Consider the following 72,089-nt stretch of genomic DNA (forward strand, 5'->3'; position numbering starts at 1 on the left):
AAACCACTCCCCACGACCACAGACCACCTCACCGGTAGTGAAAGTGTGCAGCAGGTCCGCAGACAGACGCCCAGCCAGCTTACACATCAACTTGAATCCAGCCGACGCAAACCCCAGGACGGCCCAGACTCCTCGCCGGATTAATGATCTTTCTGTTGCTGTCTTTACACAGCGTAGCGCTGCTGCTGGACATCAGCAGTGCAGCAGGTTTGCGCTGGCTGATTTTGAGCCGCAACAGCCGTCAATTGAAGGTCCATCTCCTGAGCTGCAGCCCATTCTCCTTCCTCCTTGATTGTCTGGCTAGCTAATTCTTGTCTCTTTGTGGTCTAATAAACAAAGAGGAAGGGCGAGCGAATCTGCTGCGTGCAACTTTACAATGAAATTTGATTAAATAAAAAATGTATGGGAAATACTGGGTTACTATATGAAGCGAGTGCATACTTCCGTGGTCGTCTGGTAGGGAGGCAAGCTGCAGGAGGAGAGTTTATTTGCAAATGATGCCTTTTTTTTGGCTTTTACAGATCTCTGCCCACCCCAGCTTGATAAAAGAAAAGTTAATTCATTAAATTGCTGCTGGTGTTTTACACTGTTTAACATTTGAATTTGTACTAATCTACATATGCCTTTAATTTAAACCTGACTTCCCGTTAAGTCTTGAGCAGTATTTATCTTATTACGTTTGGCTGTGGTTGACAGGGCTATAATGACATGCCCTTCATTGATTCACAGGTCTGTACTGTCACAGTAAATTATGAATCTCACTACCTTCACTTATGGACTAATAATAACACAGGGATGACAATAAATAACAATAGGCTGACATCTCATTCCGTTTTCCATCACCCGGCCCTTCAGCGGTACAGAAGTGAGATACACAAAAGCAAAATATCCACATCAATCTCAAACACGCACGCAGATGCTTCAACACTCTCCACCTGCCTTGCCATGTCTGCCAAATTAATCTGTGTGAGGAGATGAGTTTGGGATGAATTCATCTCTACTGGATGAGAGAGCAGCTCCCATATGCTGGGCCTGCTGGGAACCTGAGAGCCGTATCCTTATTTCCCCCGAGGCGGCAGTCGGTGTAACCCAGACAGAGGCATGGCGGCACTAAATGGAGTAGAGATAGGGGAGCGTTATCTGTGGAGACTGCTGAGAGTACACACACACACACACACACACACACACACACACACACACACACACACACACACAGACGGCCAAGCAGGGGTCCATATCCTTAATGTGACCTATTTCTCCTTATGTTACCTGGTGTTATGATAGCTTCTTATCTTCAGTCTGTAAGACGGTGGGGCATCTTAGGTGAACTTCACTTGTTGAAGATGTTGCCTTGAATTTTAATCACCAAAAAAGCAAAACAAAGCAGCACACAATGTTCAAGACAAGCAGTCCTATAGAAAAAAGTGGATTACATCTTGTCAACACAAATCGAATGTTTATGACTTTCCATCATGAAGTGAAGCAGAGGATGTGAGCAAAATAACAGGAATATCCCAACAAAGCGACACCAACATTTTTCAACATTACAAACTTCACAAAGGTGTTGCAATGCATTGCTTCAGTTTGTGCAGGCATTTATATGATTGCGTTCACACCAGTTTTACTAATTAATAACGTACAGAATTATGAATATGATTATGGTTAGGCAACTTAAACTTTGGTAAATATAAGGCAATTAAAACTAGAGACAGAAAGGTTATTTCAGTAATTCAGTAATTTTTTTAATTACAGATGCACAATAATATATGCACGTCATTGGTATCGGCATTTATTGGCTTTAAAATCAAGTAAACAGGTACAGAACATCAACCCTGAGTTGAAGTATTTTTCTAATTTTGCACAATGAATGCATATTACATACTTCAAATAGCATTGTATTTTATGTCACCATCTGTTAATGGGCCATCACAATAAGCTTATCTATAATATGTTGTTAATTCCATGACAGAAGAGACTTTGCAATCACTAAAATTAGGTGGGGATGAAGGTGGATGTATTGATATTGGTATTGGTTATCGGTCACATGGGTTCTTTTTATATCAACTATTGATCCAATATCATGGATCCCTAGTTTTAATCCACCAGACATTGGTGGAACAACCAATATAATTTTGAAAAATTTGCCTAGTTGCTATACTCTCTATACTCTAGGAAAAAGGAAAGCAATCTGGTTGTTCTTGCAACAGCAATGCCACCACTAAAAGCATTTAGAGCACATATACCACAGCCACTTAGTAAAGAAAACTAGCTTATATAGGCCAAGTTTTGAGTTAGAACAGCAATCCCTCTGTTGACAAAACCCATGTTTTGAGGTGTCCAAAGGCACAATGTTGTCAGCCAATCAGAGGCTATTAGTGACCACGGTGTAAAGGATGAAACTCATTAGGGTCCCCAAAACTAAAAATATTAATTACAGTGTAAGTTGCACGTGTAAGTGAAAACCCGAGATGTCAAAATTGAAAGGAAATGCATTCATCATCCACGACCTTAACCACATATGTAATGCTTTGTGTTAGGCAACTTTTACTTTTCAGACGTAAAACATGTATCTCAAAACATGGTTTTCATTTCATGAACTTTCAAGAAATCTGGCTCAAATGTTTGAATCTGTTGCATTAAATCTTTTTGTGACCCGTTCACCGATGTAATTTGTTATGTTAAGAAGCTGGGGAACATTATGAGTGGATTTGTCACTAGAATGAAACAGACACACAGTTTTTGCCATCACGATGTATAGCCACAGCAAACATAAGAAGCAAAGCAGCCATACTAGCCCTCATATCTTATACTCAACCGAGCCATGTCTGGATATGCTCAACTTTTTTTGTTATGCTACAGCTGTAAAACAGCGCAGCACCATGTGGAAGATATCACACATCCAAAGCCAGATTTGAGTTTCTCAGAATTATCTCCAAGCATAATTTCCTTTTTGCTCTTTACCATCATGCAAGACGTATTCCATCCAACAGTATCTTTGATCAAACGATCGTCTTTAAATGATTTCACTCTGATTTATTCAAATATCTTGGATCTTTTCAGAGTTTCAAAGCATGAAAAAAAATCTCAGCCTTGACCCGGATCTCAAGGACACGCATGTCCATATATGACTTTTACTGGAGACATTCATAACTCTTGCTTGTCAAACTGTGATGGGGAAAAACATTACATTGAGATATAAATCTGAACACAGACTAAACACAAGCTAACAATTTATCATGTAAATATTATGGCACAGCTGCAAGTTCTGAGGAAAAAAAAGCAAATTCCTATATGAATAACTGGGAAGTTGTGTCATAAGGCTAAATAAATCAACAATGGAAACTTACTCTGCTTAGTGTAACTCCTCATGAAAATCAGATATAACTAAGGTTTTTGATAGCCATCTAATAGGCAGGAAATTGGACGTATGAGTTTTGTGCCAAACAAAGCAAAAGCCCAAAAACAAAATGGGTCAAACTGGCCTATTTGTTTTGTCTTCTCTGTTACAGTCATTCAAGCTCTATTTGGGTGCCTGCAGTCTGTAGGACAGAAAATGAAAACACGAGAGCAAGAGTTGCAGATATGGACAGACATTCGGTTTAGACGCTCACACACACCAACAGACGCTGGAGTATGATGAATGATGTTTGGGCTTGAGAGGTTGCACTTCATTAGGGAGGAGGACAAACTTTGTGCCAAGCTCAGTGCTCTGTTTATCCTTTCTGGTCTCTGACGAGGCAGTGGAGACAGTGGGAAACAATGCTCAGTGTCAATAGAGGGGGGCATAACACATCCATGACTATGCCAGACGCTTTCTTTACTCTACTGTATTGTGTGTCGTCCACATGGGTCCCTGAAAGTAAGCCGGTCAGCACTGCGATGATGGATTACCTATAAGGAGTGGAAGTCAAACTGGGTCTCGTGTTTCCTCCAGTGCCCTATGTTTATTATTGGACACACTGGAGTCATCTGTCAGCAGACCTGCCTCGGTCCGTGTTACAGATACAGCGAGCCTGCACCGGCAATGTTTGACTAATCAGCCACGTTGGGGATTATGTTGATTATTAACGCATAATGTATATCAAGTAGACTGTGTGTAGAGCTAATATAGCTGCTGCTCACGGCTCTGTGCCACAAGTTGGCATGCGACCAACATAATTTTAAAAACATGCTCACTTCATTGTTGCAGCTGAGGTCTCATTGTTTGGAACACATTAGACCTTTCTTAAGCTGTGCTCTTGTCTGAAACTGTTCTTTTGTTAAAGCGTCAACAGTTTTTAACTAAGTACCCTCTGAATTTAAAGTTTGGATTCAGCTAAGTACCCGGGCTGTCGTCAACCAATGAAAATCTTTATCCACTGAAATTCTAACTACTCTTTATAACTAATCAGTTGGTCAAAAAAATCTGAATGTAATCTCAAAAACTAAAATGGACATGATGCACTGAGTACTCTCTGTCTGGTAGCATTGTGGGTCTAGTATTTTCCTTAAGGCCGATGTATTTTTGAATGTTTTGCAAGTAAGGGCGGCGTATTTACACTATGCTCCAAATTTGAATAACGTGACAAGGCAGTGAACGTCTATTCTGCACTGAAGGTTGCACATTTGGTGTTTTTGTCTGGTTGCACAGTGTTGACAAAAGTTCAACTTCTGGTAAAACACTGCAGTCATTGCTATTCCTTTTTACCAAGCTATCCAGTCACATTGACGGAGGGGCAAGAAAAATACAACCTGGACCAACTCGGGTTAGTCCACTCTCTGTAAGTCCTTCAACCTTCCCTTTATCCAGAGTAAAACCATAGCAAGTCCCCTACATTTTACCCTCATTTATACTTCCCCAGTTGTTCCATATCACAACAATCAGATGCAACCAATATGTCCCAGCTGAAAAAAACAGTTTGCCCCGGTTGGGCATTTCCAAAGGGGCACCTTGTGATTTTACCTGGGAAAGAAAAATGCTTTGGGAACAACATTACCAATTGTCCGACCAATGATTTAGTCAGACAAGAGCACATCCACCAACCAATTGACTAATCGACCACAAGATGTTAGCCCCCACAAAAGTCCCCAAAAGCCCCCAAAGTGCGCTTGCTCCTCCCACTTCTTTGAGGATGCTTTAGGAACTGACTTATGTGACTTTGGCATAGACAAGTATCTCAGCATACTTTTTTCATCAGTCACCGGGAGTTGTGGAAAATACAGGCCTGGTTACACCAGCATATAAATGGAGAAACCTCATGGTTATATAAAGTCATTATAATGGAATCGCTGTAATAAGTGGATTTACACACAGTGGTTAAGTAAATCCAAGAAAGTTTTTCATTTTGGTTTCAACCTTGGTGAGCTTTGACGGCTGACGAACTGTTTTGACAGTGTTGATTATTAAGGGATGGAGTGCCAGCACTCTCCATTTATTTTATTGATTTATTTAGCCTTTAATTAACCAGGTTTGTCCCACTGAGACCAAGGATCTGTTTTACAAGGGAGAACTGGCCAAGAATAGCAGCGACACAGAGTTGCAGCAACAAATAAACTCATTTGAAAACTCATAAACCTTTAAACTTCTTTTAAGGTCACCATGTGTTGAGGCTTAAGATCATTCTGCAGATTGTTCCATGCTGTAGGTGCAGAAGATAAGTAGGTTGGAATTTAACCAAGAATTGCTTTGCAAATAAAAACATTAACACACCATTCTACCATAGCTTGTGGCTGTGTTGCACCAACCAGTTCTTCTAAACTTCCTCAGTGGAAGTAGAAACTGCTGAACTAAACAGGCATGGTTTTAAGAGATGTGTGAGACAGGAGTGAATGTTACAAACATATCTCAAAGACTTAAGTATCCGAGCTAAGATAATACCAGTCAGCAAGTTATTAAGCTTGGTAGCCCAGAGAGCTTTATTTTACCTCTTAAATAACTCTTCAATTATGTACAATTTCGAAAGTCAAAGGCCATGGAGGACAAAAATGTCAAGTGCAGAGAAAACAGAGAGAAACTCTGAGGATTATTGGGCAAGAGCTTTAGTGTCACTATGGTTCTAGATTAACTGGCCACTGTTCTCGCAATTACCTTGCCCCAGCCCTGCAATAGGTCGTTATATCCCCAGGATCCAATGTGTTGCAGAGATGTGCCAATTAATTTCATTGGACCACTCTCTTATGTGACCAGGCTTGATAACTACAAAAAAATTTGATGTGTGGCTCATCTAGCCATCATCCAAAGTCTTGGAAAGTTCTTCTTTGGTAATTTACCGGTACTAATTTCTCTATAACACAAGACATGCTAACATTTCTTCAATAAACATACGTTTCGGAGTTGAAATGTTTACTATTACACAGTTGGTTTGTCTGACAGTAAAGCTGAAGCTCACAGTTTCACACATTTTTATTGGACTCTTAGAAATGTAACTCAACATAATTGAGAAAGGCCCGTTGTGAGTGCAATTAACGGTAGCCGTAATATGACAGCATTATTCTTCATTTGTTGCTTTTTTATTTTTTTTGAGATGGATACCATTTTTCCAAGAACTCTAACAGACCTCTGTTTCCTTTGTCTCTGCTTGGTTACCAACAAGGTACTTTGGCAGCACATTATACCTCTGCTCCCCCTGTTGCAGCCACAAACACAAATCAGGCGTTGAGTGAAACTGATTTTCTGAGGCAACGTTGCTGTGGAGCACAGTATCATTCAGAGAACAACAATGGCATGTAAAGTGGAGCAGCTTGTTCCCCTGACAGTGAATTGAAAAGTAAAACATTTGGCCTATTGTTTGGTTTTCTTCACACGGTGGAATGAAATGTAACAGGGAAATAAAGCCAACATAGTCCCTCTTGTTCTTTTGTTGTCCGCTGGTATAAAACATCACTGACCTGCGTGGTTGTTGGGTCACTACATGAGCGGCTGAAGGAATAAAAAGCATTACGTGAACGTCAGTGAATGCATCATGTCACAGCAATTCTGGGTTTTGATGCTTTCAGTATTTTCTCACTGATTTTTATTGTTGCCAAATGTTGTGTATATTTATAAGGATGTGTATTTCTGCTGTAGGTACTCATACCTAAAGTGTGTGTGGTGCCTTTTGTGTACTTTTCATTTTTAACGATGACTGAAGATGTATTGGCCTTGGAGACAGAGCGGCGATCATGCTCCAGCAGCTCGTGTGGATATGAGGTCATAGGAAATGTGTGTTATATTTAAGGACCTGTCGACTGGTTTCCTGGTGACACCTCCTGCGGCAATAGTGTCACCGCACCTAATGAGTCCTCTGGCCTCCTGGGACGCTTTCACAGGGTTTAGTCCAAATAGCGGAAATGACTTGGCTTTGACCCTCCTCCCCTGTACCTCGCTAGGGCAAACAGGAGGCTGCACAGACTCAGCAAACCTTTCAAAAGCTGTGGGGAGAAAATGAGAGTTTTCTCATGTTGGAATAATGGTTTCTGAAACAGTTTTGTGACTTTGTGAATGTCATGAAACTGTCGAGCTGTTTTTGCCATCACCTGTCAGCTGATTTAACAAGGGTTCTTGAACTTGTTCCCTGCAAAGCTCCAGTTTTTGGGCTGCCCCCTAGAAACTGTTCTACCAGATAGTGTTCTCTTTTATTAAGAAAAGACACAAATACTTTGAGACTCCACATTACTAATAAGTTTGTGCATATTGTTAAATGTAGTCGGTCTGTTGGTCAGTTTACCGCTTTAGTGCAGACGGAAATATCTCATTTATTTACTGCATTGTCATTAAATTTTGCAGACATTCATGGTCCCTAGAGGATGAATTCTAATGACTTTGTGGATCTCCTGACTTTTCATCTTGCTCTGTCATGAGGTCAGAAGTACAGTTCGCCCAGTACAGATTTTGACCAAATATAGTCAGACTTTCCCTTACTTTATCTCGCATGCTAATTAGCAAATGTTAGCATACTTAAGTGGGATTTCTACATCCCCAGAAATGTAATTATTAGGGTTTCAAATTGTAAACACTTTTCTATATCGGGCATTGTTAATATTAACAATCAATTCATCAAATAATCGTGTTGAAAAATCAACAGACAAAAAAACTGCAAGTGGTGGGAGTTGCTACGTTCTGCTCCCCCAAAAGTAGCGCCATTGTGGAGCCCTGGTGTACAGCTGCAGCTTCCATCGTGGTCGACTGAGCATCTCTGTTAGCCGCAACACCCTAAATCAGGGCTCTAAGCACAACCAAAACACGAGAGAATTTGTAGATAGACACAAGGCACGAAGCTGCTGCTCTGCTAATGTGCTGCTCACATTACTCCACCTGTGTGGCTTTGATTTGCTGCTGTCAAATAAAGCTGAATTGGTCTCTAACAGCCAATATGGAAGTGGAAAAACATTATTTTGCAGTGCTAACAGTGAGTAGACTGGATTCAACTATCCAAGAAAAACTGAATTTCCACTTTGCAATCAGTATGTTGCAACGGACACCAGCATGTTGCAACATGCTGCTGCATTTGCATACTTGTGGCTCACCTGTTGGCTCTCCTGAGTCTTGCCTTTCTCTGACCTCTTTCTTTTTTTGCTATTGCAGTTTTTCCATAAACTCTGCACACTGTAGCGTCAGGATGGTCTATGCTGGAACCAGCATGTCTGGCACAACAATAATTTTCTGTACCAAGTCTCTTAAATGACATGTTCTACCCCTTTCTACTGTTTAGCTGAACAATAACCAAACCTCCCGATGTTGACCAAATGCTCTATAATTGTGCTGTATTTAAACATGAGTCACTGTCTAGATGAGTAATCCATGTATAAACAAAACGGAGGAAGTGTACATAATAAAATATGCCATCAAAGAAAGGTTATGTTTAGTTTTTTTATTGGTTGTAAAAAAAGAGAAAGAGATGTGGAAGCTGTTTTTTGTGACAGAGTTTTAATCTTTTTTGTTCTTTCAACTCATATTTTTCTGCACCAGCATCATCAGGAAAAAATCTTTCACAATTATCAGTTAAAAAAAAGAGATTCTCATTGAGATTAATTCCTTTTATTTGACAAGTCACCGAAACAGCAGCGACAGCAGAGACGCATATCTCCAAATGCATAACTTACGCTGGTGCTGCAAGTGTTGGCCTTTCATCTACCATCTCTGCTGATAGGAATATTTCCCCACCTCGGCAGATAAACTTAGACAGTAAAGTAACGACTGGAGCGGTAATCACCCGATGTGATCTGAATTCGGGGCTATTTTCATCGAATCCCATGTAGCGGATATAGACACTGCTGTTGTTTGTCTTTCAGTCGTCCGGGAAATAGGGTGTGTAAAGGGGAGTGCCCAGATATGATCAAATGGAAACCAGCTCAGGTCATTTGGGATGATGGTCTCAGTCGCTGATCTCCTTTTTAGAATCATTTTACCCAGACCAAGGGGTCATTTCAGTTCAGGATGACCAGAAGTGTTGTTGTTTTTTTTGTACTGGGAATGTGAGAAGGACCAGATTCTTTAAGAGGGTCAGTCGAGGTCTCCAAACATAGTCAATGTTATTCAAGGTTTCTGTTATTCTGTGCTGACGCTTGAAATGTAGAGATGTCCTTTTGTGACATTCTGATCTGACTGTTTGAAAAGGAAAGCAAATAATACCAAATGTCATTTCATTTTCTCCTTTGTGTTGCCTGTCACCCTGAAAAAGTGGTGTCTGTAGAGAGAGTGACATTAATGATTAACCCGTCAAACCAAAGAAAACTGCAGCAGCAAAAGGCAGGAACATTTCAGTTTTGGAACACGCTGGTATCATAAGAACAAAGTGGCTGGAGATCGGTCTAACTTCACCCTGGTGATGCATCCAGCTTTAAAAAAAAAAAGAAAAAGACAAAGCTGAGTGCAGAAACGCAGTTTCTGTGTTGCTCCAGCAGTTCAGAGCAGTGATGGATGGTTTCAGTCTGGATAATGTATGGTGAGTGTTGTTGTCAGAAGTGGGATCTGTTAGAATGAAGTCATCCTGTAAACAGCATATTAGGCTTTGGCATGGAAAGTTCCTGTGTTCATTTGAATATTGCAACATCTGGTTTCCTCCCGAGTCAAAGGCAGCATGTGTGCGTCCTACAAAAGAGAGGTGAAGCTTTGGTCCATGGTTTAAAATCTACATTTCTCTCTTTTTCTATGATAATATTCATATAAAAATGCTTTACTTAGAACTTTTTAATAAAACAGATGATGTATTCAAAAACAGTGCATTTAATTGTAAATATCCACTTGGTTTTAGATGATCAAGCAGTTGATTTCCAGCTTAAATAATGACCATGTAAAGCTTTCCTCCAGAATTTCTGCTCATAAAGAATCACGTCTGGTTTCCTCTCATGTAAGACCAACATTGCTAAAAATGTCACACATCACAATTTACATCTAGTGCTAAAGTTCAGTGCCAATGCAGGAAGCAGGATGCCCTTTATGTAGCGAGGCAGAACATGACGGTTCAGGTCATGTGTGCAATTAATGTTATGTAAGCTATTTGTCAACTGTTACAATGATATGCTCAATGCTAAAGTTCAAGAAAGGAAATATTCTTCCACCTATTTTCCATAAAACAGAAAAAAAAGAGCCATCTGTATTCAAGTTTCTTTTTTCTCACTAAACTAAAACTAGCTAAATTTCCTACGTAGCTGATTGTAAAATTCACTTTTTTCAAACTCGACAAAACAAATTAAGACCCACCAAAACCATCATAACCATCTTTCCACTGTTTCAGCAATCACTAACCAACCACCAGAGATGCTTGTTCACCTAGGCTCCCAAATGCCAAGCTTTGAAGCCAATTTTTGTCATGGACAAACAGTGAAGCTGTGTAATTACACTTTCACATGATGCTATCTGGCCTAAAAGACTTTTTCCCATAGACTTGCATGGCCAAAGAGATGCACATCAGTGGATACATTTCTTTTTTTAGTCTCACAATGCCTGCAAAATGACTCTTTTTTATCATCAGGATCTAATCCATTGAGACCAATAACATTTTAAAAGTCTGGAGGAGCTGCATGATTGAATCCTTTTATTCCCATTTAAGTTAATGGGGCGGTAAGGCGGTTGTATCTGACTTAGGTCTCCAGTGCGCTTGCTCTTTTGGCCACATAGTTTAGAAGCCAATAATCCAGGTTATTTTAAAGGTGGCAGTTGAAAAATGTATGGCTTTATGCACCGCTAAGCAACTTTCATAGGAATGGACGATGAATGTATATTTTGACTTCTCAGAAAGATTGAAGAAGAGAAGATGAAGTTCAGCAGTGTGGTATGAATCAACACAATGTAGAAGGTTAATAAAATTGTACATTTGGCATTACATTACATTACAGTACATTAATTACATTAATTGACTGGGCATAGACAAGAAGAGAATTCAGATGGTAGCACATGTACCAATAATAATCATGCTATTGAAATCTATTGATATTAAGACACACTTTTTCTGCTTATGCTCAACATTTAAATTGACTTGTGATATATAAGATGTAAGCTCAAACAAATTAATATCTTCATTAATATCTTCCAACAAGTTTCCCCAACTCTGCCAAGAGTTTCCATAAAATAAAGAACAACGAATACATCGCAAGAAGAAGGCTCATTATCTACAACAGGAGACTGGATATAAATCAATGCAGTGCTTTTACTTCATCTATCTCATGGGCACGTAGTTTGGATCAAAATTATAGGAAACAGATAACCAATCATAGAGTGAATTAGAGACAGGCAGACACCCAGCCTGATTTGGCTATGGAAACAAATCAAGGGATCGATGTGCATTATGTTTATGAATACAAACCGCTGCACTCTGGCGGCCCAGTCAGGAGGCTTTGGATTGAAATCAGAGAATGCATGCTGCGCGCTCATTATCTGCCTCACAAGGCGCATGCTCACGCACAAATAAAGAGGCACCTGCACACACATACACACACACACAAATCAGTGGACTGACAGATGCATAGACAGTGTGGGCGCACTGGAACACACAATTCAATAAAGAGGGAATTGGAGCAGGAGGCTTTTTATTGGCTTCATTGGATCCTTCCTCAGGCCAGAGTTTCTAAAAATAAATAGTCAATAAATATCAAATTAAGTTAGTCATTATTATTATTATTATTTAAATTAATGTTCTACCTTCGTGGTTGCTAATGGCTGTTTCTTGGGTGAAGAACCATACTTTAATTAGAGCCTATAAATAATAAGCAAATTTTGACTGTAAAAAAGTGACAAATATAAGGTTCTGCAGTCGTGATAAAACACTCGAGCATGATAGCCACTGTGGTGCAGCACCAACTAAATGTTAAAAAAAAAGTTGTAGAAATGAGTAGAGAATATATTTGAAATTTAAGCCCTGTCACATGATAAGAAGTGTTTTTTGGAGGTAGTCTCATTTTTTGCGAGCCTGACAAAAAACAGTACTATTGGAAGAAGCTGATAATCACTTCACACCGCTTTTGCCTTTATCTGCTCTCTCCCAAAATGCCCACACCCTTTCCCAAATCCACATCCCTGCATGTAACTTATTCCATTGACAGGGCCTACACACACACACACACACACACACACACACACACACACACACACACACAAAAAAAAAACCCCAAGCAATCTAAGTTTAGGCTTTCGATGACGCAAGTGCTGATGTCCCAAAATTACAGCTCAGATTACTGAGGAGCAGAGACTAACTGTAATTTATAGGAGAGATTCGCCCAAAATCCTATATTAGGTCCCTTTTATTAGAGTTTCCAGACAACAGTTTTGGGATTTGCCAAAAAAAGATATTGGGGCACATTCCAGCGTATGGGTCCTGTTAGGTAGAGCTATTAGTTCAGCTCTTAAACTGGATATAAAGTATGAAGCCACTAAACATGCAACTGGTTTGTGTTAGAGAGCATTTGCAGATGTACTGTCATAACTTGATAAGTCATTACATAATTATAAAGTTGTTTTTTTTATTTTTTTTTTAACAACTGTCATCAAGTAAGTTTTACCCAAATTTTTGCCAAAAAAAAATGGCACATAATGCTGCTTTCTGGGTATTTACAGAATTAGTTTTCTGTAAATGACACATATTGGTTTTTCTTTTAATATATACCTTCTATCGTTTCATGTAACTGATAGATTGATGGACTCTTTGATATTTGAGAGGATACACAGAATTTTGGCTTAAAAATATACTGTGAATGATCAAAGGAGCAAGATGTAAGCACAAACAGTCAAGGATGCTACGCCACCTGCACAATAATAAAATCCTTGTGCTAACAGGCTCAGCATTGCAGTTTTGTTGATCTCTTATGAAATCACATCTGTAAAGATTTAAGATGCAGCCATGAAAATGGTTAAAGGGACAGTTCACCCCAAAATGAAATATAAATGTTCATTCTCTTACCTGTGGTGCCTTTGATCAGTCTAGATTGTTGAGATGTGAGATGCGGAGTGTTGGAGATATCAGCCATAGAGATATCTGAAAAGAAAACTCAATGGCAATGTCTCTTAACAGAATTCATGTCCAAGTTACTCAAGATAATCCACAGACCTTGTTGTGAGCAGTTTCGTGTAGGACCTATTTTCTTTCTTTCTGTTGAACTACACCTTCCAACTGTATCACCATGCAGAAGGAAGCGTGCATCTACTGCTAGCTCACCTGTCACAAGCATGAGCGTCTTGTCTATAAGTAGATGCATCCTTACTTCCGCATGGTGGCATAGTGTATGTATTTCAATTTTGTGTGAAATGAGCCTTACAAGTACTTTGAAAATGGGTAAGATTGCTCTGCTGTTTACATCTTATTTTGAGCATCGAACTGAGCACCGTGATTGGCTGTAGTTGATTTCACAAGCCAAGATTGTCAATGCTGTATGAATTAACGATAAACTGTATAAATAATGGATGTAGCTACCATACCGTCACCCACTGGTTTGTGGACTGCCATTTTTAAGCCTCAAGTTCGGCATTTTGTCCGTCTCCATCTTGTTTTTGTGGAAGCCAGAAGTGACCATATTTGGATGAGGGTGGAGGTGTGGAAGAGGTAGATCTGAACAGACTGCGACGCCTCACAGACAGCCTGTCACTCAAAGTTACCCTGCACTTGAATACATGTAACTTTAAAAATTCACCCACATACAGTTGTGATGAATGTTCAAATAAGCTGTAGAGACCAAAACTGTTTTTTGTACCAGGCTGTAACCATGTTTATTTCTGTTGTAAAGTTGGCCATTTTAACATGAGGGCATATGCAGATTTACTGAATTGGCCATTTGAGGAACTGCATTTTTCAGCACTTGTTGCTTGGAATCAAACCATACAAGCTGCTGTTAACCACTATACTGTTGGTCACTCATGCCGCCTGTAGCAGCCACACTTCATCACTCATTTGCCCCTCAGAAAATCACCATTTTTGTGTCCAAAGGTCAATGTGGAATATTGATTCCACTATACACTACAGGTCACTTTGACCAAATTTGAGTGAATCTTGACAGGTGGGCCACAAACACCAGGCAGTGATTTAGCCCAACAGCTGGGCTCAGCCTGCTCTGGCAGGCTCACTGGCCAAAGTTTCTGATGGCCAAAAGAGAAAATTAACCCATCTGTACTCACCAAGAGTAATTCTGCACATGGAGATGTGGATCACCAGGAAAAGAGTTCATGACCTGAAAGAGGGGCAGATGCTTAATTGCACTGCATGCAAGTTTGATTACATTTTGGGATCTAAAAACAAGGTTTTTAGAAACTAACTTTTACAGAGTTCTGGGTAAAGTCCTCATCTATGCTTCAAACTTTTCAATCTGTAGTGCAACTGCGTACACCTGCTTGCCTGCTGATTGTCTGTCTTGGCTTCATGTCTATCATCCTGTCGTACCTGTTTGCCTATCTGTCCGTCTGTCCGTTAGTCTGACATGATTACACACAAGCTGTGCAAGCATGACGACGTGCGATTGTAGGACTCTAAAGGGATTGCACTGGACTGGTTAGCATCCGTAATGAATTTTGGTCTCTAAGTCAGGATTTGAGACATGGCAATGATGGAGCAGAGTGCACGCTGGTGTAATCGTCTTGGGAAACTGGCAGAATCCCAACACACGTCTAACATGACAACCACAAACAGAGAGAGGAGGGAGAGCGGAAAGTGAGGAGGCGAGACTTGTGGAGAGAAAAATAGAGCGGTTTGGTAGAAAACAAAGAGAAACCGCTGGAGCTGCTGGCAGGGAATTGGTAAGCTCTGCTGAGAATCAAAGAAAGTCAGCTATTTAGTCTGCATCCTGATACACACACTCACAGATTCACAAAGCAAGTAGGTGCACCACAAAGACGAAATCATTCAAACACACTAAAACCCTTTTTCTGTCACATCAAATATAATGTCAGACAAAGTATATTTAAATGAGTCCCTGACAGTTGATGCTAATAATATCCCATGCTTATTTCTGTCATATCTGACAACTGGAGGTTGTTTGGTACATTCCTACTACTTTCTGACTTCTCGACTCAAATATTCCCATTTTATCTTCTTCTGGTTATACATGAAACTCATTAAATGGGTGTGAAATATGAAAATTTTGAGTGCACACTAGTTCATCTATGCATGCGCTTTTTAAAGACCCAGTGGGCTCATTATGAATTGGAGTTGTTTGAGAACAGTGCTGTAGAGGCTCGTTGAGTTAATTTTGGTAAAAGTGATTCACAACAGAATGGTTCCTTTGTCTGCCAATGTAAAGCTGAAAATATATTTTGTAATGTTTTTAGAAGCCATGCCAGCACAGTGGCTCTACTGTGGGAATGGCAACGTTGGTTGCTGGTCCTACCACTTTGGTCCAGACTGAAATATCTTAAAAACTATTCGGTGGAATGTCAAGGAATTTTGCAAAGACATTTCTGGTTGCAAAAAAATGCATCCTGATGACTGTGGTAACCCCCTGAGGTTTTCGCATGCACCACAAAATGGTTGACATTTGTCATTTTAAGAGTCCATCCAATTTTTTGGATGGATTGTGAAAAAAGGTACAGAAATTGATGTCCCTCTCAGGATTATTTGTAATATATATGGTAGTGCTATGAAATTCATCTATGACCACCATCAAATTTAAATTTGTAATATACTTTAATGACTTAATGCTGGTCAAACTAATGACAGTCCCGTCTGCCTCAGCTGTACTTTTTGTTAAATGCTAATCACGAATATTAGCATCCTTACTGTAAACTAAGATGGTGAACATAGTAAACATTAGACCTGTAAAGGTCCAGTGTGTAGGATTTAGGGGGATATATTGGCAGAAACAGAATGTAATGTATAATCACCTGAAAATCAGAATCATGTCTTAATCATCTTAGAATTTTCTGTCTTTCTCTACCTTCATTACTGACCCTCAACAGCTGTTCGACTTCATGCCCTCAAAAAACCTTTGGGTTGAAATCCCTCCTCAAAGACTTTAACTCTGTCATGTTTTATAACGGCCATTTAAATTTCTAAGGAAGCCAGTTCAAGTGGACCTTTCCTGTTGACCCTACTTGAACCTGACACTTGAGCACCATCTTACTAATGATCACTCAAAGATGGTAACGGGTGTGTTGGGCATAATTCTCCAGTCATTTACTTCTCTTTTCTGTCTCACTGCGGATGAAGCACTTTGTCCCAGATTCTTACTGTGACTCATGCTGATGGAGAGATACAACGAAATAACCTGCAGCACTGGAAATATGTAAACAGGCAGGAAATACAAAGTGGAAAGCTTTTATTGTTTAAACTGAATCCATTCCTTGCACACCTCTCTCAGTGATACAACACTGATGGAGAGCTGGTGTCGAAGGACACTGACCTGTGCGGTAAGGTATAAACACTCTGCTTTTCCCAACAACAACAAACTGTCTGCTGTTCTTGTGCAATCAGCCAATCTGAAAGAAACATCTCAAATTTATATCAATTACTGTATTTTTTCAGTCATACTGAAATATGAACTTGGTGTAATTAAATGTAGGCCTGCCTCAAGAGACAATAACTCCCTCCATGTCTTTAAAAAGAAATTGAGACACAATGCTAACTTTTGCAGATTATCTGTATCGTATTTTATTTCAGTGTTGGCTGATAAAATGTATTAATTAGCTTTTTTATTTAAATTTTCACTTGACTTCATAAAACAAAAAGTTGCTGGGAACTTGCCGTATATGATGTTGGAACGTTTCAGTTTTAATCAAACATTTTCAAAAATCATTTACACAAAGTTTTGTTTACGAGTTTGTTTTATTCCAAATTTTAAATGTTGACAGAAAGATTTTTATTTTTATTATAAAGGCATATCAGTTCCAAATATCGGTTTCATTAACAACTAATAATCTCTATTAATATCTGCCCTGAAAAAAACAATAGCAGCATGTTAGCATAGCTGTTTTGAGCATGTTTGCTCACTAATGTTAGCTAAACTGTATCTCCTTACAACATCACTGAGCTGCCAGCACAGCTGTGGACTTTTAGTCTTGTAATGAATTCGCAAATATTGATGCTCTAACAAGAATCACCCAAAATTTGTTGTTGACACAAAGGGGTCACAGTTTCCATTAGTTTCCAGTAGTAGTAGCACTAGTATTAGTTAGAGAAAAATACTTGTGATGTTCTAAATGTGTCTTATTTTTTCTGTTCTTTTTGTAAACAGAGCACACATGTAACAAAGAGATACATGCCCAATAGGAGTTCGCTTAGCATCTATATTACCCTCCCCCAATCAATGCTGCAATGGTTCTGCAGAAACAATGCAAACAGCTCCTACTAACAATCTCAGTGAACACTATTTATTTTCAGCACGGATCAGCACAATTGGCACCGACATCCACTGATTACCAATTGTTCTCAAGAGGCATATTCAGCTTTAATTAATCTGGCCAACAAATACATTGCAGGAATTCGAGTTCACAACACAAGTAATTTGTTGCCAGAGGTGCATTCATCCTCTGTGACCTGAGAGAAGCCAAGGTGATATATGATAAATTGTAGCTTTTCTTTCTTTTCTATGAGCAAAGGAAAAAAAAAAATTATAATAATAATAATATGGGCAGTTGCCAAATCATATGTTAATATTTTTCTTTGTCAAAACTTTAACACATGCTGTTTTTGCAGCTATGACTGTTTTTCATGTAGATGATGACAAATCCCAGAAGATGCACACAACGCCTGTAACTCCCCTATGGGCCAAGCAAACTGTGTCAAGGCAGACATCCTGCTCCCACTGAGCCCTAAACGTACAAACATGTCTCCTATGACATCTCATCTAATCCCGTCAGCAGTGTTGTCCTTTATGATGTTGCTAAACACCCGCATGTCATTCAGGATCCGCAACTGTCAACAGTCAGAAATAAACCATTCTCAGACTTTGTAGAACACAGGAAACCGTAGGAGCTCTACATCGTTTATCCTGTTTGGGGAAAATCTTTCAAGGCTTTTATCTAATCTAAACAAGATTTGCCATGTGCAGCTGGGCCAGAGTGGTTTTCATGACTCAGATCTGAACAAGGCCACAGACCCTCTGTAATCTGCAATAGAAATGCACATGAAAACTGAAAAAGAGGTGAACTCAAATGAAGATGTTATGGAAAAGATAACAGGATAGTGTGGACAGTAATATGTAAAATGGTCACTTGAAACAGACAGAATTCTGCTCCATTGGCATTGCTTTGGCAGTTTCTAAGCCCTGTTTACGCAGCCTGTGTAAGGCGAGAATTTTGCGTTATTATTTCGCCTTGCCGGGCTTTATAAAAGCTACGAATTTGCAATAGGGGTACAGAGCTGTGCTGCTGGTTAGCCTGCAGTAAGAGGTAGTAACAGGCCCGATTCAACATCTGTATGAAGGGGACAGCTGATATGCAGGGACTACACACACACACACTAACACACTATAGCTGATGCTATTGTGTTTAAGCCTGATTTCTGGTAGGGCGCTCGACAATTCTGATGAGTGTCCTGAACGTATTTTTGACAGAAAAAAGTGTCGCTCTATAATTTCTTTTCATGTTGTGCATCTGGATAATTTCTTATGTTGACGACACCCTGTATTTTATCACGCAGTGTGACTTGGTAGTCACATTGCATCATTGTAGTAGTCACTTTAGATAACTTGTAACATCCTCGTTTAGTAAGCAACGGCAAGCCTCTCTAACACATCTAATGGAGTTTTGTGTCCCAGCGCGAGCAATATGGGGCCCGATCTAGCTAACCAGATCATTAAATTTGTTGGCGAATATCCAAAACTACTGAAAGTGCACCCTTTTATTAATGTCCAACATTTGCTGGAGTAAGATGTATTCAACCTGTAGTTCCCTTGTTCGGTTCAATGGATGCACTGACCTCCTCCTTTTTTTGTCTGCTCCCGTCATTTCCTTAGTAGATGAGTAAAATCTTTTTGACTAATGTTGAATCACTCAGCCAATTCCCACCATTGTCCAAATGCGAAATGATACAGAGTAGCACAAGTACAAAGACAAAACAAACAGGTCTCAAAAGAAATATATACCAATCGAGATGATACAATTTACTAAAACTAACGCTGACTTGAGGAGAGTATCTGGTTATCATGGAGATGACTGAAACCTTTCAGCAAAGCATAAGAAGAAAACGAAGCACGTCTCTATAATTACTGTCATGCAACACTCATCAAAAGTGTTGATGGCCATTCCGTAAATTAGGCTTTTCGCACCACGCCTCTTTTGCTAAAGCTCCGATCACTCTCTCTCGTACGCTTACCAGCTAAGTAAACACTAATTCACTAGTCGCTCATAATTCCCAGACTAATGGCAGACTCCCAATTGCATATTTTTACTGAATATTGGCAAATGACCATTGATGACTGATCTATCAGGGCATTCCTGCTCTGCACAGACAATGATAACATTGGGCAGATCAGATTTGACTCCTACTATCATACTGAAATCCTTATTTACAATTGCTTAATTCTCCTAATCTTGCCCCTAAACTAACCAGTTTTCTGATCTTTTCCTCCCCTTCGCCCCCCACTCCATTCTTGTTAGAATGATGCACAGATCATATTCAAGAGACTGAAATGGGTTTTTCATGGGGAATTTATTCAGACTTATTTACAGTATTTATGAAGAGGGTCACTTTGAATAATTTCAGCCTGCTTCAGTTTAACATTTGACTTGCAAATCAAGGACATAGCAATTTTCCAATTATTGCAAAATATCTACAATACAGTTAGTATTCCAAAGGTACTGAAAATGTCTGTCCATCAGCTGAAACATATGGTAAGCTGCTCTAATGTTGATACCTCACTTAGGTTTGCCTAAAGGAGTTTCTTTACCACTGTTGTTTGGAGCGAACATCTAGCCTAACAGGGAGTAGTACATATAAAGGCTGGGTAAAACCCACCCTCCTGTTACCATTAGTTGATTTGGACGTCGAGGTTCATGCAAATATCAAACATGTTTCAAAATAAATTTGCATGTCTTTGCCTGAGAAGCTATTAATCAGGTGTTTTTTTTGTTTTTGTTTTTTTATTGTCACAGTAATAACCAGCCTGAATAAGGCGTCAGTTGACAGGAACCTGTTTGCTATTCATCAAATATCCCTTCTCTATAGAGTGCTCCAAGGAGTCCCAAAACCTAGAAATAAGTTGGCATTTAGAATTCCTGCCTTGCCTCAAAGTCGATGGGTTGTTTTTTGTTTGTTTGTTTATTCTTTTAAATTCCTATGTCCCTTGTGTCTGTGAACACAGCGCAGGCAGCATGACTTTTTCCTCAGCAACAGTTTATGACTGGCTTGGTGGATAATTGATTTGTGGATCTGTTCACAGATGACCAGATCAGATCAATGGATGAGAGAAGCAGCTGCTGCGAGTAAATGCAAACTTTAAGACTCAGCAGAATGAACAGTTGCTTTCAATATGCTTGACGTACTGCTGCTCCATCTCAACCCTGAGTACGCGCTGCGCTCTGACAGTGTGGTACTCCAAATAACTATATAGTAAATATATTCCAGTAGCACTCCCAATAAACTGCCCAAAATAGAAAATATATTTGTAGTGGCAGATGTTTAAATCATAGCGGGCTGCCACAAATAAATGAATATGTGGGAAATCCTGCAGGGCAACGCTAACATCCACGTTGGCCTACAAAAAAACAATATCCCTGGATCACTCTATCCTCATTCTCAGTAGTATGTAAGTAAAAATACAAGCTTTACAAACCACCCTCTTATGTCGTCAGTATATTCGCTCCTTCCACTGTTACATTACATTAGCTGCTCTGCACAGAAACATCAGCTGAACATGCCAGAAATGTAAATGTAAAGAAGTCCACAGGCAGCAAGGCTTAATTATACAGAGCATCAGTGACACAGACACAGTCTCAGCATTTCAATCCAGGCTAAACAGTCACTTGTTTAGCGTTCCCTGCTCATCCTAATCCTCTGTTTGTTGTCTTCTTCTTCCATTTGCATCCATTTGAATCACTCAGACTTATATTTCCCCGTGACATGCCTCAACACCTCGGTAAGAAATGGAGGAAGATGTGTGAGCTGTGTGAAAGTCTTCTGGGGCAACGGCTTGGATTAGTTACGTGCGGTTGTTCGATGCATTTCAAGGCACCGCTTTGTGTAATGCAATTCCCATGACCTACATTTATTAGCATGTGTGTAAAACATGCAAACGTGTGTAGAAAATTGGTCCCAGACTAACCTATATGGAAATTTGTCTGCTTTAGTGCCAAAGGACTGTCACTGCTGTTTGTATTTCATGCTTCATTTTCAATTTACTGCTTTCCGTCCTCTGAGAAGTGCTTCTCACCAGTGTTCATATCCAACTTCAAAGGCCAACAGCGTGAATCTATGATGTGACAGTAATTTGAGATGGGACCCATTCCACTCATGCAGTCTTAACTTGTCATTTAAGCGCACACAAGCATGTTCTTACATTACAAATACACTGAACTCAGTAAGAACATTGACCCAAATTTTTATTTTTTTTTTTGCTTTTGCATGACCTCACACACGTTTTTGCACCTGTCTCTGTAATGGCGTTTGGAACTGGTGTCTCCTCCGTTGAATCCTTTTTCCATCGCTGCCACCCATCTGCTCTGTCCTGGTTCTGTGTTTCCAGTCCACATCCTGTACGAGCTAATGAGCCAGACTCCATCATCTGTTCCAATCTGCTTCAGCTGTGCGCTGGAAGAAAAAAAATAAATCTATGCCACTGTAGACCCGTGAGGAACAAAACAACTTCCTGAGAATGATGCAGCAAATATCAAAGTTTCAAGCGTGCTATGGATCAAAGGGAAGATATTTCATATGGGGACAGACCTCTCTTTGGTGTTTGTGAAAAAGTTGATATATCTGATAATGCTGGGATGCAGTGGTGTAATGCATCATTCCTGAAATTCAATTACAAAATGGTCAGTTGCACACGAAAAGAGCAAAGCACTTTTTTTTTACCAAACAAAACTTAAATTGAACCCAGATAGTTTCTGTATTGGTATTGGTGTGTATTTGGAGTATTTTTTAACTCAGAGTGTGTGCTGTCTAGAGATAGTAACTCAACAAAAAGGTGGCTGAGAGTTTAGATCAGTTGATACATCTGTTTCCATTGACCACAGAGTACCATCAATACACTCCCACTAAATCCCAGCACAAAAAAGCATCTCAGTGCAAATACAGACAAATGGCTCTCAGCTGATAACAACATAAAAGCAAAAAGGAGAGAAAAAAGATCAGAGTGAAGGTCAAGGAAAAGAGAGATTATCGCTGTGCTGTTGTGGTGTTTAAGAGTTGCACTGACTTACAGTGAAGCCCTGGATAGTATGGAGAGACAATGCATCAGTGGTGATGGCTTTTTTAAAATTTCTTTTAAATAACCCTATCTCTGTTTGGCCTCGGGTGTCACACACACAGAAAGTCAACAGCTGGTTTTCCCAGTTTGGTCAAGTGTACGAGCTTGAAACAGTTTGATTCTACAAACTGGTTGAACTTGTATTTATCATTATGTTACGTTCTGGCAAATTAAAATAGCATACATCATAAACAGCATCACAGTGCGTAATCCAACTTGTATTTTTTCAATTATGAACAATATGACATGATAAGCATAATCTTGTTTATAAATATATCTTCAATTATAAATGGACCAACAGGTAGCCACTACTGTCTGGCGGGCCCTGTGCAATTTAGCTGAGCAGGGGCGGCAACATGAAGGACATCAAATTTCATTGAAGTTTGCAAAAGGGGGGTGTTGTTGGGGTGACAAGACATGTCATAGTCAGTCTTAAAGAAAGTTAAAACTGTGCTAGTGTGGGAACACTTTGGATATGAAACCTAAATTCATCAAAAGTCATTATGTACCACTCAGGAGTCGCTGCTGAGTTATGTGCAACACCTAGTGGTAAAACTTAATATACTGCTCAGGTGTTTGGTTACAAGAAGAACGTTTAAGATTTATGGGATTTAGTGGCATCTAGGCATGAGCATTGCAGATTGCAACCAGCTAAAACTTCTCCGGTGTTAGAGGAAATGAAAACGTTTCATGTAAAAAAAAAAAAAATCAAAAAAAAATCAACATATTTCAGACACTCATCGCGGGGGGGCTGGTGTCTTCGGTTGTGGCTGAGCGTTTGGTTTGTTCTTTCTGGGCTATTGTAGAAAAGAAACATGATGGTGCAACATGATGACTTCTGCGAATCAAGACCAGCTACCTATGTAGATATCAATGGCTCATTCTAACGTAACAAAAACAGGATGATTCATATTTTCAGGTGACACACTAAAGAAAACATACTTATTATAATACATTCAATTTCTGCAACTATATCCCCCTAAATCCTGCGCGCTGGATCTCCAATGTCAAACCAGTTTGGAAATGTCTACACTGGTTAAACTCCATGAGTCTGGCTTGCAGGTTCAATTTGTATGTGTGTGGACATGTTGGAGAGCGCTGTGTGATGAACTTAGGTAACCGCCACAGTGAAGGCAGCAAGTGTGAGTGAGATGTAGCAGATTCAGTAGAGACCTTGGCCCACCCAACACCTGTGTTTATACATTAGTGTATGTGTGTCTGTGTGCTCTTACAGGGCTAAATAAGCCAGATGCTCCTGTGCCCTTTTACTGCGAGCGGTGGCAGGTGCCTCTGTCAGAAAACTGAAATATTTGCATGAGAATATTATACTCACCCTTCGACTTGTCTTTAATTTGCTGGTTCTATGTATGCATTGCAAAAGCCAAGTGGAGCTTTCAGCTCATGAAATTAACCTTCCTCCCTGTACTCATGCCCTCATCTTCCATCTTATAACAAGAAAATCGAGTCCTCCATGGTTGAGGACGTTACACTCTCTTAAATGCCTCTTAGAGATGAGAAGGAACAAAGAGAATGATGGCTTCCAGAGGAGTTTGAATTAAGGAAACACTGGGTGGGTTTCCATTAACCCTCAAATTACGCAAATTGAAATTGTGAATATGAAAATATACCTAAATGAAACATGTTAAAAATAACATCACTCATTGGAAATGCAGTCATCTTGCAATTGTGCGACATTTTGAAAATATTGCTTCATTTTTGCACAAATCTGTAATGGAAACCTGCCTACTTTCAACTTTGTCTTATTTTTCTTAATTTATTGTATTTTGTTGTTCCTCCCCCCACAGCAGCAAATTTGTGGCTATTATCATCTCTGTCTAAAAGCTGATTTTCACGTGTCCAGTCCTCTGTGATACAATTTAAACAAGCTACCAGACTTCACTCAGGAAGTGAACTACTTTGTTGTGTGCCAGTTATCATGGAGAAAATGATGGCTAAATCAGAGCTGAGTGTATAAACTACATGCTTGACACTATAGACACCTGTTAACTTCAGGCCAAAAAGCAAGAGAGAGCCTGCAGGGGTTTAATGTACCTGCATTTCACAAATCTTTATATAGATTTTTAAAGCATGTATTTCCCTTATGACTGTTCTGTTTGCTTAGTTATAATTCATCAAATGTAACATCTGTCAGCGCTCGTTGGGATCATGTTTACGTAAGATAACATGGAGCCAGGGATTTCTGTTGTGATAAGGATGCTTGTGCATTAATGTAGATAGGCACGTCTTCAACTTAATGAGGTCAGCATCGGCAGCAGTACTAATCAAACAGATTGGTGCATGCATACTTAATTGTACAAGCAACAAACTGAAACAGATATAAATGAGCGTTATTACATTTCTACACATGATCAGACATTTTCACCACATTCTGGATTTAAAGGAAAAATTCAGTCTTCTATGTGTCTGTCTGGAAAAGATAAAGAGACATGAGGCTCATTGAGTTTTTCTTTGCATTATGAAGCCTGTATCCTGCAGTAGATGCTTGATGCTTGACCAAAAAACATGAGATTTTGCTTAATTTTGAAAATGGCATAGTTATATTTTCCCTCTGGCAATGTTGTTATCCTCCCACCCCACCCAGAAACCATTTTTTGGGTTCAATATCTTCAAATGTGTTCCTAATGAACACTCCAGCTCCAAAAATAAAAAATCAATAAAGGGGGCAGATGTTGTCAGTGTGGCGGTCTCCCACATATAAATTAATGTGCGTGCACTAAAACACTCCAAAAAACGCATACTTACTGCTAGTGTACCATTCATTGAGCTACAGCGTGCCAATGGTGACATGCATGCCCAAGGTTGTTGATCCCTGTTTGAGAACCATGAAATTTGGTAGGAGCACAGATAAAATGGTAGCCTGGGTAGCAGACGAATCCCTAAGCTCATGTTTTGTTTGTTTTGGCAGTAGCCTCTGGTCCCTCTCCCGCTCAGACATAATTCCAGCAGACCCAGCTTTGGTCAGGCCAATCACAACTGTCTGGGCAATATGGGGAGGGTTTGCGGAGTCTTTGCACTTTATTCAAAATATGGAAAGACATATTGTCAGCAAAATTTTTCATTTATTTTTTACTTCTTTTTTTTAACATCTAAAATTGGATGTATTTGCAGGTCCGTAATGCAGCACAGAGGAAACTCATGAGTTCTTTTATCCCTCTGCAGTAGTTTGAGTCACGGCATGGGTATTGATCAGCTGAACCGGTCAGAGCTGATCAGATTGATGGATGAGAGGAGAAGCAGAGTGCAGAGCAATGCAAACTTTTAGACCCAGCAAAATGAGCAGTTAAGTTTCACCCTCAGTGTGCTGTCTTCTGCTTCTCGTCTTTGACAACAGGAGGCTCAGTGCACTCTGAGAGTGTGGTGCAGTGAATAACTGCACAGCATATCAAGCGATAGAAAATCTATTTGTGGCAGCAGATGTTTTAAATGTGGCAGCCCGCCACAAATAAATGAATCTATGGGAAACCCTGTTCCACACTCACCTCAGATTTCACATAGCTCCACTTATTGCTTGCTGTAGGCTGTTGAAAAGAAGAAAAAAAAGATTTTAAAAAATGTCATATTTTAATTGTAGCTTAAATATTTGCTCAACTTCCTTGCAAATAAAAAGTAAGATCATCAGATTATCTGATTATCTCCATATTATCTCCCAGGCTACTGAAACCACAGCGAGAGATAAGGCGAATCTTTTTACAAAATCAGCCCTTTACACCATCCAAAATCCTTCTGCTAATGCTTCCTGCTCACATGCTCTGGCTGCAGCTTTCTGTTGAACCATTTTCAAATTCTGATGGCAAAAACAGCAATTCTCTACACAGACATTTTGATACCACACCATCAGAGCTCATCTGAGCATGAATGAGTCTGTTTACGTTTATCTGTTGCTGCACTGAATGGTTGTTGGTCTCTCCATTTGCATTCAGAGGCTATGGAGGTTATGTGGTCTATGGATGTTGATAATGCACCTTGAAAACTGAAAATAACTGAGGGGATTCAAACAGAATCACACAAATTACTGAAAGGCACAAGCAGATACCATATTCTTACTGAGCTGTTGAAATTGTGGATAAAAATGCAATACGGGGGGTTTTTGGTCCCAGGCAGTCCCCCAAAGTATACATTAATGGGTGTTTCCATACATCTAGCTAAAAATGCTGTATTTGATTTAAATTTCAGGGTGTCTAACATAAACAGAATCTGATATGACAAGTAAGACAAGCCACAGATGCTTTTTTGAGAGGCCAAAATTGTGACCTGGACTCCTAAGAGCATGAAAATCTGTGAAATATGCAGGTGTTTTGAGTGTAAAGTTACAATTTTCTTTATGTTTAAACTAAACAGCTTGGGCTCTCATTTAATTTATTTTTTTAGGGTGCAATAATGACTGAAACCCTAGCTGCAACAAACTTTGCAATCTTTTAAATTCAACAAAAATGTTTTACAGAATATATTGTTGAACTGCATATACATCAAGTTTTAGGAAAATCAAAAGTGTAAATCAGAAATCTGATTTGACGCTTAATGAGCGATGAGTGTCTTCAAAATATTTACTATTTAGGTGTTTTTGATGTTCTGTGTTGATTACGACTGCATCATCAAAGTTCACACTCTTCAGAGTAAGTCAGCTAATTCTCACTTTCTCCATTTAATTGGATTGAAATATCCAAACAGTTTCTGTGTGACACCAGTGGAGACGGCATGGTGGGCTAGCAGCAGGGCTGTTTATTAATCAGCTGCAAATTGAAGGCTTAAGTGTGATGTATGCAGTGGGACCCAGGAACTGGCATCTGTGATTGACACCAGGCTAATGGGGTGAAGCTACCACCAATGCTTTTACTGGTGGAGACAGCTGACGTGATTACGGTCTGAACATGTGTACAAGTTCAAGCATGTGTCTGTCACCGTGGTGAATAGATTTAAGTATTTTCTTATATCTCACTGCCCAAAAAACAAACCCAATTGTCGTTGGGCTCATCGATTGTCTAGTTACCAAGCAGAGAGGGCTAATAAGGGGCAAATCATCTTCTCTAATAGCCCAGTAATAGGCAGCTATTACCCTGTTTGAGCCCGTCATTGACAGTAATGAGGCCAGTGGAGCTATAATCAGTCCATAATGTAGTGTTGAGCTCTGGCACATGGAGCAACAGTGGAGAGGAGATGGAGGGAGAAGAGAAGAAAAAGACAGCTGAGAAATCTCAGACGAGGCCACATGCCAACAATGCAAGCTTTAGGAGGAAATTAATTCATTCCCAGAGGATGTATCACGTAACATCAGTGTACACACACTGCTGCTCAACCGCTGATAGCTCAGTGGGAACGATACCCAACGCTACCGCAGCCACACAATACGGATTGTAAGCTTTACCACCTGCATTCCCTGGAGGCGTCAGAGTGATGACGCCGAGCCGTCCCACTCAAATCAAAGATATTTGAACAGGACAGTGAGCTTGCGCTGGGACTGAGTCTTCTTCATAGGATTAAAGCAAGAGGCATGGCAAATCGTTTAGGTCTTTCGCTATACAGCACTATGAATGGATCTCCACGTTTTACATGAAATCCATCAGGCTGGGTGGATTAAAACGGCTGCATGTACACTCAGTTTGATCCTCAGCTTCCCGTGTAGAAAACCAACAAAACAGGCCTCCAAGTAGGTGTGTGTATGTGTGTGTGTGTGGTAAATGAAAATAAAACAAAAGGGCCCCAGTGGACTATTATGTTTGTCTGGACATGAGGCACAATATTCCGATAATGTGTCCAGTGAATATTCCACGGTATCTTATTCCAGGACGGTCTGCTCCAGTTTGGAAGCGTGGGAAAGCAAAGCTGCTGTCTAAATCAGGCCAGCCAAAGGGCCTGTGAGGTTTGTTTGCACATGTGTGTAAATGTGTGTGTGTGTTGCAGCTGCAGCATCACAGTCCAGCATATCCAGTGATGTCATCCAAAGTCATGAAGCTGTGTGTAGCGGGCTACTGTGTGTGTATGTGTGCTCATTATAGAGAGCCGTGTAGATGAGATCACTGTTCGTCTTTGTACCTCCTGACTGAAGCCTCTCAGTAAGAAAAGCTTTTTGATTCCTGTGCACAAGCTCTCATAAAACATCAATACTTCATTAGAAGCCAGACAATCCTCTGCTGAGCAAAAGCTTAAAAACACGACACCTGCTTGATTACTAAAGGCTTGTAAAAGACTAGAAATGCGTCCCAACTGATTCAGGCGTGCTGCAGCTTTCAGCCAGGTTTGGATATTCATGTTGAGGAGACACAGTATGTAATGAGATTTTAGGACATGAACCCTCTGGTAGCTATATTAGAGGTCCCCAGCTCCATCTGGCCATCTCTACAGGAAATTTATATATAGTTTCTTTACAAGGGGCTAATAATATTACCGTTGTGGCAATCTTGTAACTTTCAGTCACTTTACCAGAACAGCAAGAAATGGAGAAATCATGTTACCTTGCCCAAAATCTCATGCTTTTAAAAGAGCAGTCATTTATAACAGTAGAGGGTGAAAACGACTAGACTTTTGCTTGATAAAAGAATAACGATTGTTACAACAACTGTTTATTCCAATTGTTGTCATTTCTGTTGAATTACTTTTAGTTCATTAATTGTTTCAGGGTAAACTTTCAGCCATAATAACAACCATCTGTCTGCCACAATAAAAGAAAGAAGTAACATATTTGACAGACCCCCACCCTCCACTGAAACTGACTGTAAGAAAGAGACTATTTCTGCAAGCCCCGTGTGATCCCCTGCAGTCAACCGTTTGGACTGCAATTTCTTTGTGTACGATGTATATGCGTTGCACCATCTCTCTTTTCTCCACCACACACACACACACACACGCACAATACAAGAACATCCAGAGCAGCAAAAGATTTGCTTGCGCAATCACAAACACATGACTAGGTTTAGCCTATTTTGTGCCTGCAGGGAGACCCCAGCTCTCTGACACACACACACACACACACACACACACACACACACACACACACACACACACACACACATATATAAATACACACATCTTTCTCTCCTCCTACTTGAATCAAGAGCTTGGAGATTGCACACAAATGAGAGAAAATGATTAAGACAGAGACGGCTTTATTTGGTGTGTGACCGACTGTGAGAGTGTGTGCGTGTATGCGGTCTGGGCTGAAACCATGTGTTGCCATCTTATTGCCAGTCACCTGTCAGGCGTAGGCGCTGATAAGACACAATCAATCCACCTTCGCTCTATCGGCCTGGTTAGCTGTGATCTCACTCTCCATCTGTATCTTTATTTCATCCTTTTTCTCTTCCTTTCTCTTCATTTACACAATCTTTTCTATTCTGCCTCCTTCACCTTTAGTTTTCTGCCCTCACTCTCATCTCTTCTTCTTCTTCACACAACAGAGGGAGTGAAGAGCTGGCAGGTGTGAATATCCATAATGAAGGAAAGATCAGAAGTGACAAAACCTCTGGCAGGCACATCTCTATATGTTTGAGCGTTTCATTGGGAAACAGCCTTACATGGTGTTTCAAGTTTTTAAAAAAAAAAAACTTCTCCTTGTAGATTTCTGTAGGTACATATCTGTTAACAAAAGGGCTATAACAGTTTGTGTTTTCATACCGATCTGTTACAGTCCAGTGCACACAGATGCAGGCAAAATACACTGAATGCCGATCGATGGACGTAATTTGGGACCACAGCTCACGGGCCTGAGTTCCACCCAGAAACGTCTAGCCCTATGCCCTTAGCAGCATATGTTGAGGTTGGAGTTAGAGGGGTTGAACTTATCTTTATAGGCCCATATTTTTTGTGCCTCCCAACTGGTGATAGCCAAGACCTGCGGCATTATGTTTTTTACGGTTGTCCATATGTATGTACTTACAAGGTCACTGTGACCTTGCCTTCCCCATTCTTGTGAACGTGATAGCTCAAGAACACCTTGAGGGTAATTTCTTCAAATTTGGCACAAACGTTCAAGTAGACTCAAGGATAAGCTAATTAGATTTTCGTGGTCAAAGGTTAAAGAGACCTCTTCAAATTTGACATGAACATTTACTTGGACTCCAAGATAAGCAGATTAGAATTTGGTGTTCAGAGGTCAAGGTCGCTGTGACCTTGCATCCCTCTCATTTTCGTGCAAGCAATATCTGATGATGACTTGAGGGAGTTTCCTCAAATTTGGCATAAAAGTCCCCTTGGACCCAACAGGTCTCTTCTATAGTGTTATTAACATCATATTATGCATATTATTATCCTGATGGCCCAACAGCAGATAGAGACATGAAATACGATACTTTTCAATGTCTGTTGGTTGTGCAAAATAACATTGGTGAATATTTTGAACATGGTCACTTTATTAATTTAAAAAAAGCCAATATCGGCTGATACAGATGACGTGCTGATGTTATCTTGCATCCCTGATTATAAGTTGTTTTGGACAACAGTATTTGCAAAAACAAAGATAAAGTTGCCAAGAGATTTGGAAGCACTAACAGACTGGGACAGGGTTGGACATTGTGAGCATTTCTGATGGTTCTGTGGTCAGAACACACTGGATGATCGCCATGTTGGCTTCACCAAAAAAGCCCAAACTTTTCTTCGCACAAAGCTGAGCCAGTACACAGAAACTGACAAAGTAAACATGTGATGTGACCCAATTTAATCTCCATAAACAGAAACTTTTACTGATGGTGTTTCATTCTCTTAAGAGTAAAGGACATCATTTAAATGAAGAGGATGTTTTGATCAGTCCATCACTGAATGGATGATTAAAACATCCCCTTGTGTTTCAACATCTCATTACCAGGTCCTTCGGGTCAAAGTCCTCTGCCGAGTCCAGATTGCAGGGCCGCACCTAACTACAAAACAAAACAAAACAAAACAAAACACATAAAATCCGAGTTTGGCAAATGCAAGCAAAGGAAGGAGGAGAGGCAGGCAGAGAGTGAGTCATAATGCAGCTACTGAATGTCGATTTTATCGCATGACCATCATCGAACGCATCAAACAATCATTTCAAGTTTGATTTCAGCGCCTTCCCATTCAGCTTTTGTTATTCTTCTCCGGGCAATTAATAAGCCAGCGTTCACCAAGATAAAAGCCAGACATCAAACCATGGCAGAGGCTTATCTCCCAAAGAAAAACAATTATGAGCTTTTGTCTGAGGACAAATACACACAAGAAAAAAGACACAGTTCTGATGCATATTTCACTTTACTGTCATAAATTTAATAAAACTGTTCTCTTGTCCAAACAACATAATGTATCCAGTATTGGCATTTACTCCTGACTTAATCAGTCATTACTCTTTGTCTACCAACCGTTTGCACTTTAAAACCAGAAAGGTTTTTTTTTTCTTTTTTTTTTTCATCAGAATGATTCATGCGTCAGACTTCTTTCCAAATCATTAATTGACGACAATGTACAAGTGATTATCAGGTCTGACAAAGGGAAGGCAATTTTGTGAATGTGAGAAAGAGAGAATGGCTTGTATCAAAGCCGAGACGATCCTGAGATGACAAATGAAAATCCACTGAGCGCTGTCGGCTCTGCTTTGACAGTCTTTGATGATGACAAATTGATTCATAAATTGAACCTGGTTTTCAACAATATCCTCAACGGTCAAACTAATGCAAGTATTTTCATTGGCAGCAGGGCTCCAGCATGTCTCAGTGGATCATGTTATTTTCACCACAGGTGGATTCTATTCATTGTAAAGGAAGAGGGGTAATTATTTTTTTGTTTCAGGTTAAAAAAAAGAAGTCATCATGTCATGCCTTAAAATTTGGGCCAGTTTCATTTAACTGTTTTGTAAAGATGAATAGATAAAAGTGGTCAGGCACTGCATAACTATCATAGTCCAAGTTCAAGGCCAAATTTGACCCTAAAGTGACCAGAACTTGTGTGATCATAACATTGCAACCATAACTATGCACAGCCGGCCTGTCAAGCTTTAGATTTCCCCACATGTTCCAGTGGTGTTCATGTGGCTTTAGTGCAGGGTTTCCTGTAAGTGCCAGCCTGATATTGATTTACAAAAAAACATACACACATCCTGCAGCCCTAGAGTAGTGAACCAGTATTACTTCCAAGGCCAAGCAGCGTTTTCATGTTATATTTCTTTACCCATTGTTTAGAAGCTAGGCCTTGATGGTAAATGGTAAAAATGGACTTGTATTTGTATAGCGCCCATCTAGTTGTTCACCCACTCAAAGCGCATTAACACTACATGTCACATTCACCCATTCACACACACATTTAACCTTTTGAAACCTGAGCAAGTGGGCTTGATTTCTTTCAAAAACATTGGAAGAAGGAAATTAGCATTTTGACAAGAAATGTCTTGAAAAATAGAGGATAAAGTAAAACCTTTTTTAGAAAATTACCCATAAGTTAATTTTCTAAAAATCCTTTCCATAACTTACTTTGAGGTCATTTTCCTGACCTCAGCTTTTACTAACTCATTGCAATTTGCAGGACATTTTTTTGTTAAGTTGCTCAAGTCTGAACTTTAAAGGTTTAAATCATAATGAGAGGTGTCTGGACGTGGCACAAGAAAATGATGATGTGGATCCAGGTTTCAAAGGGTTAAACAATGGTGGCCAAGGCTACCATACAGGGTGCCACCTGCTACTCAGTTAAACATTTATATGTTCACTAACATGAACAATAACTGATGAGGTTCAGTATCTTGCCCAAGATTACTTTGACATGCAGACTGGAGGGATGAGGCTCAGCAGTGTCATGGTATTACTGGTATACTGGGTTACTTAGAAATCCTGAAGGTAAGATTTTTACAACTATCAATCATACGGATGTTCCTCTTTCTATTAAACTGATATGGAGGTGCTGTATTGAGGCAATGTAATGCACAGCATTTGCCACCAGAGGTCAGTCTCTACTGGTGCAACAGACAGCTGAGCTGAGAAACATGGCAACTGTGAGTGCCTTTGCCCCTGAGAACAACAAGATGACTTCATCCAACTAGAAAAGCAACTTTTTAGCCACATTATTTCATTTAAAACATCATCGGTGTTCAAACCAAGAAGTTTTGGTATCCGCCGGGACATAAGTGTTATCAGGTCGTCTGACAAGAGGGGCCCTTATTTCCTATTTATTTATTATTCTATGGTCCACAAGTATTTAAACGCAGCAAGACTTGTTTTCAAAAATATAAATACCACCATAAATTGTAAACCCTCGGGAAATGTCAGGAAGGTATATAGATATGAAAAAACAGATACCACCCAAGCACTACCAGGGACTGAACTCCAAATCTTCTGATTAGTGTCAGATCTACTCTTCTGAGCAGAAAAAGCCTTTTTTTTTACTTGTAATGTAAAATGTGAAACACACTATTTTTTAGAATATGAAAAAAATAGATCTTTGCCTGGCTTGTCTCAGTAAGCCAAGCATTCAAACAAGTTATGAAAGAATGAAAGAGTGCATCTGACCTTGCACATATGCTCAACACTACAACACAGCAACAGTTGTCATTTCAGCCAGCAACATTGACATCAAGGATGAAAGCCTCCTTTTGTCCTCTATCTCAAGTGAAGGACCACATTGTTTAAAAAAATAATTTCATCCACGGCTCCATATTCGTAAAACTGCTCCATATATATATTCCTCCCAAATCTCTATGAAAAGCTGTTTGAACCTGGTCAGACTCTCTCTGAAACAAATCTGCTTTTTCTAACTATAATTCTCTTTTGTCTGTCACAGCCTTTTCTCCGCCACATGAAAAAGTGTTCGGTTTTGTGCACATAAAGCAACTCTCGGCAGTCTGTCATGGCTGCCGCTCTCAACGGGCAACAATTGTAAACCAGTTTTAAGTGCAATGAAATGAACTAAAACAGCATTTGATACTCACAACTGTGAAACCTAAAACAAAATGCTTGAGCCCACAGAGGCAGCCAGAAGCAGCGTTGGATCAATGTTGCATTATTCCAGTTATTAGTCAGCACTTGGTGAAACTGGATCATATTTGAACTTTTGTTCCCTACGCAGTGGTTTATTCAAAGGTTCTTAAAATATTTTACTTTAATCAGAATTCTATTTCAAGTGGCACACTTACATCATATTGGCGGATGATAACAGCAGAAAAGAGCAATGAACACATTTAGAAGGCTATTTGGCACACACGCATTACAATAATTTGCAATAACGTAGGTGTTGGGGGAGATGGAGAAGTAAAGACCCAATAGTTTTTTTGCCCTATTCAATTGTTCAATCTGGCCGATGGATCATGTGGCTCTCATTAATTATAAGCTAAATGTGTTGGTGATTTAGCTCAGTGGTTTCCAAAGACCCATAGCCCATAATTTAATCAGCAAATGTAATCATAGCTTAAAGAACAATGACTCCCCAATGGAGAAATGACCTTCTCCGCTCAATCGTTACCGCACAGGCAGCCAGTCCCTTTGTGAGCTGAAAACACACCTCTTTGAGAAAAGCCTCACATCCCACAAGCCATTACTGTCTTATAAACCCCAAGTCTCATCCCTGCCTCCCTCTCATGCTCCATCTGATTTGAAATATTGAACGTTTCTGCCCGTCTAGTCAGCCAATTTCCCCTCTATTACACACTGAAATGCTCTTTAACATATGTAGCACATGTATTACATCAAATTTTTGACCATCATCTAGTGTTAGGAAGCACTGCATGGATGTGCAAAGAGTAAAGAACACAAGTTATATATATACACAGGTTATATTTATCAAGCAAAAAAGTTTGAGCTTCTCAAAGAATATAGAACATTTGGGGGTTTTGGACTTTTAGTCACGAAACTAAGAATATAAAGACATTTCCTTGGGTTGGCAATTTTTTTTTTGAATAATGATGAGCAGACATATTAATAATAAAACTTAGTTCCAGCCCTTATTTAATGTGAAATTCAGCTGCAGGGAGACTGAAGACTGATTGGAAAGAGAGAAGATAGCAGGAAAGAGGAAAGATTGCTTTTCATGCTTTCATTTGTTGGTTGTTGCTGCTCCAGTAGAGACGAGTTGTTTCAGAGGCTAAATGGCTGACAGCTTTTTGCAAGTGGTGGAATTCCCTGTGGTGCTTCTCATCTCCTGTCATTCCTCTCCCATTTACCTCCCTCTCCGTTCTTTTGCTCCTTTTTCCTCTTCCCCCATCTTCCTTCCTCTACCTTTTTTCCCCCCTCTCCTGTATTTTCTGTCCACATCCTCCTGTTTCTGCTCTCACCACATGGAAGGGGCTTTCCAAATATTCTTAATGTGGCTGACTCTACGTGGAGAACGGGCCCTTCAGCTGAGAAGCAGAGATGTGGGGGAATAGAGTGAATTATAGATGGATGGATGGAGACTGAATAATTAAAGGAAACAGAGGCAGATGGGACTGCTTTGGGCCAGTCAGACCGCTCTCCTGATATTCATGTTCAATCATCTTATAGAAAATGTGGCTCATGGTGGTATGATGTCATGCATACGTGTGTGTTTACTGATATGCATGTGCATTAGTGTGTGCACTCAAACATGCACGTCTGATGATTGTCCAGGCATGAGCAGGCACATAGACTCGCCCTGTTTGTTTTGTCTCCTGCCTCCCTACAGCTAAATCTAATAGACACACAGACAGAACCTCCTGCTTGCTTGATGTATTCAAATGGCGTCAGTGAATAGAATGAATAATAGATGGTGATTGTATGTGTTTTTTGTGTCTTCAGTGTGGGAGAGAGCGGTGGCGGGTAATGGGGCTGTCTAAAGCAATAACATCAAAGCTTTCTTCAAGTGTACAGTAGTTTTGAAAACAAACAGCAGAAGAGATGTAACCAGCTGTCAAACTTCCTTCCTTCCTGTCTGTCTGACTTACCTGTCTGTGGGCCTACATGTCTGTCCTACATCTTCCATCTCTATGGGAATTTTGAGCTAACAAACTGGTTATATTGCGGCTGTAGGGGTCTTTGAAGTGACGTTTAATTCATATTAGGCGAGAAATCAGGGGCCAAATTCACAAACGCTCTGAGGAATACTATCAGAGAGTTTCCAACTTAGCCTTAAAACTTTTAATAAGGAGTCCTAGGAGGCTTAGGGGTGATTTAGGAAAGGTTTCAGAGCAATGTTGAGCAAGAAAGAGACAGAAACTTTTATCTTGGTGAGGAGGTGTGGTTGACCCTTTTGCTAGGTATGAAGCATTCTTTTAACAGATATGATTGGTTGTCACAGACATGCCCTTTTGTGAGTCTGCAAGGTGTGGACACCCGGCAGAAAGAAATGAACTGTGACACAATGAGACTGTGGAGGTGTTATGAGTTTTATTTACTCCGTGTCATCCTGGGGCCGTATTCACAAACATTCTGAGAATACTTTCAAAGAGCTCATAACGTCGCCTAAAATTTTTTAGTAAGGAGTCCTGGCTTAGGAGTGATTTAGGAAAAGGGCTCAGAGCAACTCTGAACAAAGATGTGACAGAAACTTGTATCTTAGTAAGGAGGTGTGGTTGACCCTATTGTTAGATATGACACTTTCTTTTAACAGATGTGATTGGTTGTCACAGATACACCCTTTTGTGTATAATAAATAAACACACATTTTGTGTGCATCCTAGATACATACAGTACACTATACTACTACTCTGAAGTTTCAATTACAAGCTAGTCTTTAAAGTGTAGTGTTTTGGCAGGTTGTACACAGGAAATAAATGGCTTTTGTACCGACAGAAAATAAGACGACATCAATCAGTTGATAACTCTGAAAAGCTGCTGTTGATACAAATTTGGAAAGTTAGCAAAGAGAAAGCTTTTTTCCAAGTTGTCCCTGGAGCTGTTTCACCTCTGCCCGCAATCATGTTTAATTTCTTCCAGCTGTGAGCAGGTCCTGCATTTTTAATTTGGATTTATTTAAGGGACAATAGTATCTATCAACAGTACATTCAGATATAGTATTCATATTAACATAATTGAGTACTGTTAATGTAATTTTGTTACTTTTTCAATGTGAAAAAAATGGATAGATGTTTTTGTGTCACTGTAGTTCTTTTATTTGTGTGGCACTCAGGATAAGTGTCAGCTCTGGAACCTCAGTGCTAGATGCCATTAAATCCTACACACTAGAGCTTTAAAGGTGTAGTCAGGGATTCTAATCGGATACACTTTTTGTCAAATTCTGCAAGTATCTCCTCTCTGTGTGTGTGTCAGAAGAAAAATCTGGTGTCCAAAGACAGTCCTGTAAACGGGAAACAAATGAAGTGGCTCGGACTGCTCCACATAAAACCAATCGGGACGCCCTGCAGCTCACCTGGTGGAGCAGGCTCCCCATGTGCAGAGGCTTTGTCCTTGTTGCAATGGCCGTGGCTTCAACTTCAGCCTGTGGCTCTTTGCTGCTTGTTATCGCCTCTCTCTCTCTCTCCCCCTTTTGTGCTTAGAGCTGTCTTATAACGTGTTAAACTTCAGTTGATTGCCCAGTGACTAGTTTAAACCACCGAACTCGACAGGCTTATGTTTGATACAGGCGTCTGTATTGAACAAGCTTTTAATTCCTTTCACACCATCAGATTGTTTCACTAAACCCCTCTGGCGTCTCTCTTGCTGGTATTACTCTTTTCTTTGGTGCTTATGTTTTTTAGTAAAATTGACAGAATAAATTGTGGAGAATCTTACCAAGTTAACCAATGGTGAGATGGCGAGAGGTATGGTAAATCTGGCACATGACCGGAACGGGTGTATTTGTTTGAGTCTTGAGTTCAAATATCAGCAGACTTTCTTCTTTCTGCTTTCGGCTGACTCCCCTTTTAATGAAATAAGTACAATGAGTGGAAAAATTAGGAAAAAAAACGGTCATAGCAACAAAATAAGACCTCTATTGTAGCCAGTGTAGCTTTTCAGGGATTTCAAGCAGAGCCTAACCACTAGACTAGTCAGCTGTGAGGAACACAGAGATGGTACAATGAACAAGACAAAGACACAAAGAGAAAAGGTGTGTTCACCGTTTCTGTAAAACTCCCGCTGTGGAGACAATGAAGGCTTGCACAGTAATCCAAACAGGAAATAGATGGCACACCCCCTGGTCGACCAGAAAGCAGCCTATTCTCCACTACAGTAAAATGCTCTCTTGATAACAGTGAAAACAACACTTACTGCTCAGCAGGAGGTTTTTTGAGGTCAGATGTCTGAATTAGAGTTGATCATATTCCCACCTGCAACTTGTACTTTCAACTTTGCTGGGAAAAGTCACCAAGAACTCGCTGCTACTGTGTGTGTGTGTGTTTTGCTCCACCAGATAGAGCAGTGATGATGATAGGGTAATTAAGTTGCCGATGTGGCTGCCTGCTCGCAGAATAGGTCAGAGACATCAATCACAGAAACCTCCACAATGCAGGCCTGCTGGGAGACTGGAGACGCTGTGTGTTTATGTGCGAGTCTGAGAGAGATGGAGAGCGTTATTATTGTGTACGCTTTTTCATTTACTCATGCGGGTGTGTGCTCACTTTATATGATTACAGCAACTTGTGTTTGTCCACTCTAAAGATGTATTTGCAATGAAACAGAAGCCGCATTGCACAGGCACAAGTTTTCTTTTTCCTCTTTCTGTACACTGCCTTCATCTGAATAAGGTTGGAGAAAAATTTTAGCATCACATCTCTCTATTTTTCATGTAAATTTGAACATAAGATCAATCTTCTTAACTTGCGATCAGACAAAAACAGCTGTAGCACAAGAATGCTGTGCTTTTGTGCATAATTTTGCTTTATTTTCATTCAATTCTTATTGCCAAGTTCTGCATCTAATGACTTTTAACACTTTGAGACCTGGATTGATATCAGTTTTTTTGTGCTGCTTTCACAAACTATTTGAATCTTTGAAACCTGGCAAATTGCCTCAAAATTATGGGGGGGGGCGGAAACTCATCAACTTGTCAAGAAATTTCCCACAAATTGCAAAAAAATTGGTAGAAATTTACTTTGAAATTATTGTATTTTATTTTTTAAAGAGGGGGAAATATAAAAGAAAACTAGGGAAAATGCACAGAACACTCATTTTATTCTTATTTTAATTTTTAAAAAAAATTGTGTTAAAGAAAAATATATTTTTGAATTTTTTTATATGTCCAGCACTTTTGGGGCCAAGTCTTTATATCTTTTTTTTTAATGTTCTTTCTTCTTTACTCATTTCTCATTTCACTTTTTGGGTCATGTCTAGTTAAGTTACTCACTTCTTTCTCCCAGTGGTTTTTGCAAGAAATCAAACCAATTTGCTCGGGTTTCAAAGGGTTAAGCATATTTGTGCCAATGTTTGCATGCATCCATTTGTTTTCCTTTGCATGTGATGCAAACCACCAAAATAAACACACTTTACTTGTTTTCAATCACTCACCGCGACACCTGCATTTAAATTTTTTTCCGTACGTAACTTGATGTTCCCACATGTTGACATGGCGTTCTGTAGGCAGCTATTGGCATGACTCATGTTGTTTGGAAAGGAACTGATGAAGAGTCACAATGCTGTCAACACCATCAACACTGAAGACGGAGATGTCAAATTCTCAAACATTCATCACACCAAAGACAAAAACAGAACATTGCTGCAAGCAGCAATTTGACAAGACAAGCAGCGCATAGATATGAATCACTTCCTGTTTTTTTTTTTGTTTTTTTTTTGCCTTTTCCACCAGCTCCATACAAGTCCTGCCCAGAATTTGAAGAACGAGTATATCGTTGAACAAATACAATAGGAGAAGATAATCAATATAACAATGACCAAAGCTCTACAAAATGATTTAAAATATGATGAATTGAATTAAACAACACAGGAAAGTTTTGACACTGTAGTCCAATATTCTGAAGAATTTGCTCCATATTAGATAAATACTGAATCACCAAATTTTGGATGAAATCTGTTTAGATGAAGCCATTCACTTTAAGATCCACCACTCTTTGCTCTGATTTCACACACACCTCCTTAAAGCAGGGACACTCCTCCAAAAGAAAAGCATAATTCCAATTTTGGCTCTCCTCATCCTCATTATCATCTGCTCATGAATCAGTTCGCGTCCACTGCACATCATCTTATAAATAAAAGCATAAATGCTGTGGCCTCCATGTTTACTTCCGTACAACAAGGTTGTACCCCTGTTCTTTGGAGCATGTGGATTGAGTTCACCAAATTAATCTGACTTGACCTGATCCTTGAGTTCTGTTATTCAGACATCTTTAAGGAAATACAAATATGATTGACTAGTTTGCAGCCAGCAGAATACAGATATATAGCACAGTAAACTTGGTTAATTGAAGTTGCTAAGACTTAGAAAGTTTAATTTATTTAAGCTTGTCATTTTTAAGTTTTATGTAAGCTTAACAATTAAATATGAAGTAAGCAAAAATTAAGACTAATAGTTGTATTTACTTACAGTTTTCAAGGTAATTAGTTTCCTAGATTTTTTTTTTTTAAGTAAAATCAATCAGATTTTACAATGCAGTGTCAGATCAACATTTTAAAAGTCAGATGGTGAGCTCTTCCTTCCACCCTGGCTGCAGCTTTACCCATCTGCCAACCTGAGCGTGGCTGGCCGATGATGAATCCTCCGACACCCAGGACCTCTGTCCCATCAGACCGAGTCATGCATGGCTTTTGCTGAGCTCGGCTTTGTAGCACCCAGCTTATTTCAAAGTTCACTTCAAGACAAGTACAAAGAGCTTGCATGCTTGATCAATGCTTATCGTCACACATCGGGGAATAAGCAGCCTGTGGTCTCTGCATTTGATTTTCTTTTTATGGCACTATTGCATTTGTAAGCATAACGTAATAATTAGTTTATGGTTATTGCACCTCATAAGAGGCTGGATGAGCTCAGTGTGTCAGTTAGACTGGAGCCAAAGTCAGCAGCGGTATGCTGAGCTTTGCTGTTTGAATCTGTTTTAACAATATTCATGGGGTGTGGAGGGGGATCCCTTTCCTCTGAAGTCTCAGAGGGGACCATGTGTTTTTTTTCTGAGCAACAAAATGGAAATGAGAAGTACACTATGGATTTAATTTTCTTCCCTATAGTGATCTGAACCGCTGGGAATCTTAACAGGCATTGTGCTTACCTACAAGGTCTGCAGTAGCTATACTTTGTATAAGCAAATGAAAAAGCGCACATAGAAAAGGGTTTCTTGTAACAGTATATTCAGTCATCAAACTACACATGAATATCCCCTCATGCTTGCTGCACTGTATGAAGATTTTCACTAATTAGATCTCTGCAGCCACCAACCTTGATTCACTGACCTTGTTCCCTTCCAGACCTTTTGCTGCTGCCATCTTTAGTTTTGACCCCTGACCTGCAGATAATTAAATGTGCTTCTTCTGTGACAGTTACAGGCATCGCAGGCCACATCATACCGTACATGTGTTGCGTTTGAAAGTAGGTTTTGTTTGGTGAGGCTGTGTCTGTAGGCACAAACAAAGCATGCTGTAACAATCCCTGTCTGGATTTTTAGCAAAGTAAGACTTTCTACAACCATCTAAGGACTTGTTGATATGTGGCTGGCATTTTACTCCAACTGTAGGCAAGCAAAACATATCCAACACTTGAGGATTGATGCAGTGCATTCAAATTTTCAATATAATAATCAATATTTAACAGACAATGACAATGTTAATATGAGAATGTTTAAACTAAGATGGTGAATATGGTTAACACTATTCCTACATAAAAACATGTTACATACGAGCATTTAGCTGTTGTACTAAAGTTCACCCTCATGGAGGTGCTATCATGGCTGTAGTCTTGTTGTATTTCATGTAGCATCATTTTGTAAAACTTAATTTTTTTCTTCTTTTTTTTTTTTTAAACGTTACTTCAAAGGCAGTGGGGGATTTAAATTATTAATGATTCCTTTTGATTTTTTGGATTTCTAAAGCAAAGCAAAGCTAGTGACCTTCCCTAGCCCTATATTTATTTTAGAAAACATTTCCCTGTGACTGCTCCACAGCTCAGAGGATAAATAAGACCCTGAAATAGCAAAGCTATGCATTTCTTAAAACCTCAAGGTTGGGCCACGAGGAGTGCTTGGTCTTCATCCTGCTTTCACAGTAAACAAACATCGCTAATTAATTTGGGCTTCAACTGCTATTTTCATACAACACTTGGTGACACTAATCATAAATTTTCCAGTGATAATAATAATTGCCCCCTCTAATCCGTCCATACATTTGTAATTAACTGGTGGAAAAGTTTATCATCGTTAGTACAGGAAGGACGCAAATTATTCTTGAGGGGGGGAGAGAAAAAATCATTTTCTGCAGTGTCAAGGATTTGTAGCTCCTTGATGCACACACTTGCATGCACACACACTTAAGGAGCTGAGCAGTCAAAAAAGCGACAATTCTGTAAGCAGAATGGCAGATTAATTCGTGGGGTGCAAGGTGTGCGTGACCAGGTGTGTATGGATGAGAGAGAGCGACAGACTGACGGTGTTCTGTGCCAGAGGGGGTCAGCCGTGTGCAGCAGCAGTGTGGTGCTGAGTGGAGAGCCGCACACACATGTTGATGCTGTACTCCGGAGAGTTAGTCACTCAGGAAAAACACAGTAGTAAAGAAGCAGAGACACAAAAAGAGGATGATCCAAACTCCTGCACCAACAGATGCTGACACAGTCCATCCGCTTTCATTTTGTCATTTCTCTTTATCTTGCACTCCCTTTCTTTGACAGTCTGTTTCGGCTTTCTCATTCAATCATCCTCTGCTGATGCTTTTTTCGTTTCTTATTCCACTTCCATCTCTTTGTGCAGTGTTCGTATTTCCAATGAAATCATCATTTCTACTGATTCTTTGGTTGAGAAAGAGACTTTGAAAGTAATTGCTTCACTAGCTGCAGCATATACCGCAGAAGAGGATGTGCAACAATTTTTGGTACAACTGTGATGCATAAGATAAGAGGTGTAGCCACTGCCAGAAGGGATTATTATTTAGTTTTTGTTTTTGAATGATGTGTAAAATGTCTATCTTTTGAAAATCAAGTTATTATGATGTCGATACCACAATCCTGCATGACGCGACCTTATTATGCGTCATGCCTCCACTATCAATATACGCATGGGACTCTTACCAACACATACAATATTTGCACGTAACATCACATGCTATCATAGAGTGCATTTACTACTTTTACACCAAATACTATTGTAATATGACATGCTATTCTTAATGTTGCTGTGCATCTCTTCCTACTCTCTTCCTCTCTCTTCCCCTCTTTCTTTTTCTTTCTTTTTTGTCATTATTGTAATTTATTTGTTATTTATTTGTTATTTACATCTATTGCAGTCCAGGATGGACAGACGTCAGCTGCTCTTCCTAAGGTTTTTTTTCCAGCTTTTTCCCCGGTTACGGGGTTTTTTTAAGGAGTTTTTCTTTAGGCGATGTGAGGTTCTAAGGACAGAGGGATGTCATATGCTGTAAAGCCTTCTGAGGCAAACTGTGTTTTGTGATAATGGGCTTTATAAATAAAATTGACTTGACTACAAAAAATTGTTATTTTCAGTAAAAAAAAAAACCAAAAAAAAAAACTTCGATGATAACTGGCTATATTATCTGTCTTGAGTCATAACAGTTCTGTAAACTGACATCACTTATTGCACTATAAACTGCAGTTTACAAGTCAGGACAAATTGTTGGTGGAGTTTTCACCTTTAGAATTGTTTACCACTGGATAAAGTAAAACTAATGTCCTGGCTAGGGCTGTTAGGATTCATGAAATCTTATTAAGCCACCAAGTTAAAGCAGTCATGGTTTGGTGCTAAACATGGAATACATGATATGTAGATTGATGCACATAACACTGAACAAAAATTCATAAACTAGAGTTCCACTTGCTGAAGTTAGCACGACAGGCATAATGGTGTGCGAATCGATTACACTAAGGAGATCACAAATGAAACGTCAAGTCTGGAAGACCCACCTGGTCAGTTACAACAGAAATGGAGCAACTTATGATGCAAAAGCAGGATGGAATAAGCAATACATTTAAACGGAAATGGACCTACACTTGTATAGCACTATTCTAGGGGTTCGACCAAAGCACCTTCACACTACAAGTCACGTTCACACATACATTCACACACTGGTGGCCAAGGCATACAAGGTACCACCTGCTTCTCAGTTTTTGAAACACTTACACACGCTGATTGATCAGCCATTAAGAGCAAATTTGGGTTCAATATCTTGCCCAAGACAAGATGACTGGAGGGGCTGAGGATTGACCCCCTCCTCCAACTGAGTCGCAGCTGCCCTATTGCATAGCCAAGGTGCAACTAATTGTAACACTCCTCCTATTACACAAGTTTTATTTTTTAATAATTCTATGTGTTGAGATGCTTTGCAGGTTTATAGCGTATTGTGATCTGTTGACCTTTGGATTTGTCCAGTGTTCATTGATTGTATACAGAAGTGTTTGACATTTTCCTTATTTTTATGGTAAAAATAGTCTAACAAAGTTTCCACTAGGCAAAATGTTACTTCAGTCCTCAGCAGGAGGATTTTATCCGAATTTCACACCTGAACTACTATCCATTTTCTTAGGCATTTGTGTTTTTCCCAGTGTATCAAAAATGCACTGAACTGTGACTTTTGTGTAAACCCCTAATACCAACACAGTTCAAGTCAGAGGCACTGAATAAAACTCCAAATCACAGTGTAAAGCGTCAGTATGGCTGAAATCTTATTCTCTTCAAAGCTGATTAGAAACATACTAATAAAAGATAAAAGCAAACACAAGCAAAAGCTCAAAATAGTTGCCTGGTTGCCATAAAAGTTGGCAGAACAACCAAAACACTGCCACATGTGCTTTCATGAGAATGAAAGAACTGTTGGAGTGCATCTCAGCACGCTCCCTGGATACAAATGCTTGCTCTATAATTGAGGATAATATGACTCTGCGGAGTTCTTGCTGCACGTTGGTGGCCTTTCACTGTTTGAAAAGATTACAGTCCTCCGTCATCAGTCTGTCATCATTAATAATAACGCTAATGCTGATTCCACCTCCACACATCCTGCTCCTGCAGCATCATCATGTCAAACGCTTTCACGGCCAACATTCTTGGCGTTGAGGTGTTGGATCAGATTAGTTTCAGGTCCAAAAGTGCCCAAACCTTCGTGTATAACTTTCATGGCACAGTATGAGAAGGAGACCTGCTGTTAGTGATCTGACATGAAACAGAGCACTAGTTAACTAGACACAGTGGGATAAGGGTTGAAAAAAGAAAGGTGATGAACTTAATTGTAAGTCAAAGTGCCACTTTCTGGCTGCGATAACAGCAGGGGAAGGTCAGCTTGATCAGCAGGATCTGGAGACTTTGATTGCTTCTTTGATGGCCTCAGCTGTCCTTTTGTGCGTGTTTTTTCTTACATCTTTTTCTTGCCTTTGCTGTACTTTTCTTCAGAAAGAACTTAAAAGGGTCAGAGGTCAGTCCCAAAGAAGAAGGCAGGCTGCTCAGTTTCAATTTCAGCATCAGTCGGGGATTGCAGAAGGCGCTGTAGCCTGGTCATGTCTTTGGGGGATTCTGGGGCAATGAGATTCCCACTAAAGCCACTTAGAGCTTTATCAGCACTAGCCAATCACTGTGGCCACTGTGGAGCGCCGAGGACCATCCATCACAGCATAGAGAGCAGGGCCCGGGACGCCTCTGTCACTAGATAATGCATTGTGAGGAGAGAAGGGGGAGAAACATCTCAAGAGGAGAATGTCTTCCACTGTCCTTAAAGGACCCACCATTTTAGTCTGATGTAGTCTTTAGCCCCTTTTACACTGCCTGTTCAAGGTGGTAATATTGCGCTGTTATCCCGCTTTGCTATTCTGTAAATAAGGTACGAATTCAGAATGGGCGGATAGAGTTGTCTTGCCTTTAAGCTGCTATGAGAGGTAGTTACAGTGCCAAAATGGTCTCCAGGGTCTCCCACACATTTATTTATTTGTGGCCGGCCGCCACAATTAAACGACAGCATAAATAGATTTTCTATTGCTATTTGCTATCACTATTGAACTAAATGTATACTGCGTGGTTATTAATTGCACTACACTCTTGGAGCAGGAAAGTGTTCATGTTCTAACAATATGCTTTTTTTCTGGTGTGGCAGCCATACGGCTCTGTATAAACACATGTACACAAGATTAAAAAAAATAAAATAAATAAATGAAGTTTTCTGATTCTCTCCCACCCTCCCCGTTGTCAGCTACCAACATACATAGATTCTGATTTTGTGGACAGCACTAGTCTCTGTATAAAAAAGGAAAGCTGTCAGGACAGTTGTGATGTTTTGATGATGAGATTTAAAAAGCAGGTACTAGCAGTTAGCAGCTAACTCAAAAAAAGAAGTACAGCAGCTGTAAATGTCCACAAACTGGGAAAATAATGAGGTTCTGGAGCTCCTCCCCCTTTGAGCAGAGGACGAGATCAGCCGCCATGTAACAGAGAAGATAAATGATTGTTATGGCCATTTTATGCCATTATTATTGTTTATGAAGTGCTTCCAAGTGCATATGTTATATGTCACAGGAGAGGCTGACGCTGTTCCGTTAAATATTGCATGTAATACCTCTTTAGGTTCCATGATGCTGGTATGCTGTCTAAAATCACACACTGGAGCAGCAAGATGCTGCTGTTGTTTGGTTCTGTTAAAAATGCAAATTAGGCATGGAGAAGGGACTTGGTTGTGTGTGTAAAAAAGGCTTTTGACTGTGGGCAGGACTTGTACTGTGAAGCAAAGACAGACAAAGGAAAAGGAGTCCATAACAAACAACAAAAATAGAGAACTTACCCAGAAAATTCAAACTCTTCCCACACTCTAACAACCTTGTTTTTCTAGAATACCTCAGTCAAATGCCAGCAGCACCAGCAAGGCCTGAGCACTGAGAGGCAGAGGGCTCAATGTTCACCATCACAACCCAGTCTGGAGCAAATCCCAACACTGGAACACTGGGTTTGATTAATGCCCTGACTCCTCCAACTGTTAACAAGTGAGAGAAACACAGAGCCAGAGGAGGAGAAACAACCCGATCAGAGAAGAAATAAATGAGCAACGAATGGGTGTTTAGAGGAACTCTGTTCTCGTGGGGTTTTCCCTCCGGCAACGGCAGCAGCAGCAGCTGTCTTTAAGCTGGAAAAGAGACCTGGCAGTGGGATGTGAGGTTATGTCCCACCTCTGCCAGAAAGAATTGAGTCTCTACAAAAAGAAATCCAACACAGAGATTAGAGTGATAATATTTCAACTGAAATGAGGCTCTGCAGCGGCCAATGTGAGCGCCAGTGAGAAATCTGGAAGAAAAAGGAGAAGATGTTATTTTTTTCCTGAATCCAATATGAGAAAGATCAGGTCTATTATATTACCTAACAGCCAGAGTGTTGTTTTTTTTACTATTGGCAATAACATCTGACCCATACAGTATGATGAAAGATAAAAAAAAGCAAGCCCTCTTTAATAAAAGTGTCTATCAGATAGCTGTTCTTTTGTTTGTGTTTGCGAAGAAACCACAAAGTTTAATCTTCAGCAGCAGGTCCTCTGACACCAGAAAATAGGAGATAATCTTCACTAATCTAAATAATATAACACATCGGTCCTCTTTCTGAGAACAAACATTAGTATCAATACTTGTGACCAAGCATGAAATTAAAGTCTTGAAAAGCATAGCTGAACCGCGTCAAATTGCCAAGACTGAATATAAAAACATAACAGTATCTTATCTTACAGCAGCAAACACACAATTGTTTGCTACTGTTGTATTATATCACACTTGAAACTAAAGGTGGACACAATAATAATCAGACTTTGTTCCCACAATATGGATGTGAAATTTGGTGTTTTCAGCTTAAGTTTTCTCATTTTTCAGTATGTTGGCCCTCTGGAAGTTCATGTGTCCAACTTGGACTTTGAAAGTTGGATTTCACTTCAGCCCTCCCTTTAAATATTCTTAAAAAGTGATATATCAACCTCAGATAGATTGATATTGTGTTGGGACGCTTTCTGTGGTGGATTTGGATTTAATAATGGAAATGGCCTGGTAACATTTTCCAGCCAAGAAAAATAGGTGCCCAGAGCACAATATCGTGGTGTTGCTGTGGTGACTCTTCAAATTACAAAAAATAAAGAAGGGTTTAGTTTTGCCAAGCTACAGACTGCAAATACAAGATAATGCCTTTAAGATATATATGGGTGAGTGTTCGTGGAGACATTGGCATCTTGGTAACTTTGTCTTTCTGATGGGCATAATGGATATCTCTCTGTCTGTCTGGGCCTGTATCTTTAGGAAGCAAGAAGTTCCTGCTGCTCAGAGCAGTTGACGCTCAAACTGATGTTTTGATGACCACTGGTGTTATCTGCTCATAGAGCTGCAGGATGTATAAAAAGGTGATATGATAATTGTGATTTATGGGTTAATAGGTTGTTGTTTTTAGAATAAGTGTTGGGGTGCAGTGATGTCACTTGAATGGAAATTGAACTGTACAGATCTTGAGTGATAAATCACCCAAAAGTATGTACAAGCCTTTTTGCTGTATAAAACCTTTCTCCTAAGTGTTGGGAATCAGAAAGTGAAAAAAATACTAGTATAGTTCAAAAAATGGACACACTTTTCCAAAAAAAAGTCCCATTGTTTTTAGTTGTGCAGTTCTATGTGTGCCCCATTATCTGTGCCATTGTGCAAAGCAGCTCGTCTCTGTGATGCTGCAGAGGGCCACATCACACTTCAGAGAGGGCCCTGATCCTCCTGTCTGATCTGCCTGCAGTCAACACAGAGTTTACATCCATATGAGGCCCTGTTGCTTGTTACACTGTCTCCTGATTTACCCATGTCTCATTATTGTTATTATTATTATTATTATTATTGTAATTATAGGGGCTACCAGCATTTATTCTAATGCAGCTGCCAATAACACAGAATGATCATGGATGTATTATAGAATGATAGCTACAGTAGGATAAGACCAATCACACTGCAGTTTGCTTCAGATGACGTATAGCATACATAAGCGGATACAAAGCGTCGGTCGGTCTTCCGATTGGACGACAAGACCAAAACAAACCTCTGACCTCTCCAAAGGAACTATGGGAAACCAATATGGCGTTAAGCATCGATGCTAATATACGTTTATCACCAAAATATGATTCAAATATGGACAGAAGACACCCAATATCGGATCTATCATCACGGATTTATTGAACAATGTCTCGTAAAAACACCCGATTCCCAGGGCTGAATAGAGAGGCTTCTAAAAGATGCATCGGAGTCATCCCCGTGAAAGGCACAGCCGGGAGCTTTATACTGCAGAAGAAAGTGAGACGGTGCGACCTATGGTCGCAGAGTTAGGACACTTTACATAAAGCGGAACACATTGTAGTCGCCGGCGACCACACCAGGTTCAGAGGGTTAAATAGTCGTGATTGGTCTAACCTGAGCCAGTTTGGGTGGAAATCTGTCCGAAGTGAACTAGGGCTAGATGCATCTGCCAGAACACATAAAACATGCTTGAGGATTTGTCTGGTTCCCACGCTAGTGACAAGCCACCCTCCCTGCTGTTTGATGAAATATTTAGACTTTTGTAATGCTGAATACATCAGCATCAGTGGTTTCAGCAAATGGCCACTGCATGTTAACATCCAAGTAAAACCATAACTGAGGTTTTCAAAAGTATTGACTTTTTCATTACCACATGCTTAAAACAATGATTATATTAATTATACATTTGATAAATTATAAGAAGTACCAAAGCTAAAGAAAAAAACATCTACAATCAGATTTTCAGCCCAAGGCTGCACATTTGAACTACTCCTCAACCAGTGGCTGTTAGAGCACTCCCTCCCACAAAAAAAAACCAAAAAAAAACCAAAACACCATGTGACTGGAGGTGAGTGTTTGGTGACTTTTCTGTATCAGCACTTTGTTCTGCAGATTTTTAAAGAAAAAGTCCTATTTTGTGTGCCTGGGACTTCCTTTTATTATATATTTATATCATGGTATTGAAAAAGGTATTGAGTAACAATAACTTTTTTTAAAAAAAAACTTGTATTGGTACAAAGTTAAAATTCTGATGTTATGACAACCCTACTAGGTGCTCTAGGAATTACAATAAGGCTCTTGCTTGTTACGGATAAATGAGGAAAAGAGCCACAAAGTCTGCAGGGGGAGAAGTTTGGCACTAGCTGAAAATATCAGACTTTACAAATGAGTGGCAGCAGTATGCTTCCTGTTTCCTACCACTAGTCAACATTGGTGTCTTGTAACCATGGCCACGACTGTTGCCTAATCCTAACCAAGAAATTATTTCACCCCAAACAGTGATTCTTTTTTCTCCTAACCCTACCCAAGTCATTTTCTAATCTGTGTCTGGACCTAGCCAAGCCTTAATCAGAACTTAAACATATAAAACAATAACAACTACAAACACTTGATAACAAAATGCCATCTTGCTGATAGAGGGTAAGATCAGAAAAAATGCATATATGTGAAAGAAAGAAAGAAAGAAAGAAAGAAAGAAAGAAAGAAAGAAAGAAAGAAAGAATAAAGAAAGACAGAAAAAAAGAAAAAGAAAAAGAAAGAACAGCATTCAACTTTTTTCCATTTTACTAAGGACATCTCAGACATAGTGCACTGCGAATATTAAATTAAGAGGTGCTCCAGTAATCAACCACCATGACTTCATCTGTTTGACTTGGGGACCATTTCTACCCTCAGCATCTGTCTGTGAGTGTTACAGACACACAGTTCATTTCCATCCCTGGCTTGTCTTTCTGTCTTTGAGTTATCTTCCATGAGAAGATGAACTCTCATTGTCTTGCACACACTAATGTGTCTTAAGATTAATAAAGCCAAGTAGCACTGTTTAGGATTGATGAACTTGGCATTCACAGATTAGGTTCCTCACCAGCCAAGGCAGAGATTGCTTTTTTTTCCCAGCAACCGCAGTCATTATATAAATACCTGATACTAAGTGATGTCTGTGTAGATTGGATTCAGGTGATCACACTGTCACATTTAGATTTGGATTTCACCAAGTTTGAGTTTAATTTCGCTTGTCCTGAAACGTTTTATTTCTTCTTCCATTTCTCTCTTTTGTTAGGTGACTGAGCTGAGCTGTACTCTGTAATTTTCTATGCCCCAGGGAGCTTTCAGTCTCTCTCATGTTTCACCACCAGACTGGAGGCACTCCATAGGCAGTTGAAGAGTGAGGAGTTCATGCACTCGTAATAAATGATGCTGCTACCTCCTTTGGCCTTTTACTTAGTCCTGAAATGACTGCGTAGCCTAGAAAAGTGAAATAAAACGCAGCGTTCCTTGCTTGACAGTGAGCTGTGTAGGATTTCGGTGCACCTGACTAGTCATGAAAGACGTTCTACCTCGGTTGACCCTCAGAGCGGGATGGGAAGGAAAAGTCATTTAGCATTGTGGCACTCCACAGGATGACTCACTCCTCCTCTGCCAGAACCAGATGAGAGGGGAACTTCCCTTCTTTCTTCGTTCAGCTACTCCTGTCTCTCCACTCCTTTCTCACTGTTGACGTTTCCACAGCGTGATGAGCACCCGGGTGATATTTATGTCCTGCCTTTTTTCCCCCTCCTGGCACAGTGTCAGACACATTTAAATAAAAAAACAGAGAGATGGGCAGACAATGAGGTACAAGCCACAGGGTGAAAATGATGTGGGGAGTAATCTGGAGGGATATTATATTTCCAGTACTGTGTGGCTGCAGGAGGGTTTTATCACTGGATGGACCTTGTTGCTACAAAACTGCTTCCAAGCACCTGTCTCATATTGGAGAGTGACGCTCTGCCTCTCGGTGTTGTCCACTCCATCATTCCTGTGGCAGGCTTTACAGTTATCTGGTCCATCTCCTGGGCTGGCACTGCACTAACGCACATCTGTGCAAACACTACTGCGTTATAACTTGGCTTGGGCGGTATGTAATATTTTATACCTTCATACCTTTCTGAAATTTCACCAAGGTACACAGTATTTATTGGTATAAATGTGCCCACCCAAACCATCTTGGTTACCCTTGCCAGTAACCTAGTTAGTAAGTCCACTGATCCAACCATCATCATCTATGGTTTGGTCAAAATAAATACTTAGTTCACCAAGTTAGATGTAAAAAATGTAGTGACGTGTTAAAGTTGACTTCCGGCTGTTTACAGACCTGTAACTTATTCCTTTACCACTAGGTGTCATGGTGTCATGCAGCTCAGCGGCTTGTTCCACCAGTAGAGACCAGAGAATAAGCTAGGATGGGGCTGGGTGTTTTTTTACATCCATGATCATTACCTAACCTAACCAAGAAGTTTGTCACCTAAACCTTACTGCTAACTCCTCACCATGGACCCCTTCTACTTCAAGATACAATGCAAAAGTCTGCCCTCAGGGTCATTTTAGTAACGCCTGTGGCTTCTGCCTACGTGGTAAATAATGAGGAGTATGGATGAAGTCACATTATTAACTTTAACCACTTTTAGGGATAATTTGAATCTTTTTAAGTGGAATTGTACGAGGTACTTATCCATGGTCAGTGTATTACATACAGTAGATGTCAGTTGGCACTCCCCTGGTGTGGAGAAGCAGGCTGCGGTACAACACAGAGGCTGAGCAATGTACTGCTGTGGCCCGGGGTCAGCCACCTAAGAGCAGTCCTTTCTTAAAAAAAATCAAGATTGGGGCGACCTCTAGCTCAGCTGGTAGAGTGTGGGCCACATATGGCTGAGGCTTCTGCAGCGGCCCCGGTTTGAGTCCGGCCTGTGTCCCTTTGCTGCGTGTCATTCCCCCTTCTCTCTCCCACCGTTCCTGTCCTGTTCCCAATAAAGGGAAAATGCCCCAAAAATAATCTTTAGAAAAAAAATCAAGATCAGAAACATATTTTTGTTTACTTTTTCCCTATCCACAGCAGTACATTGCTTAGCCACTATTGCAATAGAGTACTTTTGCCTGCTTTTACAAATGGGGGCACGCTAACTGACATCTGTAGTATGCAATACACTGACCACATTGCTACGAGGTTCAGCCTGACGAAAACTTTGGCATCTGTAATTGCTGTAATGTGCACGAAAGCAAACCCTAAGTTGTATTGGACCAGGAATATTCTTTGAATGAAGTACATACCCTGGTGACGACCCAAGCTCTTCCGTCTTCGCAAAGCTACAATGCAGCAACCAGGTTACGTGGGCACATCAATGCGCTTAGCTTTTAGACCATGAGTCACTATGTCTGATGCCTCGGGACTTGCCTCATATTGATCACAGCTTCTAGTTCAGTGAACAAACACAGACACAAAGCCAGAGCAGGCTATCACATTTCCATATCCACTCTAACATGATGGTGCCTATTGATTGCGTTCATCGCAATGGCTGCTAATAAATACCTTGTTGCTTCAGCTGCTGCAGTTTTTCCCTGAGCTTGCATCTCTCCAATATGGATCCCCAGTGCTGCGTAAATCCCCCATTTGCTCTAAGTAGGACCACCTGCCATTACTTTCTAATAAAGATTAAATATATAATATATAAGATCTTGGATAATGGTGTCGAAGCGAATAGATGGATAATGATAATAGATGGCTTTAAGAATTGCAGAGCCATCAGCTAGGGCAGGGAGGAAATGAATAGCTGAAGTAATTGTGTAGTGTGTAGTGTGTGTGTGTGTGTGTGTGTGTGTGTGTGCGTGTGCATGCTTGCAGCGTGTCTCTTCTGGCAGTATTTGCAGTGTACAACACAGAGACAGCAGGCTGTCTGGCAGGCATCCATTTGTATAATTATTTTTTTCTTTTTTTTACCTGACAGGTCTTCACTCATTCAGAGTGTTGTGACATTTTGTAGCAGCAGCTTCCAGACAGCAGAGTGGCTGACATTATACTGAGCCGCTCACCTCTCTGCCCTCTCTATTAGCCCTCATGCAGTTCCTTTGCTGAAGCAGCGATGTTGATTAGGCCATTCATCTCAATCATAATGATTACTGTACTGCTTTATTCATTTATTGGACCAGAGTTAAGCAAAACAAGTTCACATTCAATGACAATATTGCTTTTTTTTTTTTTTTAGCCCTGCAAGCAGCTGAAATATCTCAGCCAGTGTTTGATGGATTGCCATGAAATTTTGTACAGACATTTGTTGTTCAGAGAATATAAATCTTCCTGACTTTGGTGATCCCCAACTTAAGCACCCCAACGAGGTTAACATTTGTTGTTTTCAGTGAAATTTCTGATTACTATTGAATTGTAATAAAATTTGGTTCAGGAATTCATGCTCCTGTCGGGATAATGACAGTGGTAAACCCCTGACTTAATTGAGCACCACCATGAGGGAAGATAAACAGATTTTTCTTTCTGTATCCCCCTCCTGGAACAATGCTAGAAAGGTCGGAAAGAGGAAATGGAACTGGAACAAGGAGACGAAGACTGAGAGGGGAACAGTTGATTCACAAAGCAACATAAATATGAAATCGGAAAGAAAAACACTGAAAGTGAAGACAAAGCAAGGTCTTTGTTGGAGTCCCATCCTCCTTCAGAAAACAACCGCTGAGCTCACGCATCAAGGGCTCTTGTCCCCCCTGGCCGTTCACACACGAGCACCGGGGCTGGACACCCATCCCATCCTGTCCCAGAGAGACGCATCGTCTGACATAGTTGTGGTGGAGGGGCAGGTGCTGTGTCCCAGCAGGATGACGGGAGGGAGGGACAATGTATGCAATTCCTGTCTGGCACACAGTCAGGATCTCACGGGAACAAGGCACAGGAAATGTGTGTGTGTGTGTGTCTGTGTATGTGTGCCCACGTGTGTGTGTATGTGTGTGCGACTATTGGGACTCTGCTCCCCACCTCTCTGAAAGTGAAAATCTGGTGAGGCAGCAGGCATAGGTGAAAAAAACTGCAGTGCTCTTGGACGGGATATAAGGTCAGCAGTACTCTATATGCACACACACACACACACACACCATAAATGCCTTTCAGCACGTCCGTTGTGAAAGTTAAGCGATCTGTTAGAGGCATATGACAACCCAGCAACACCTGCACAGACTCATTTATTTGGAATCAAAACATTCAATTAATACATGATAATATATTTAATGTCAGCAGATTGAATTCCAAGATGTTACTCAGCTGTTGAGTTCATAAATCGCTGCTGCTGTGTGTGTGTGTAAATTCACATATTAAAGTTTCAGCTCCACACTTTGACAGCCCCATGTGGTTGTTTGAAATCTTTAAGTGTTTGAACTTGTTACACTTTACATTCCTTCACTCTACCGGAACAAAGTAGGTCAGTGAGCTATAAGCTGTGCTCTTCACTGCCAAGTGAAGACAGAGGTCATGAGTTAACTGTTGTCCTAAATTTTTGCCAGCGATAGCTGAGGCTGGAGGCATTGATGTTTTGGGGTTGTCCTGCCGTCCCCTGCATCCATATTTTCACAGACAATGAATGAATGTAAACTGAAAGATAAATTTGACTGGTGTGCAGTGGCATACAACCGTATAGTGGTAATTCCAGTTGTAATAGTATGTGAGGTGGGCACTCGTTTTGGGTTCAAATCCACCAGGTGGCTGGGGCGTGGAGTTAGCATATTTTCCTATGCCTGTGGATTTCCTCTGGGGTCTCATAATCCAAAAACATGCAGGTCAGGTGAATTGGAGACTGTAAATCGCTCACAGGTGTGAGTGTGAATGTGGTCGTCTGTTTATATATGTGTGATAGTCTGGAGACCTGTCCAGGGTGTGCCCTGTGTGCTGGGATGGACACCTGTCCACCAGTAAAAGTGAGAGGAGAAATGGATGGATAGCAGTATGCACATGTACAGTACACAGTTGGTGCACATATAAAACTCTTTCTCTGCATTCCCAGTCTAAGTAAATAAGTGGCAGCATAGCTAAGACATTTAGAAATGATCCTCTGTGGTGCCAGGGGCTAAGTGGGAGCCAACGCGTAGGTGCAGGGTGGAGGCGATGTACAGCAGCAGGCGAAAGTAGGTGTAATCGCTGCTAAGTGTGAGAGCAGGAGGAGGCTCTGTGAGGTGTTGTGGGCCTGATTCAATAAAATCTCTGACAGCTGATGACAGACCTAATTTATCCAAGAGGATTTAAAATTCACCCACTGTAACGTATGCTTTTCTGGCTGCAGCACTTCAGCACAGCACAGGCTCTTCATAATTCCCAAAAGAGATTACATTTATTTTACAAGAATGTAAAAAATGTACAGTCATAATCATTTAATCATATGGAAATTATATTACATTCAGAAAAACGCATGATAGGTGCTGTATTACAACTCCCAGCTAGCATGTCTAACTGCATATCATTAGTTGAAATCCAATCTACATTGCAGGGTTTTTTTGCCACCAAAGTAGAAATCCATTTCATTAAATCTGTAATTTATTACCATAAATTTTATTTACACTAAGATGCATTTCTTAAGTTGCATGGTGTACATGTGTTCCTTTTTCCTCTTTTCCTTTCCTTACAGGAGAAAAGGCCTTTAATTCACAGGGTGGGACGTGTTTATGTTTTGGAATAAACAGGAAGAAGAACAGTTGGTGGTTAGAAGGAGATTGCAGTCAGCAATACTAAGCAGGCAAAGATAAACAACCATGTACAGAATCTTAAGAAATAAGAAATGAGGTGAACCAGGTTCTGGTTTAGACTCGCGCATTTGGTTGGGGTTGTAATTTTTTTGGCCCATTGAGAACTTTCTCTCTCTCTCCCTCTCTCTCTTTCTCTCTCTCCAACTTTTCCAATAATGATCATAATCAACCATCTAGCTCCAAAGACACATAATCATACGTGGTGGCACGTGTTTTACTTGTGGCAGGCTGCCACATATAAATGAATGTGTGGGGAACCCTGGTGGAAAAAGTCACAGGAAATGAACATAGCACTAGATTGTTTTGTCATGTGCACGTTCACCTGCTGTGCACAGGCCTCAAAAGTTGAACCCTTATAACACTATCATAAGCAAAACACTGTTTTATCACTTTAAAAACCCTAATTGGAAGCACAATATGTATCCTTAAGCTGAGGTCAGTTTCCTTTTGTTTTTCTTACATGGCTGCTTTATCTTGAGATCATTTTTACATAAAAGGCAGTACTATGTGGTACTGTATTTCATGCACACCCAGTCTCCACAATGAAAGGCTGCCCTATATTCCTCACATATAACACACACACCCACATACACACACACACACACACAGACCTGACAGATTACAGTTGGCATCCGTAGCCTAGATATGAAGATAGTCGCTGCTACAGCTCTTATCCAGAGGAAGTGGAGCTCAGCGGGGAGGCAGCCGGGGGCCAGAATGTAGCCAAGTCTCTGAGAGGAGAGGAAAGGGAGGATATTATCAGTGTCTCCATCTGTGGAGGGTGGCACAAGACAAGATGAGAGACACACCTTTCATTAACCTTCACCTTCCTCCTGTTGTCCTCGCATGTGTGTGTTTGTGTTTATGCGGTCAGATGGCAGATAAAACGCTGGCAGCGCAGTGTGTGGAAAGTTACTCCGAGATGGGTGTAAACCGTGCTCTTAGTCATACAGACATGTAAGATTTATCTTTACTGTATCTACATCGATCGTGTTCTGCTCATTTGTTTTATGTTACACGCACATTAGCCTTTTCAGATGTTCCATATGTACTATCCTACCGTATGTGTTGATTCAATTTACATTTAAATCCCACTTAAGGCTATTCAGAGACAAAACAAACAACAAAAGAAATCAAATGTTTATGTATTGCTGCTGTTTTACATAGATATACAGAGGAAAGGTGGCTACTGTGTTTGAGGATGCCTTTTCATTCATTCCAATGATTTTTCTTTTTTTTTCCACCAGCTTGGAGCAGGTTTTGTTCCAGTTCTCATGCCTAATTTTTAACAGTTCATATTATTTTGACAAGCTAGACAAAAACATATTTGTTTTTCGTTGACCTGAAGTGCAAACTATGACAACATCAATGTGTGTGTCATTTCTGCAGGTTGGAAAGAGAGTTTGGAGATGGCAACAATGAAGAAGTCAAGTAAGATACCATCTTCTTATCATCAATAGTTGTTCCATGGTTGTTTTTTTGCAGTTTTTTGTAATATCAGAACAAATGCTTGCATGTGATCAATACAATCTGCCATCTTGCTACTAGTGTTCACTTCAGTGCAATGCCCTTCATTAAGGACACATCCATGATTACAGCGGCTCAAAACTGTGAGCTTGTTCTAGATAGCACCATGTCATATATAATGAAAAAAAAAAGAACCAGAGCTAATTTGGTGTAAAGGTGGTTACAGTGTGCATCTATGGTTGTTGGACCTTGTAGATCAAATGTTGTTAATACAAAAGTGATTTGTAATTTTTAGTAAAAAAAATAGAATTCATTTGAGTTGGATACCGAATGCTGTACAGTAAGCGTACTGACCATATAACCACTACTGAGTAAAGATTCATGATAAATCCATCTGTGCCAAATTTCACTACCTGAGTGCACGGTTGATTCAGACATCAGACATGAGGCGGAAGTCCCACTAAGAGTCCCCCAGAGCCTGGAAGCCAGCCATGAAGCTCTGAGGCCAGTTTTGCATCAAAATGTGTTGCCCCATCATATTGTGTTCTCCCCCCTGTTAATGCAAAGCGGGCTTTGCTCAGGTTAAGGTCAGACGGAAACGCATTTGGACAGGGAAACAGTCTTCGACACAACACCTGCAACAGAGCTCTGTGGTCACTCCGTCAGCTTCCCAGCAAGTCAGTATTATTGCCCCCCTGTGGTCTTGCCTAGAACTGGCCTTTGGGCCAATCCTTCCACAATTATTGTGCATGGCAAAAAGTCTTTCTACAATTCATACTGTGGTCACTAAACAGAGTTTGCAATAAACCTGAAGATCATTCAAGAGTGTGTCAGACAATACAGAGTAATTTAGCATTTTATTTTCCAAAATGTTGTGATCTCTGCTTTTGTTTTTCATTCTATGTACTGTAATATGATGTAGTAGTGTTCTGCATCACCTCCGTACTGCATACTAATATTTACAGAGACGATATATATTCTGTGTTTGCTTTCTGTCCTACAGCTGTTTCCCATTGTAGTGTCCACTTCCCCGCACGCATCATTAAAGTTTCATCCCATCATATCCGCCTTAGTCAATGTAACTAATTCTGGCAGTGTTGACCCAGGCAGTGGTATTTTTCAGCAACAGTTGACCTTTGTCAGGCTGGAAGTGTTATGATGAGCAGACCTGTAGCTTAACGCTGGCTGACAGCCTTGTCATGTAAGATTTGATTGGTCCCAGGGGGTGTGTCAGACACTGACATGAAAAAGAGAAAAAAAAAGAAATTGGGTTGTTAACATTCATGAGAAATGATCACGATGTCAAAGGGAGAGCATCAACTTGTCATCTCTCCAGACAGCCCCGATCTATTTGACTGTCCGTCCCTCTTCTCTTCAGCCCCGCGCCATGACGACCTATCTTATCTGCTCTTTCTTTCTCTTTCTTTCTTTCTTTCTTTCTTTCTTTCTTTCTTTCTTTCTTTCTTTCTTTCTTTCTTTCTTTCTTTCTTTCTTTTCTTTTTTCCTTCCTTCTGTCCCCTTTCTGTCCTTTCTCCCTTCCTCCCCTCACTTGCTTCCTTCTTTCCCTTCCCATTACTTTTCTTCCTTCCTTCCTTCCTTCCTTTCCTCCTTCCCTCCCTTTTACTTCTTTTGCCTTTGCCTATCCTTCCTTACTTTCTTTCCACAATGCCTCCCTCTCTCCCTCCACTTCTTCCTTCCTCTTCACGCCCCAACACCCTCCCTATCCTTCTTCTTTCACTCACTCTCTCACTCTTCTTTCATCCCCTTTCCATTTCTTTGAGTCCTTTCTTCCTTCCTTCTCTAAGTCCCTCCCTTTTTATTTGTTTCTTTTGCCTCTCCTTCATTCTCTTCCTTCTTCCATCCCCCCTTCATGCCCTAAGACCTGTCCTATCATTCTTCCTGCTCCCTCCCTTTTATTTTCTTCCATTTCTGTTACTTTTCATCTCTCTGTTCTTTGTTCCCTCCCTTTTCCTATTCCTCTTCCTTCCTTCCTCCCTTCCTTCCTTCACTTGCTCCCTCCTTTTACCTTACTTCCTATTCTTTTTCTTCCTCACTTCCTTCCTTTTCCCCTTCTCTCCCTTTTTCTTTCTTTTTCTTTGTCTGCCTCTCCTTTCTTTCCTCACTGCCTTCCTCCACTTCCTCACTTCCTGCTGCATGGCCAAACAGCTTTCTTCTTCCACGTGCTTCCTGCCTTTCCATCCTTGCCTCCCCATTCCTTTTTTCAGTTTTCCTTTTCTCGCTCCTTTCTTTTTACTTTGTATTCCATTGCCTTTCCTTCCTCCCTTTTTTCTCCCTGCCTTCCTATCTTCCTTCACCCCTTCATACCCTAACAAACTTTCTACCTTCACTCTTTCACTTGTTACCTCCCTTTTCTTTCATTCCATCTTATTTTCTTCCCCTCTTTCTTCCTTTTCTCTTTCCTTCCCTCCTTTCCTTTGCTTTTCCCTTCCTTACTCTTTCCTCCCTGCCTCTCTACCTTCCTTCACCTCTCCACTTTGCTCTTCATGCCCTAACAACCTTTTCTACCTTTCTTCTTTCACTTGCCCCATCTCTTTTTCCTTTTTTCCTTCCAGTTCCTTTTCTTCCTTCCTTCTCACCCTTATACTTTCTTTTCCTTTGCTTGTACCTTCCTTCCTTTTCTCCGCTCTAGGGCTACAACAATGAATAGATAAAATCGATAATAATTGATAATTAAATGTGTTGGCAAAGTATAAAATGATCGATTTGTTGTATCACGCAATTATTATGTCACTTGCTGTATTGTGGGTCTATTTACGTCACATGAAGACAGAAGCGGAAGTAGAGAAGCCGATGTTTTGAGGCATGGCGTTATGCAAAACAAGGAAGTGTGCTAACTGCGAAATATGCAAAAGTGACATGGCATGGCACGGGAGCACGACCGTTATGATGCAGCATCTAACACGAAAGCATGTTGGAGTCATCATTTGAGTAAGGGTAAGTCTCGCCAAAAAACGACGTATGTTCAGTTTTAGAGTAAGGAAACGTTACGTTAGTTTTTGCAGTTTGCCAGATGTTGGATGATGTTTATGTTTAACTTAGCATTAACTTAATTCATTGTGTGACTTAGTCTTTACTTCAAATTAATGTTCTTTTTGTACAGCGCTCAGTCAGCTTATGCAGTGTTTAAATGTGCTATAGAAATTAACTTAAATGTTACATTACAATGAAGATGGTTATTTAATATATTATAAAATGTAAAAAACATTTTATAAAGAGATCAGAGTGACAAAAATAATGTTTGTTAATACAAATTGAGCAAATTTAGTAATAGGATTATAGTAATAGTAGTAGGATGAAATTATCAGATCACATCTACTCTTACTACTGTAATAATTTAACAATGAAAATGTGTCTTTTCTGTATTTCTCGTTGCAGAAAAAGCACCATGAGCAGCTTCTTGATGGGAAATGCATCATGCACTACACAGCAAGCACCTGTGATGACCGATAGCATCCTAAAAATGCTTTTCACAGACATGAGGCCTCTATCAATGGTGGAGGATGACGACTTCACTGCCATGGTCCATGCCCTGCATCCAGGTTATGTTCTTCCCTTAAGGACCCATTTAACAAAACTCATGGAGAGAAAATATGAAGAAACATTTCAAGAAGTTAAGACTGCAACAACAGCAAACTTGTCTCACCACTGACGGATGGACAAATGTACCCACTGAAGCATACCTTGGCATTACATTTGCACTGTTGTCAATGATGATCTGTTTTTGAATAAAGGGATGGAGAAAAAAAAATGCTTATTTTATAATTCTTTCTATTTGTATTTTCTAAAATCTGATTCATTGTTCAATCGAAAAAATAATCAACCGATAAATTGAATATCAAAATAAATGTTAGTTGTAAATGTTAGTCTGCTCCGTCCTTCCTTCCTTCCATTAAATATTCAAAATTTAACATTTCTACCTGGAAAACTGTCCAATCCAGAATCGTCTTCCTCCTGACAACTTTCCGCAGTCAGTTTGCAGCGGGATCCATATCAGCCCACAATGCACGTATGAGCATTATAAATAGGCAAAGTGGGAATAAGAATGCAGACATCCTGTAGATATGAATAACTACACCCACAAGAGACGTTTTGCATCACGATGCAGATCTCTCGGCCTGACGTGCGATGCTTAGTTTTAGCGTATCCTTGCTAATCAGCCACCTGTCCATCCAGAACCCTCCGATCAGTGGGCGGCCCAGAGCACCTGAGCTGCTGGCCCATTCCTACTGGCCAGAAGCTCCACTGTTGTGACTGTGGGGAAACATGTGACCATGCTTTAATGGGCAGTCTAAATCACAGGGCTGTCACTTTGTGCCTTCATTCAGATTAATGTGCACGCCGAGCGGCCAGGCATTAAGCCCCACAGGCCCTCTCAATGACACACCTCGGTGCTCCGTGGCTCTCTGCTGCGCACCTGCCACACAGATATACACACTGCAAACCCACACTGAGGCTTGTCATGCTTTGCTAAGAAGCGCTCAAAACACAAAGACACACACACACACACACACACACACACACACACACACAGCTTTACCAGGAAACACTAATAAACCTGCACTCTGAAAGCTTGGGAAGAGATGAAATGGAAAGAGTGAAACAATGGGAATGTCAGAGAGTCAAATGTATCACAACTGTGGTGTTCTCCAATAAAAACACATTGGCCTCACTTACCTCATCTCACCCTCGGTTAGCAGCTGAAACACACTTCCAAGGTTCCTCATGATTAATATCATTGGTTTCTCTTCAACTGTTCTGAAAATCTGAAGTTAATGTTTGACGTGATGCAAAAAAACTTGAATACTGAGTTTTCATAAGCTTTGGTGACAAATTTAAGTGTAAGAGGAGGTCAAAGAATACTAAAAAGACAAATTAATTCACTAATTAGCAGTGGTGGAATGTAACATAGTACTGTTATTCATATTATGCTTTTACTTCCCTAATTTGAATGCTTTAGTTACTTTTACAGATTTTGATTTTTTGCATAAAAAATATGAAATGAGTTTAAATGTCTCTGTTTTGTTCTAAAATAAATTACCTTACAGTTTATACAATTATAGCTGCAATAAGTAGTTGATTAAGTAAAATCATGTATAGAATTTGAAAAAAAGTAGTGGTTAAAGTAAATTTCAATGCAGGACCTTTTTTTTTTACCTTGTAACAGAGTACTTTTACAATGTGGTATTAGCATTTTTACTTAAGTACTGAAGGATCTGAATACTTCTCCCACCACTGCTAGTTAGTGTTTATATAGCGTGGATGGAGGCATTGGAGTGGGAGTATGTCTTTTCTATTTTGTCCCGACACTTTAATACATCATCACTCACTTAAAAAATATCTTTTTGAAACCAAGCTTTGAAACCCAGAGTATCAACAGACACCCAGAAGATGCGTCACCCAAAAAAATAAGATGCTAATTATTAGTTCTTGGGTTTGACAATGAATTGCTGCCTCTTTTTATTTTGCGGGAACAAGTTCTGTAGTGTCACCAGATGTTGCTGTTTTTGAAATGCTCATAAGTCAAACTGGTGTCTTCTCTCATTCACTTTCTTGGAGCTCAGGCTAATTCTCAACAGCATCTCACTAATTCTGATGAAAACAGTTTCATCAGCTGAAGGAGAGGAGAGATATGAGAGGATGTCCTGCCCCCATTTGGTTGCAGACAGAAATGCAGCACTCAGCACTGAGGAAGGGAGACCTCATATAGCACCAACACTCAACCCTCTTCAACTTTTCAGACATCTCCTTTGAAGTTAAATTTAGTATCATTCCCAAGCTAAGTGCAAAGTGTTTGATCACCCAAGTCTAACTTATATATCAGAGTATATACTGAATGCAGCCCGTCATTTCTCCAGGATTGGATTAAAGACCATTTTCATGGTTGTGATTCTAAGGTACATTATTGCACAACTGTGACTGTAAATGTATGATATGCCATTTTATGTATTTACTCAAAAAATATGAGGGCTTAAACTATCGCAAATAGCAACACATGATCTACTGGAGGAGAACTTGATATTTAGCATGAGCAGTGAGGGCCACCGTGGCTGACAAGATTTACAGTTATACCTTGGAAAGTCAAACTTTCTCATCAAAAAGCAAAAATACGACAAAACACCAAGATGCTTAGCAACAACATTGCCAAAACACCCCCTACAAGGATTTCAAGGATTATTGCTTTAATCCTTGTGGACCTGCTTTGAGGTTTACAATTTAATACTTGTCCAGCACCAGTGAAAAAGGGAAATAATGCTCAACTTGTTACAATGTTACAACTTATAACTCAGCTGCATGCCGATTCTAAATTTATTCTAGAATGCAGAAAGCCAAACTTATAGGCAAAACTGTAAAACTTCACAAACAAACAGTGGACTTGCCAAGGACCGCCTGGTCTACAAAAGATATTTTTCAATGAACAAGAGAAAATAACAGTCTAACTTTCCATGCAAAAACTGACATTTTGTGCCATTTTTGCCAACAAATAGTGAACAAAAAGTTCATAGACAGGCACACTGTCCGCTACAAAACAAGATTCTGTGGTTGACAAAAAACAAAAAACTACCATTGGGTTACGGGTTAGACAATACTTTATTTAAAAATAGCGTAGCTGCTAATAAGGCTCACTTAACTTGAACTTGCTTATTGTACATTATGTGTGCTTAACCATCATCCTACCATCATATTTAACAAGGCAAATACTGACTTGGGTCCCTGGGGCCCTCAAGACTACACTACTTTAAAACAACGAAATGTCAATGTATTTCTTCTCAAAACATTATAGTTACATCATTATTTTTTATTGTTAAAAAGATATTTTTAGGATAGTTACTGTGAAGTTACAGTCAGTTGACTTTGAACACTGTTGGTTGTCGACAGAGCACATGAGGAAATCTATTTGTCTCCTAGTTACAGTGTCACTCATTTTAAAGAGCACTAATTTAACAGAAAAAGAAAACAAATTATGTTAGATCATCAAAAAGAAATTGATTGACATAGTCATGAAAAACTGGAATGACAGAATAAAGGAAGAACAATCTCCAAGGCTTAAAAAAAATTAAGCCAACACAGTCCACAAACTAATAGGTGACGTCATAGTGAGTACGTCCATTATTTTTACAGTCTGTTAGAATTAAGCACCTGTGAGATAAGACAAAAAGTACAGGATGTGGGTTAAACTAATAATTACAATACACAAGGAGGTCCAGTGACACGTGAATACCTTATAGTAAGGGGGATCCTACCTAGTGGCCCTCAAAAGTATAGGGCCAACCCTGGGAGAGCCCGTTCAGAGTAATTTATGTGTAGAAGTCCTGGTAATTTTGGGTCCAAACAGCTTTTACTGTCTTGTAATTTCACTTCTTAAAAGCTGTACTACTCAATATTTCCATATAAAAAGTGGATCAAATAATCCTGGATAATATGAAAGATGTCACTCAGTTACACACTATATAGAAAATTTAAACGGTTCCCCATTTCCCCAAATCATTCAAACATCCTTAAGCACAATATTTATGTTGTTCTACCTGAAACTGTGCTAATGTTTAGGTGTTGTTACTTTAACTGCTCTCATCAGTGTTATTTCCAGCTGCAGAGAACTGTTTTCAGCAAAAAAACAAAACTGTGCACTACATGTTCAATACCTGAGGAACCTGAACAGAGATTTTCCACGCCTTGATCAGTCCAACAACACTTATGATTTACTGAAATTAGACAGTATTCAGTATTCACACAGTACTTTCTGTGGTCATGTGAGGCCACACATGCTCAATTACAACCCAGTTAATCCTTTAATTAAAAGATGTAAATAGTTTAATCCAGGCAAACCAAAGCCAAATGTTTTAGTCACAATAAATAAACATTTGGGCTTACAAGCCAAAGCTTCCTGCCCTTAAATATTGTAAACCATTTTTATATGTGACCATATTCTTTAGGCCTGCTGACTTTCTGTAGCACTGAACAAAAACAACAAAAGCAAGTTTTGAATATTTTAACAAACACAGAGAGAAAGCCCCGCACACTCTCGCTTTACTGCTGACTCATTTATTGAATGAATAAAACACTGTTTTCAGACCTTCATCAGGTATGATGGCAGCATCAGAACGTTTCGTCATACGTACAAATACAGACTGCCTCGATTTTTCTAATTATCCAGTCAGATGACTGTTGAGATTGATGATCACCTGAAAATGCCTTGCATCATCAGCCAGACAATAGAGTTAAAAAATTTCACAATAACTCACAATAAACATTAAATATAGCTACATGTAACCTTACATACCTCACGTCAAAACATAATAAGCGTCATCCTTTAACATCATGAACATCATCCTATAATAAATACCTGAGAGTTCCTCAAATGGTCACAGCAACATGGTCCAAACAACAAAAAAGTAATAGACCACTCCAAACTAGAGACAAAATACAATTAAGTGAAAGAAATGTATGTTAGTCTTAGATTTTGAAAAAGTTAGCCACTGGGATAAGTGTCCTTTTTTTAAACTGAAATAGTCCTTCAAACTGCCTTTTCCCAGGAACCAATCACTGCTTCTTTCCCTCCTACACTGAAGGGAGACCCCTCGCATTGTAACTGAACAGTGCTTGATTTTCATGGCATTGTTAAAGAAGTAATCATGTGGCATTTGCCAGTCTATGAATTGGCCTCCCTTGGTTAGGCCTTCATGTAATTTCCTGACCCCTGGCTGAGAGCAGCTCTGTATTATACCAATTAGAGCGCTGAGTCATATGTCACTGGCCGCCGGAGAATTCAGCCTCCTCCACTTTGGGTTATAAATTTACCTCTCGCCGTTATGCTGTCAAGGTCTATTGTCATTCTGCTGTTGACTGACAGCTGAAACTGATATGTTGCCTACACGCTGGTGTCAGGGTGGCATGCTGGAGTGTGTGTGAGGAGGTGAAAGTTCAGGGTTTAATCTGTATTATATTGTAATGGCTGTCATTCATCTCCTTCAATCACTTTTCTTTCTTTTTTCAATTAGTCATGCACCTTCTCAGGAATTGAAAATCCTGCAACAAAACAAGTAACTCAAATGTTTTCTTCAGTTTTCCCAGAGTACACATTGAGTGCAAACCAGACAAATGCTCTTTGCTCTTTTTAATATATACTGAGCTCTTTCACAGCAATGTCAGGATCCAGACCCAACCCCCCGAGGCTTAATTAGATTAATGGAAGAGATGGAGAGAATCTAATGACCTATCTCGCTGCATCACTGGACAGAGGAAAGATGGAGGGGCATGAAAAAGTGTGTCGCCACTCGCCTGCTTCCTCCTCCACTCACTCTCCTCTCTTCTGCCAGACAAGTCAATGGTCCTTGAGAAATGCTTGGAGATACATTACACGAAAACCCACGGCTGAGTCAAGCCCCGTCTGCGTCACAGTGCCATTTCGTTGGTCGTTCCCCAGTGTGACAAGAGGAAGCAGAATATGGGCTGAGTGGGTGGGCGATAGTGGTGTAATTTTATTCTTAACGACAAGCGAGCATATGAGTGTATTTGCAAGATAAGGGCTAAATGAAAACAGCCAAATATGCACAGATAATGAAAATGACAATGGAGAGAGATTTATGGGCGCACACAGTCATACTCCCCTCATGTATCATGCTGATTATGAAATCAGCTTAATGTATTCATGATGCAGTGTCTATATAATGTGGATTACTGGGGTTTATAGCAGAGTGCTGATATGCACTCCTGCTAATACAACAACAAAGTATGCAAAGTAAAAAGAAAATTGTTTTAACTTAAAAACATTAGTTTCAAGGCTGCCTTCGATTTTGTAAATGACTGAATTGAGAAAAGTTGAATTATATTAGAAATGACTTTAACTTGTCTTCTCAAATTCAGTCAACGGCCTGGACACTCACGTTTTTAACTTAGTTAACTAGTTTAACTAAGTTAACTAGTTTTATGTTATCACTGTTATCTCTGTCAGCACCCTGAGCAAAGTTAGTACAGCATGCAAGATTATGTTAAATAACAAAAAGAAACCGCTTACTCTCCGGGGCCACAAAGGTGGCCACTATGTTTCTGCAGTAACGCTGTCCTCGTGGCGGTTGGTCTACTCCAAATTTTGGGGGAAAATTTGGTTTTATTAATAGAGATAGCAGTCTTGGAATCCGTCAGCAATTAGGTCTGACTATTTGGAAACCAAAATGCTTAATGATACCAAGATCTTTTCCCATTTTCTTAACATTCTGCAGATATCTTTTTATGGAGATTAATAAAAGAGTAACTTTAAAGGGCTTACATTATGATCACTTCTCACACTTGGCCCTATTGATATAGTTAATCAAAAATTTATAGTAAGATGGTTCAGTAAAGTACATTATATGCTGCATTAAACAAAACGTTGGTTGAAGCATGAGGACTGGTAGCATTTAATCTACCATAAGTACAATGGTAAAAGCAGTCCGCATGCACACATGTATTCTGTATAGGCGGTCCTCTAGTGTCTCAGCCTGCTTTATTGGTCACCTGTAAGCCTATTGGGATCTTGTATGAGATGGTGATGGGCTTAGGTGTCGCTGTGGTGGTAGGGGCTGTTCTCTGTGCAAGAGTATTAGTGGTGCTAAAAGCAGTAATACCATCTGAGCCAACTTGGTTATGAGGGTGTGTTGCTTTAAAAGAAGGGAAGACGAAAACATAGACAGAAAGAAAAGAAAGGGTTAATTTAGGAGGGGGGGGGGGTCTTTTAGCTCCTACGGAAGCTGTATACTCCCTACAAAGTCACTTGCAAATGTCAAAGCAGATGCAACTTTAGGTTTTTGACATGTTTGGCAAGTTCAAGAGCATTCTCAGTGGCCCGCAGATGCCAGCGGCTTCGGGGACCCCTGCACCGGCTGCGGCTCCTGCTCCTGCGCCGGCTCCAGCTCCAGCTCCAGCTCCTGCTCCTGCTCCTGCTCCAGCTCCTTCAAAGGTAAAACTTGTTTGAAAGTAGATAAAACAGCATGCACTGTATTCAGTGAGTAAATCTAAATGTTCTTTATGAATTGTGAGATATTTTTTATTAATATTCTGTGTCTCAAAGGGTATTGGATTCTTCTATGATGCTCTTACAAGCGTTCAATAGCTTTTATGCTGTTCAGTTTGTGCCAGTAGCAGCAGTAGTTGCCAAGACTGAAATCGAGCATGACTGCAAAAAAAATGAAGTATTTTATCTAGCCTGTAATACAGCAAGTTTGGTTACATTTGTTTCCCCTAAGATCACAGCAGTGGCTTCTTATCTGCTCCTCCATCCATCCAATTGCTCAGTACCCTCGCCAACAAAGAATCAAATAAAATTGTTTCATTACATGGACCTCATTGAAATCGCTCATTACCCAACGGGCACTTTTAAATCCATTTCATCTCAAACACAGCTTGTTTTTAAAAGAGTCCATCAGGCAGGGGAGTCATTTGTCAAATGCTAAATTCACTTTTCTTTAAAAAGGCGCTCTAAATTAAAATGTCTCTCTAATGACCGTGGTTTGACTAATGAGGCCGAGCATCTGACTTTGTGGAAAATGTTGATTTGTCTTGTAGGAGGAGAAGCCAGCCGATAAGGGGAATGAAGACAAGAAAGTGGACAAACCGCAGGGTAAGTCATGACTGAGAAGGCATAGTATCTAGAAACTGAGATATTGTGTGTCCTTTTCACTTTTCTTTATGATGTTTCAAACTGAGTTTACATCTCTTGTACTATACCCTGGGGTCAAAAATGTATCCCATGTAGACTAGGTCTTAGAGGGAGTTCAAAAACTTGTCACTTTTAAAATGGCCAGCACTTACATGCAAGCTCATCAGTGTCTGCAGTTGCTCTCAAAGCATTTTAAATCCTTATTACTGTCATTCTTCAAACAAAAAGTTTGGGAGCTGTAATCAAGTTTGTGGGCTCTTGTGAGGCCGAGATATTGATCAGGAAGAAAATCAGATCATTAAGACACCAGAGAGGCACACAAAAAACAGACACTGAGGTTGACAGGTTATTTATATGAAAAGTTCACGTTGTTCGACTTTTCTTGAGCTTCTTGCCTGTCTGAACATTATTGTCCCTGCTCTCTGACGTCTATAACATAAATTGAATGTCAGTGACTTATTGATTGTGTTGCTCTCAGTTTCGACACCTGTCTTGGGGAGATGTTAGCGTCAGGGGGCGGGTCATTCATCTACTGTAGGTCCTGTTAACCACACTTTGTGTCTTTCTCCTCTACAGCTTGTGTTGTATTATTCTATCCTATGTAAATATAAATGGCTCATTCTAAGGTAACGAAAACACAACCACTCTTAGATTCAGATGATTGAACACTAAAGAAAACATACTAATTGTGTTATATTCAGTGTCTGCCAAAATTTCCTCTTAAATCCTACACACCGAGCCAGTGCAGCACAGATGCCAAAAGAAAGGATAAAACAAATATGTTTTGTTCAATTTAAATAGAACTCTGTCATCCATAAAATGTGTTTTTTATTATAATTCCCTCCAGAATAATTGATACTGAGTTTATATAGCCACCTGTCACTCTGGGGGAAATGTTTGTTCCTTTGAACTCTTAGAAACTGCCAGATGCTTCACCTTATTAATAATAATAATCTCTGATTTTGCTTTAGCTAGCTTTTAAGACTTTTGTTAAAAATCATAATATCTTGTGTAAATTTGATTTCACTTGGTAGTGTGTTACAGAGACACTTAGTTAAATAAGTTGATGAATTTTAAAACAGAAAATAATAAAGTGGAAGGCTTTAAAAACATTCATTATAAAAATGAAGTCTGGAGAAGATTAAATGTAATTGTGATTGTTCCACTTTCTCAGAGTCATCTCCGGCCCCGGCCCCAGCAGCAGCACCTGCTCCAGCTCCAGCTCCAGCAGCGGCCCCTCCAGCCGCTCCGGCTAACCCTGATCAAGCTGGACCTGAGGGGTAAGACCCACATTGTTTATTCAACAATCACGCCATCATCATCACCAAGTGTTTTTCCTACCTGGTTTGTTTGCGGACATTTAATTGCAGGAGGGACGTTAGATATAGTATATATAGCATGGACAATTAAAGAGAGTAGATGTTGTGTATTTATCCCTTGAGACTCCAACCTCCACTTTAGCATAACACACGCCTGCCAAGACACTGACACCACAAACCAGTATCAGATTAATCACCCAATGGACGCTAATTAATCAGATTCCCTGGAATGATGGCAGAGGGAGACAGAAAGCCTTTAGAGATGAGCGCGGCATGTGAGATCTTTATCCCCTGGTGCAACATGCATATAAGGAGGGAGA

The sequence above is a fragment of the Plectropomus leopardus genome, chromosome 21 (assembly GCF_008729295.1).
Source record: "Plectropomus leopardus isolate mb chromosome 21, YSFRI_Pleo_2.0, whole genome shotgun sequence".
NCBI lineage: Eukaryota > Metazoa > Chordata > Actinopteri > Perciformes > Serranidae > Plectropomus > Plectropomus leopardus.